The sequence below is a fragment of the Lissotriton vulgaris genome, chromosome 8, assembly GCF_964263255.1.
Source record: "Lissotriton vulgaris chromosome 8, aLisVul1.2, whole genome shotgun sequence".
NCBI lineage: Eukaryota > Metazoa > Chordata > Amphibia > Caudata > Salamandridae > Lissotriton > Lissotriton vulgaris.
Window position 1 is genome coordinate 1,015,864,932 of NC_141696.1, and position 72,089 is coordinate 1,015,937,020.

A 72,089-nucleotide genomic window follows, 5' to 3' on the forward strand; every position below is an offset into this window, starting at 1 on the left:
GGTATTCCTTAATTGCGGTTCTCAATTAGAGAATCGCAATTAAGGAATTTTAAGAAATTGCTATTTTTATAGTGATTTCTTGATGCATTGCAGTTTGCAATTCCTTAATTGCAATTCCTTATTTTTCGCAATTAAGGAATCGCAAAATGCAAAATTGATGCATATGCCCGTTAATATTGTGAATCCAAGGACCATCTTTGTGGCCTGTGAGAGTGTTGCATTGTGAAGCCTAACCAGCATCTCCACATAACACTCCACTTTCCTAAATCATGGAATTAGCAATGTTTACAAATAGCAAGCAAATACTTCTAAGAATAAGAAGGTATTCTGTGGATTGCTACTTTCGGAAACATTATTAACAGACAGTACTTTGTGAATTCTAGAAACTATGAATGTCCTGAAGGAGCGATGCTGATCACCTTTGCCTAAAAAGATGTGCTCTTTTCACAACTTGCACTTTGTTGAGCGTTTATTAGTACTACAATACTACTACTCACGTTCAACATAATGCCAGTTAAAAACTTAGATGGAGGTCTACTCCTCTTCTGTCTTTTCTATGCAGTGATCCCTGCAACGTTTGCAGAGATTTCTGCACATGCAGTTATACATTTCAATACAAAATGTGGGTGGAACCTAGGTGAGTGTCTAGAAAATAGGAAATACTTACAACTAAATGGATGGGGTGTAGGGAAGAGTAATACAAATATTAAAATGAAATGAAGACCAAACGTAACTTTTAATTTGTTGCTAACAAGTTAGATTGATTACAATGAATGTATTTTCCCCATAACGTTTAGTAATGCTTAAAACATAAAAATGTTGCTTCAGGTGGGATATGTTTTTACTCTAGCTTCAACTAAATAATTATACAGAAACGAAATATATTTTAATTCATTATTTTATTAATCAGCGTTTAACATCATATGCTCTATCTTTTCTATTAGTTCTAGGTTCAAAAAACAATATGGGAAATAATTTTACATTTATATTTAACATTAGATTATTTGATAACCTTTTTACTCTTTCCTATACTTTGCCATAGGGAGATCTATGCTTTGGTGGCAAAGACCGTTGCATATAGATAAAAACGTACTTGTAGTAACTTTGCACTCATAAATCTGGCTCCACCCTTTGGCTTCAGGGACTGAAACTTTACACTCAGAAATAATGAAAAGTCAGAAGTAGTACTCCAAAGTATAAGAGTACATATACACATAAGTAAATCTACAGATGTATGAATTGAACTTTATGAATCTATACTACTATTATAAAGAGAGAACAGACACCTTTTGGCAAGGTAAACTCGGGAACCACAGCGCCAATCCACACACCCAATATATTGTTGTAATCCTCAGGGTGTGTAGATGGACATAGGCTGTATAAAATTTAAAAAAAAACGTAAATTAAAAAATGTAAGTTTTAAAACAAAGTAGTCCCCTAAAACAAGCACCGGCCGCGACGTAGTGCTAACCGTCACCTACACCTGCGTGATGACGACAGGCGGGGAGGAGCGGTGACGAGCGGCGACGTGCAGCAAGGAGTGGCGCGGCACCTCAGGTAAGGTGAGGCGGGAGGCGGGAGGCGGGAGCCTGTCCAGGCAATGTCGGTGCGGGCAGGGGCCCGGGAGTGGGGGCTAAGTCTGGAGCGGAGGTAAGGCAGAGGCGGGAGGTGGGAGGCGGGCGGCGGGCAGCTGTATACGAGTGAACAGCTCTGGCAGTTACCCCTCATCCTCTCACCACATACTCGCTTTGACAGGATGGCAAATCTTAGAGTGCTCAAAGGTCCACCCTGGAGGTCTTTGTGAGCACCTTCCCTGTGCCCTCACATTCTTACGGGTATCTCCTTCAGAGCCCTCAAACATAATCTGCAGTGGGATATCGCCGAAGCCCGGTCATCCTTCGATTCCAGACAGGACTGTACTTCGGGGCGGGAGGGGGGCCGGCCGGGACGCGGGGGGGCCCGGCCGGGACTAAGCAAATGCACAAAATGCATCCCCCAGCCCCCTTCTGCCCCCGGGCAACGCCGGGGTGGGCTGCTAGTAGGTGTATAAATGTAAATGTATGAATACTGACTTATATATACACACTGGACTAAAAGTAACACTTTCTATTTACCTCTGTACTCTTCCTAGGAGCCTGCAGGTGATCCTCGAGTTTACTCTCACTGCTGGCCCTGCATTTTTATTGGTCGTTATGGAGTTTTGATGCCTACTCATGTTGCAAGAGGGTTGCAGATGTTGGGTTGTGTATATCACCAGTATGTTCTCAATGAAACCTGTTAGTTTATTAGGATCATGTGTGACATCATCTGCAACATAGTTGTGTGTTCTGGCTCTCACCTTGACGCCAAAACCTGACAGTGCACACAGGTAATGCATTTTAATTTTACGGTCTCAATTCATATTCAAACAGATGTGAGGTTTTCACAGCGAGGCGTTTCACATTGGTTCACGATTGGTAACATTTCCAATATCATTAACAATAACTGATTCATGTGATGCAAAACAATGCAGTTCTATCCTAAAAAATATATTAAATGTACATATTGGTTTATTTGGCGTTCCTTAAGATATAATACTGGTGCAGATGTGATTTGTCAAATGGTGCGGATTTTCTTAGTTTTAACTTTTGAAGCCAATTCTTATATCACAATCTATTTGAAACACATCAAAGGGAATGCTGTATTCTCATGAAGCATTAATACGTTCACATTCTGCAAAAGGAATTTGAACTTTCTCATGTCCAATTAGTGGGTTGGCTGTTTTCAACCAACATCTTGGGAACAGACCTCTGCTGAGAGAGGGCAGCACCAGATATATGTTCAATCTTAAGTGGTGAAGATTAAAGCCCCTGAACTGAAGAAATGTACAGTAAGTGCCACTTATAAATCATAGTTTTAGTCTTGCAAAAGAAAAAGTAAAGCCGTTACACACAAAAAACCCTAATCGTTGGTAGAAGGAACAGTCATTATAATTGTAGTTCATACTAATGTCCACAATGGCCTAGCAGTTCTCAAACATGCTTGCAGCCTTTTTCTGCAAATGTCATTTTTTTCCTTAACGTTTTATTTCACCTTTCCTTCTTGTTGATAGTTCAGTGCAGAATAGTAATAGCTACAGAATAGATACTCCAAAAATTTCTCTTCTGCAAATAGACGATATAAATATTGTCGCTCCTCCTACCTGTGCTTTACAATCAGTGTGTTGACCTCGAGTAATTCAAACGTTCTGTTTTTTAAAATGTGTTTTGGTAGGAATAATTGAGGGCCATATTTATTAAAATGACGTAAAATATGTCAGGAGTGTACAGTGCCATCTTAAGCGTTTTTTGGGCTCAGGGCAACAAAAAAAATTGGGACCCCCTGTTCGGAACAACTTTACATTTATTGCCTAGTTTTACCTATTCATGAGTCCGAAAAATATTAAATTAGATATAAACTATTAGACACTAGGGCATAGATGCATCAAGCTAAAAACCGGTCGCAAACGGGCAGATGCTCAGAATCTGCCCCTTTGCAACCGGTATTTTTGCATTTAGAATGCACCATCCCAAATGCAAAAATCGCAATTTAAGAAATAGCAAAATTGTGATTACTTAAAATGCGATTGCATTTAAGGAATCTCAAATTGAGATTCCTTTAATGCAATGCATTAAATTAAAGAAAATAGCGATTTCGCTAATAGGGGGAGCAAATTACCATGAAGTTGAACTTCATGGTAATTTGCAAAAACTTTGAAAAATGCACTGAAGTGTATTTTTCAAAGTTCCATTTTACACGCAAACATACCCTTAGGGCATGTGTGTGTCCAAGATGTACCCATATGCAGATTTCAGGGGTGCAACAGGGTGTCCTTTTGACACCCTGGCACCCTTGAAATTGCAATCTCAATTTGCGATTCTCTAATTGAGAATCGCAAATTGAGAATGTCTTCCCATTCATTCCTAAGGGCCTCTAGGCCCATAGGATTAAATGGGGAGGCATTCCTTAATTGCGACTCGCAATTTGCGAGTCGCAATTAAGGAATGTTAAGAAATCTCTATTTTTTAAGCGATTTCTTCATGCATTGCCTTTTGCTATTCCTTATTAGCGAATCCTTATTTTTCGCTAATAAGGAATCGCAGAATGGATGCTTGATGAATCTATTGGTAGGACATATAACACAATGGAAAGACAGAACTACTTCTTATCCTCCAACCAGAGGCACCAAAAGTAAGGTTAAGAAAGCATTTATAAAGCCATTTTTTCCACTCACATCTAGTTTTGTTTTTGTCCTTTACAACAAAAATATAAATATATTAAGGTTAGAGTTTAGGGGTGGGTGAGAGTATTGGGTGGCAAGGATTGTTTAGGGTTTAGGGTGGGTGAGGAAATTTGGTTGGCATGGCTATTTTTTAGAGTTAAGGGTGGGTGAGGGTATTTGGGTGGAAAGGGTGTTTTTAGGGTAGGTAAGGGTGTTTGAATGACAAGGGTATTTTTAGTGTTTAGGGTGGGTGAGGGTATTTGGGTGGCAGGGGTATTTTTCGGGTTTAGGGTAGGTAAGAGTATTTGGGTTGTAATAATATATTTAGACTTTAGGGCGTTGATAAGGTTATATATATGAACTGATTAACCAATATTGATTTTATATTTGTGTTTTTTTACATACATTTTTGTATATGTATATATATATTTTACTTACTGGCGGTTGCCAGTAGGTAGTTATTGTTTGGACCTAGTATCCATAGAAAAAGCATTTTTTGACTTGCCTATAAGTTTGGCAGTGTTAGACCAATCTTCATGAAATTTTCCCCAATAAAGTGTCAAAGTAGGTTCTGTGTGTCATGGAAATGTAAGTGTTAGTGACACAAGTTATGTGTCCAAAATAGATTGTTTTCGATTGCACGTGATATTTGCATTAACGGAGCGATCACCTGCGCGGCAGCCTGTGTACCGTGCAGGGAAATCACAACTATCACAATTTGTTCGCAAATATTGGTGGAAATATAAAAAAAATTATCAGTGAATCATTAATACATATTTGGGGATATTCACAAGGAGCTATCACCAAATGAAAGGCACTTTAGCACAGCGAAAGTCATGATAAATTTACCCCACCATTCATAAGCTGGTGCTAACAGCAGACATTGTCGGAATTCCAGTGATAACAGTCCCAAAACCTAACACCAAGGTGGACACCACCAACTAGCGCTAATGAGATGCAGAGTAGGCATTACCTTGCAGAAACACACGAAAAAACAACAACACCACTTTCACAAAGAACTGACAGATCCGCGAAACCGAAAACAGGCGATAAGCCGCGGTAGCCACAGGTATTTAACACCTCCCTTAAGCAGGTGTAAAGACGGACGACTACCTGCAGTAGGCAACGGAGCCTCGCACACAGCCACACCTGAAGAGCAAACAAGGTTTTGAAGCTACTCATCATACAACTTGGAGCCCCAACAGGGCCACAACACCGACCGCCACCACCCCCGGGACCAACACCACCACCAGGAGCCAGACCCGTACCCCCCGGACCACCACAGAGGCAGTGCAGAGTAAGACAGCGGACCTATCAAAAATGCACCACTCGCACAGACCTGAAGCCTGAGGAAGTCATTTCCCACTACAGGCTCAAAAAGACAACCATTCAGTGCATCAAGACTCCCATAGCCCACAGACTGACGGTCCCAACACAGCGGAGAACCAACATCCCTGCGCAGAAAAAGCTGTTGGCTGAGCTGCACCTGTTGGCCTCTGGTACCTTCCAACCAACAATTGCCAGAGTCAGAGGGGTTTCACAGCCAGCCCTATCAAAGTTCATCACACTTGTCCTGGATGCAATCCTCAGCTTCATACCCCAGTACCGTCACTTTCCCAAAACTGTGCAGGACCAGCTGGAGACAAAGCAAGGCTTCTATGCCATAGCCAGATTCCCAGCTGTGTTGGGGGCAATCGACTGCACACATGTCCCACTTGTGCCCCCTGCGGATACTGCACACCCCTACCGCAACAGAAAGCACACGCATTCCATCAATGTGCAGGAAATAGTGGACCACCAGGGACTCTTCACCAATGTCGTCACAAACTACCCAGGAAGTGTGCATGATTCTTTCTTCTTCCGACAGTCCATCATCAACCAGTGCTTCCAGGATGGCACATATGGAACAGGACTGCTCATTGTTAATTACCAAGTCAACACACCACACATCCCAATGCCTCCAAAGCACAATGCACAGCTGTGGGGATGCACATGTGACCAGACCACAATCAACATGTCAAACTACACGACCACCTACCAGACTCGACCACACCACTCCATGGTCATCCTGGCCTACCCCTGCACCCAAAACAGACATTTCATGGCGCCACAGCCACAGCCACAGCCACAGCCACAAAACAGTTTAATGTTTGGAGATGGGAAATGCAGCCATAACACATTTGAGGCACTGCTCTGCCCACCTGACCCTACCCCAGTCTCCCACCTTTCAGCGGCGTGGGGCGGTGGGCCCATGTCACCTCCTGTGCATCCGGGGCACTAGCCCTGTGCAACTCGTGTCATCCCCCCTTGTAGTTCTATCATTGCATTTCTTGGTACCTGATGACAGTTGGTCTACTTGCCAGCATCAGCTACTCCCTGCGGGCTGGCTGACACTCACCCCACACACAGCCATCACAGGCATCACTGGATTGGTGGACCTGCCATCACTTCTGCCAAACCAAGTATTGACTTTTTTCTCCCTGCACTGTCACAGGTGATCAAGGATATGCACTCTGTCCTTGGATGATGACACCCCTCTGAGATCCAATCACACCGCCCAGAGGCAGTACAATACGGACCACATAAGCACTAGGGGCATTATGGAATGCACATTTGGCATGTTGAAGTCACGTTTCAGGTGCCTGGACAGCACAGGTGGGAAGCTCCTGTACAGACCGGACATCATGTGCAAGTAGATTGTTGCATGTTGTGTTTTGCACAACATCTGTGCTCGTCCCAGAGGTACCGGACGATGATGGTGGTGATGGGCATGTGGGCCACATCCCATTGCAGCAGAGGCAGGAATGGCCCATAGATTACCATCATTGACACTTACTTTTCATGCAAAAGCAACAGTTGATAGACAGAATGCAGAACAATGTCATACATTCACCCCAGTACAGAGATATGAGCCTAAATCCATCGTTTTTTTGATCACCATGCCATTACAGTTTGAACCCAGCCTTATGCAAATCAGTCTTGACCCCGTGCCCCATGGGAACAGTCCAGCCCGAACTGCCATGCCAGGTCCTCCTTGGACTGGAAACAAGCATCCTAGGACCAGTTTCAGGCTTTCAGCCCTCATCAGCCAGGATAGCTTGATTCCAGTGGCATGGAGAGCACAGGACTCACGACTGATGGCTGATAGCCAGAAACCGGTCCTAGGATGCTTAATTCTGGTCCAGGGAAGACATGGCTTGGCAGTTCAGGCTGGACTGTTCCCATGAGGCACAGGGTCAAGACTGATTTGCATATGGCCATGTCTTAACTGGGGTGGTGTGTTTAGCAAAATAACGATGGATTAAACCCAGATCTATGACTGGGGTGAATGTTTTGCCATTGTGCAACATTCCGTCCATCAATTATTGTTTTTGCACTTACTTTTTTAGGAGCACGTCACATTGTGACCGTCCATGGCAATCAAGCGACAGTAGTAAATGTCCAAATGCACTTTGTGTGTGAATAAAACATATTTGCAGGTTTTAGCTTGTACTTGTAGATTTTAATGTTACTTTTGCCTGCGATTTCAGATGTGATTTGCCAGGTCATGCACATTTGCGGAATCAGTTGTGTCCTGTGTTCAAATGTGGTGGGGGTGCTGTTTGTACCGGGAAGTTGTCAATGTCGAGGTGCACTCCTGCCTATGTGCGTATGCAGCACAGTGGGTGTGTCATTTGTGTGGCCCTGATTTGTCTACCAAAGGTCTCTTTCATGCGGTGTGCCTGTCGGTTCTGTTCTTCCACAATGCTAGGTAGTTGTGGTGAACATGTAGACCTCTGCAGTTGGCCAGGGTGCATCCGTGGTACTCAGCTGTTGTTGGATTTTGTTCTGTGGCATTTTCAGTATGCTGTTCTTGTGCTTTTTCCCACATTGCGCGTGTGTATTGCTGCCCTCCCGCTGGCTGTCACTGTTTTCTTATCACACTTTCCCCATTACAGATTTTTTTGTGTTGGGGTTTGTGTTTTTATCTCCGCCAAGGTACTTGTGTCGCAGGCATTAGCCGCGGTGTTGGCAAACTATTGCATGCTACCGGTGTGTTGTGAATTCCACGTGGGCTGCAATGCTGAAAGTTGCGTTACGCTACTCTTGCGGGGTTATCACACGTTGTTGTGAATATACCCCATTGTATTATATTGAGATTTGGATAAATGTTTTTATATATTTTTTTAGATAGTGATTTTTCTACTGTGATGTTTAGGATTAATTATATTTTTATACTATTTTTATGTGATGGTGGCTATTGAATTTTCGATTTTGCTTTCTGCTTTTGTGCCCTATCCAAGGGATTGCGATTACTGACGTCATTGCAATCTCTGGCCTCAATACGAAAACCGAAAATAGGCTTTAGAGATGGTTGTTCTAAAAATACACTAGAAAAACATGAGTTTGAAGTATACTGTAATAAACCCCTAGTATGTAAAATACTGTAGTATATGTGCATATATGGGTTAATAACTTTATGGAAAAGGCATGATCATTGTGGTTAACTGTGTCTTCGCCACTTCCCGCATAATTGCGAAAACTAAAAAAATAGGTTTTAAAGATGGATTTTGAAGAAACTTTATGCAAAAACATGAGTTTAAACATGTTTTTAAAGAAGCATGTATTTAGTAATATGTGTAGCTCAATGTTTACAGTGGATGTTTTTAGTTAATATTTTTGGATGTGCTGGTGTCGGCCAAATGTCTGCTTTTGTTTTGTGATTTTGCGTCGTATTCACAGCGATTGCAATGTCATTGCGAACATGCCCAAAAACATAAAAAAAGGATATTTTATGAAGAAAATTAACAATATTTTGGCTACTAGTGTGGCTCGGACAAGAGCTTTCATGTTGATTGTTTGTATGTGATACTTTTAAAAAAGGTTTTTAAACGATTAATAGTTTTTAATTGTATCAAAATACTGAGATTTTAATATGCATTGCAATACTTTATTCTGTACTTTTTATGGTTCTGCTATGTGATAACCGAATAAAAGTTTTGAAACGAAACGAAACGTATGTGATAGCAAAACATAAGACTGGATGCAGAGTTTCAGGTTACTTAGTAACACCCTGTTGTTTTCATCTGTAAAGTGCACTCCATCACTTCTTAAAACTCTGTGCATGTCAAAACCAGATAGTTGTTATAGATACAGCTCATGCGATAGTCTCTCAGTAATGCAGAAACACTTTTATCAACATGTTTCCTGGCTTTGTCAATCTGTGGACATAATTGATTTGGCCACTTCCATTTCTGTCTTTGGCATACATTAGAGTATATCAAGACAGTGTGAGGGAAAAGCGATATCAGTTCTGCAAATGTATCTTTGATTAGGATTTCCAGTCCTACCCCAATCAATGTTCCTAGTTTATTGCCACCACAGTGCACAATCATGAGGTTAGGAGCTTGGCAATCCACCAAGTTTTTAACCAAAGCCAGCAACTGATGAAACTTTAACCCTTTCTGGCCAAACCAAGTAATCACCACATTTGGCAAACCGAAGTTCCAGTCAATACCTCTCTTTTTTGCCGCCTCTTAAGCCCAATAGACATAGCTGTGGCTAACAGTCCATACTCTTAGCATTTTGAAGTGAAAGAGCAATAGCAGCCAGGAGAAGACTGGAGCTAAAGGAGGTAGTTTTCCAAATAAAAAGCAGTAAAAATGGAGGTGGCTTCCTTTTATTACTTACTGCTAGCATCCAATGAATATATATATATATATATATATATATATATATATATATATATATATTATATATATATATATATATATATATATATATTACCTACTGGCGGTCGCCAGTAGGTAGTTATAGTTAGGATAATTTTCAATGTTAAATCTCAACATTCTATTTTGAATAACTTTGGCGCCGGTTGTCGAATCTGCCTGAAATTTTCAGGAAAATGGTCTCATGGCGGTCCGGTCGTTCCCAGAAAGTTTGGGGGGGATTCGTCAAGCGGGGGCCGAGATAAAAGGGGGGTCCCAAAACGCGTTTTCCCCATGTTAATTTCCATAGGGCGGTTGATTTCACTTTTAGCCCGAACGGCTGAATGGATTTCCACCAAACTTGGCAAAATTGTAGGGACTGGTAGCCCGATGTGCCTTTGCTATGTCTCAAGATATGTGCTCCAGTGGATTTTGAGTAATTTAGGTTCAAAAAAATATATATATCTATAGGCGCTCTCCCGTGCGCGCACCCGTGAGCGCTCCCGGCGCGACACGCGACTTGCGCGCAGAAAGCTGATTGGCTCTCAGTTGTCTGTAAACATTCTAAACAGTCCGGAGCGGCCGCCATCTTGTCTATCGGTAAAATCTAGTCATAAGAGGTGGCAAAAACAAAGGGTGGAATTGACCATAAGGGGGCAGGGTAGACCCCCCCTGACCCCCTAGGTTTGATATGGGGGCCATTAAAGGGCACCGCGGGGCCTCAAAAAATTTTTTTTTTTTTTCGATTTTCGCGGGGGGAGCGCCTGGTGCGCGCACTTTTAAGCGTACTCGTACGCGTACTTTGGTGAAAAAGATCTTTTAAGCACTCCCTGAGAAATGCCCTAATTTTAATGCCCTGCAGGACCCTATTTTAGTCCCTACATCAAACCTAGGGGGTCAGAGGGGGTCTACTCTTCCCCCTTATGGTCATTTGCCCCTTTTTTCAAACCCCTTCTGTCGATTTTACCGAGACACAAGATGGCGGCCGCTCCGCACTGTTTAGAATGTTTACAGACAACTGAGATCCAATCAGCTTCCTGCGCGCAAGTCGCGTGTCGCGCCAGGAGCGCACTCCCGTGCGCGCACGGGAGCGCGGCTATAGATATATATATTTTTTTGAACCTTAATTACTTAAAATCCACTGGAGCACATATCTTGAGACATAGCAAAGGCACATCGGGCTACCAGTCCCTACAATTTTGCCAAGTTTGGTGGAAATCCATTCAGCCGTTCGGGCTAAAAGTGAAATCGACCGCCCTATGGAAATTAACATGGGGAAAACGCGTTTTGGGACCCCCCTTTTATCTCGGCCCCCGCTTGACGAATCCCCCCCAAACTTTCAGGGAAGGACCGGACCGCCATGAGACCATTTTCCTGAAAATTTCAGGCAGATTCGTCAACCGGCGCCAAAGTTATTCAAAATACATGCGCACTATGGGATTAACTGAGATTACTGAAGAACAGATACTGTAGTTGAATAAGTGAGTGATGGCATATACTGTCCTAACATTTTCATGATGTATAATGCTGAGTTAAATGTTGCATTGTATTTCACTGAATAACCGGAATTTAGGAAACAACAGGGGATGCAGGTGAGTTAGGAGGGAGGCAGGAAAGTGGATCAGTTGACCTTTTTTTATAATGTTTGGCATTCATTTAAAAAACCTATGAAATTCACTGAAAAAACCATAGGTTTCACACCAGTTATAGTTAGGAATTAGCATTTAAAAAACCTATGAAATTCACTGAAAAAACCATAGGTTTCACACCAGTTATAGTTAGGAATTAGCTTTTAAAAAACCTATTAAATTCACTGAAAAAACCATAGGTTTCACACCAGTTATAGTTAGCTGGAAATTTTACTGATATAAAACCATTGAAATTCCCACGTTATAGTTAGTCGGACTCACTATAACTTGCGCGTGCAATGCACTGCTGATGACATCACATATTACATCACTCATGACATGGTCAGTGACATCAGTCATGACATCACTGATGACACCATCCTTGTGACACAGTGACAGACCTCCTTTCGCTATAATGTAACCCTTGAAACACATATTCAAAAATAGAAACTAATATTTTCCAAAAAGTGGATATACCCATACCAGTTACAACAAGCAATTCAGTAATTCCACCATCTATATGCACATCCAGTCATTCACCAACAGTTCTATATAGTCACTCATACATATACTCACTTATCATATGAAGTGATACACCTATACATCCTGTTACACACCGACAGTCATCCAAAAGTTACTCACACACATACTCACACGTGCAAATAAACTATTGAACATCCATTTATTTGAATATAGAGTTATACACACACTTCCACCTTACTTGTATTGAAAATTACACATATTTATTCTCTTAAACAATCACTTATAGAAACACATACTTATTTAAACAGGAACTCTTACAATCTCTTACTCTCACATATACTCACTTATATACATCAATATTCACATATACTAGATTAAAACATATGTAGTTACTGATAAAGACACTAGTGAGACAGTCATTCACTCACTAACAAACACATATACACACTCATCCATCCATACAGTCCTGCACATATGCTGTCTTCAAAACACATACAAACAGCGAGTCAGTCACTCATGCATCTATGTGCTAAGTAATACCCCCACCAAACCATATAGACACTCATACTGATACTAAGAGAAACATCTAATAACCCATATACATACGCATGTAGCTACTTACCAACACATGTAGCCACTTATACACAAAGTGAAACACTAATAAATGAATTTAAATATTTAAACATAACTCACTAATATTTATTTTTCAGAAAGACACACATTCACTGGATGGTGTCATAAGTGATGTCACTGACCATGTCATGAGTGATGTAATATGTGATGTCATCAGCAGTGCATTGCACGCGCAAGTTATAGTGAGTCCGACTAACTATAACGTGGGAATTTCAATGGTTTTATATCAGTAAAATTTCCAGCTAACTATAACTGGTGTGAAACCTATGGTTTTTTCAGTGAATATATATATATATATATATTTCATTGGATGCTAGAAGTAAGTAAATGAATAAAGTGGGGTAGTACGTTGGAGGCATTTGTAGGAAGTCCTATTATTGACTGCTATTTAACATATGGAATGTAATACGGACGTGAACATGCTTCTGAATATGTGTAGTAAACCACACTTGTTGTATCTCATTTGGAAGTAACATGCTCCTTCTAAAATGTGCTGTGAACTTGTGACCTACTGATTCTACTGGGTTGCTAGATAAAGTGAGGTAAGAGTGTATTGGGTGAAAGGGTGTTAAAGAGACAGAATATTTTTTTTTTAAGTTGAGGAGTTTTTACATATTTAAGTAATGATACACTTTAATTTCCAATTGAGGACTATGTAATAAACTGTTGTGCAGTATGTACATTTAAAAACTGTAGCTAATTTGGGTAAGAACTCCTTTTGTCATGATTACTCTGCGATCATCGCAAAAAAAGTGTGAATACGCAGCGACAGAAACCTCGTTTTGAAAGAGAAGGAAAGGGTTAATAGATGCTAACAATTCACAAGTAGAGATAGAATAGTCCTAATTGAAAGACATTATTTCATTTTATCTCTTTATCATGATATAGTGTACCATTTTTCTAAGTTACCTAGTTTTTAGAAATAATAACTGTGTCAAAACTATTTTTAAAAAGAGCTAAAACAGCAATATGATCTACTAACTGAATTTACTGGTATGTGCATAACTTTTTAGTTATTTAAAACAATTACATTTATGTCGATAACAGGGAAGCCAAGCCTATGTAACCCAGGCTATCAATACCATACCCTGTACAGACAACGAGACACACATATCTGTAATGTATTAAATGTCTCTAAAAATCCCAATAAAAATATTGTTAAAAAAAAATGAATCTGTGTATGGGAGTTTGGTAAAAAAGAGTATCACAGCGATATAAAAAAAATGTATGACATTAACTGGATCTATCAGAGGATATGTGTTTAAGGTGTTAGTATGAAATGTTTTGAGAAGTAAGAAAAAAATAAATTAGTGCCCCTTTAGTCCATTGTGTAGTTAATGGAAATATAACAGTATAGTATTGTTCATAGTTGTAATGAGGAATGTATTTACAACTAAGAATTTTTAAAATGTCTAAGCCTCATGTGCAGAATAGATATATCTATGTTATTTGTATTCTAGGAGTTATAGTACTTTTGGTCACATTATTAAACAGAGTAAAGTAGTCACAAGTAAAACATAAGCACATGTTCTTTACCTGTATATGTATTATAAAGTAGTAATATTTGTTAGGTTTGTATTAGGAATTGTTTGTCAATGTGTTTTTTACTTATATAAGTGGTTTGCATTTGCTTAGATGGTGTGATTTTTTTGTGGTTGCAGATAGTTATACGTATGGTAGGACTCAACTTTATTTAAAGATGTAGTAAGCAATATCTTTTTGGAAAGATGGCTTGAAGGTGTATATTAAATATGAAATTAAATATATGTTTACATGTGATCTATGTTCTTTAAGGCCAATGAAAATGGCATGTATGTTCTGAGGGTCTTTAAACATTCTCTGTTTAAAAATGAGGAGAGTTTATGCTGCAGAATGTCTGGTGAGCGTGTTTTTGCTACCTTTATTTGGCGTGCAACTTTTCTTTGAGAAATGCTGAATTTATATGTTTTAAACACACAAGAAAAACTTGAGAAATTATGTTGGTGGGCTATTAAGGAAACATTTTGTGCCTTGAAAAAGTGAGATTTATTCTTTTCAATGTTAGAAATGTACTGATGTATGTGCATGCTGAGTAGCAGAGCAATGTATGCTTGTAGAGAGGCATGTATCCAATTATATTTGAGGTGTGATATCTTGACTTTGTGACACATAGGTCATTAGAAAAGGAGAGATACCCTAAAACAGAGAGGTCGATACTGACTGAATGAATTAAAAATTAGTTATACATATAGTTACAACTGTTATGTATGTAACAGCAATGGAGGTTTTTACAGTCATCCAAGCATTACTCAGACACTCATCCTTCCCTCATCCACTACTCAGGCAGATATCGAATCACATTCATGCACTATCCAATCATAGAGGCACTAATTATGTACTCAATGAAGTATGCAGGCCGCACCCATGCATTCATCTAATCACCCAGGACCTAACCATTCATATATACTGTCACCAAAGCTCTACCTATTCAGTTATTCAAACACCCATGCACAGCCCATGCACTCATTACAACTTATATTCCATGCACTCATCCAAATACTGAGGCACAATCCATGCGCTCATCCAAATACCCAGGTACTAGTCATGCACTCATCCAATTATACAGGAAGTACCATTGCAGCAAACCTATCACCCATCCAGTATCCAGTATCTATGCTCTCATCCAATTACTGAGGCACTATTCTTGCACCAATACAATTACCATGGCAGCACACTTGCTTTTATCCAATCACTCAAGATTTATCAATGGACTTATACAATTACTCAGACATTATTCATGCACTCATGTAATCAGCCAGCCACTACTACTGCAGTAATTCAATTATCTGGGCAATATGCATGTAGTTTTGATATCGCCCAGGTACTACCTCTTCAATTAACCAAAAACACATGGAAATCAGTCATGTACTCATTCAATCACTGAAACACTGCTCATGCAATCTGCCAGGTGCTTTGTATGCACTTAAACAATGATGTACGCACTATGCATGTACTGAATAAATCACACATATACTATGCATGTAGTCCTGTTATCACCCAGGGACTAGAGTAGCACTCATTTAATCATCAAACCACTATATATGCATGTATTGAATCATTGAGGCATTAGTTATGCAAGTATCTAATCATTCAGACAGTACTCATGCACTCCTCCAAACACCCAGATAGTAGCAATTTAATCATTCACATACACAGGCAATAACTATGCAGTAATGGAACATACTCACGGAATCATCCAGGCACTATCTATGCACTCATCTAATCTGCCAGGGAGTATTGTTGTACTGAACGACAAACACATGTATTTATACATTTTAGTGAGGAATATGCACTCTTTTAGAACCATTTGGTGTATTATATATGTAACCTGTAACACACTATTTGCATGTACTCTGAAGAATTAATGAGCTATATGCTGTGATACAGATTAATGTGAAGATTTGTATATGCAGTGTTTCTCAAAATGTTAATCTGACACATCTAAGTAGAAAAGTACTGAAACACAAAATCTACGGCGGTGTAGCTGTGTTGTAGGAGAGAGTGATATAATATTAGTAGGTAACTAATAAATTCAGTTTTGTGTATTGGTTTGGGTTCGGTACATGGAAGGAAGGGCTTAATGTAATGTAAATAGGGTTATCTATAACTTTAAAACTGCAACATAATATAAAAACTGTCTTTGTATAATGTGTAAAGCCAGTAGTAAAGTAGTTGGTACATTGGCTAGAATAAAAATTCGATATATACTTTTTTTTACAGATCAATATCTGCATACGTACAGACAGAATGCCTACAATAGTTCAGAGGAAAAGGGAACAGTAGCAACTACAGTAGCTATGCAAAACTGAGACACGAAAGGGGCAAAATGAAGAAAAAGCGATGAAAGAAAAAAGAGCTACTGGTAAAAGGACAAAGTATTTCCTTAAGAATATAGGGCCCGATTCACAGAATGAACTTAAGACTCAATCCTAAACTTACTACTATTTTGGTATTCACAGAATGCACTTACTACTTTTGCTATTCACAGAATGAACGTACTACTTTTGGTATTCACAAAAGTTAGGATTTTTGTCTTAAGACAAACTTAAGGCAGACTTAAGACAAACTTAAGACAGACTTAAGTTAGGATTTTGTCTTAAGTCTGTCTTAAGTCTGTCTTAAGTTTGTATTAAGTCTGTCTTAAGTCTGTCTTAAGTCTGTCTTAAGTTTGTCTTAAGACAAACTTAAGACAAAATCCTAACTTCTGTGAATGCCAAAAGTAGTAAGTGCATTCTGTGAATACCAAAATAGTAGTAAGTTTAGGATTGAGTCTTAAGTTAATTCTGTGAATCGGGCCAATGTTGGATATATAGTTAAGAAAATCAGAGCCAGGATGTCTTGTAGGGGGGTATTTTTAAATCTAATGTGGACTATGACAAAGTATAGAAGAAGGAGAGAGGTACTAAAACAGAAAGAATGAGTTGAGAGTGCATTTGATTAGGCATTTGCTTTGAAGAGGAAGCTTTTCATTTTGATTATAAATAGAATGACAACTCTTTAATGAAGAAAACTATCTCCAGGATAATAGATTAGTTCATTCTGTTGATTACAGAGGCCAATGTTATGAGATGAAGAATGGCATTTCTGTAGTGAAAGAGGTGATGGCACCTAGAAATGTAGAACAAGTTATTGGAGAAGAGGTACAAGGAAAGCAGAGTCAGGTATATGTATGCAAATCGAATTGTATTAGTGTTTGTAGTATTTAATAAAAATCCATTGATATATTAAGGACATTTCTACATATCTTTCCAAGGTGAAGTATAAAACACAAGATAGGTAGTTTACAAGGATTAGATTCTTGCAGGAATAGAAAGCAGAAAAATTTGCAGGGACACTCACTAGCTTGTTCATCAAAGAAAGTGTGCCAAAGCACCTTTCATCATTTTAGGATGTTAGCTTTATATCACTCAACAATGAGAAGATTAAGTTGGAAGGCTGTACTATGTAAAAATTCCAGTATTATTTTTAGGAGAAAAGAATAGAGCACGTTGCATGGTAAAGGGCAGACGTAAAAAAAGGTTTGTGATGATGTGTAGTTTTGTTTCTTTGGTCCCTAAGCAAGATTCTAGGGAAAATGAAGAGCTGTTAAGAGGACGAGTTGCAGAACAGAACAGAGATGTTACAGTTGATAGTTTTGAAGAACATATTACAAAATTTGACAGACTGTGGTCCGAAAAAACAGAGTATGTTTGTATATGTTGTTGTTGCACTCACTACGAGATTCAATCTAGACTGTTGACTTGTTTGTAAAAAGTGAAAAAGAAAATAATGATGACTGGCGAAAGTTAGCTGTGAATTTATTTGCAGACGATCACTTTGACTTGCCAATACAGCAATTATATGTAAGTATTGTTGCAATGAATTAGAAGATAATAAAATGCCTGCTAATGTACAAAAACATTGGAAAGCCCAAAAAAATCAACATTTATGTTTCTTTGCAGCATTACGAAGGGCTGATATGACTGCTCACTTGCACTCACTACATTGCCACAATCCATGATGTATGATGCTGTCCAGGAAAACTCTGGAGCCAAATCTTGAAGTTGAGATTGGACCCCTGAAGGGACTCTCTACCCCAGTGTTGTTGCAGCTGCTATTGAAGTTGAGGGTCGTTCAGCCTTGCGTTGCCTTCTTGCTGCTTTTAGACGATTGCCATGGTATGTTTTTAGATGGTAAATATTTTTTATTTATATGCCTTGACAATGTCTGTCACATGTTGTGCATTGTGCAATTTTGGCAACTGTTTTTGATTCTTCTGATGGAATCCTGAAGAAATCCCAGGCAATGCTTGATTTTTCTGGGGAGCAACCTCATCTCCTGACTCACCAGAATCCATCTGTTGCCTGCTGTTCCACCCGATCTCACTCTTCTGGCTGAGTTGCCAAAATATAAAAAAAAACACTCCAACAAATGCTCATGAGCTGCTCACAATTACCTCCTCTTAAAGAATGTACATTATATATAAATTGCTGAGTTCCTCCTATTCTTATAGTTGAAAAGTGTATCATCCAATAATTTTCCTTTATTTCCTGGTCACATGATCTTCACAACGATTGGTGTCTTCAAAAAAGACCAGAAATTGAGCGGAATTATATTTTATTTGAAAATAAGTACTCAAACATAAGTGTTAATCGACTGATATTAAATCCCATATGTGGATTATACAATGTATTGTTGTACCACAGTGAAAATATATATATAAACCAAAGGTTACAGGAACGTTATAATTAGGCTCAGATTTCACTCATACAAAAACAGTGAAATTCAGCAATTATAGTTACCTTAGCTGACTATAACTTGGACCCCCGCAATTCACTGTTTGTGACCTCATATATTACATCACTTATGACATGGTCTGTTACATCACTGATAACACTGCTGATGACATTTCAACTGACATCACAATGCCATCACTGATCTTGCACTCCCCATTAAAGGCCAGGCCCTGGTGATGTGGTCCCCAGGGCTGAAATTGGCCCGGGGAGGTGGGCCACTAGGCCCCTCTCCCCCATAAAATTGTATTCATTTTAAAGTAGGGCCCCGGCCGATGGAGTTGGGCCAGCCAGGGGGCCATGCAGCCCCGCTCCCACAATAAAAAAGTATTTATTTTAAGGCCGGGCCCTGGATGAAGAGCTCCCTGGGGCCAAAATCGGCCTGGGGAGAGACGCGTGCAGTCTCCCGCCCCCATTGGATTGTTCCTGGGCCCAGGGGGACAGAGTAGAGCCGCATGCTTTTTTTTTTTCCCCCAACCAAATAAACATATTTATCTGAATTGACATCACTGATGACATCTAAAATGACATCACTGATTACATCATCCAGAGAAATACTGATGTACCTACTTACACCCCCATAAAATGTCATACACCCACTCCCACACAATCACAATCACTAACAAACTCATTTTTACAGAAACCATACAAACACTGACACATCTCATCACTCACCCACAGTCAGTATCACATCAACTCACCCATATAGCCACTAATGGAACCACTGTCTCACAGGCGGTAAGAGCAGGGAGTGTCAGTACCTGCTCGACCCGCTTTGTGAACTGTGTCAGCGTGTGAGCATTTTTAACAATTGGTTTTATTTTCCTGCTAAATGTGAATGTGTTACTCTGTGCCTGCCCAAAATGCGACCGGCTTTAAATTGAAAAACCTGACTAATTTGGTTCATTTGACATCTTCTACACCTACCTTGGATCTGTGTCCTGGGAGATGTGCCTCCCATGCCCAATTCCACTGTGGCTATTAGCGCTGATTGAGTGGAAGGCAGCGCACAATCTTGGGGGTAGTACCGGATCCCAGTGGGGCTGGAGTCAGTGGTCTAGCTGGGGGAGGAATTACGCTATTTAACACACATGCTGAATCAGACGCGCAGCGGGCGCTCCCAAGGCAAGCCCGTCTGCACCCATCCATGCCCCGGAAGCTCCCAGTGCCAGCCATGCTGCCTGTGCCCCTGGTCGAGGTGCTGGGCAGTCAGAGGTATTTTAGCCAAGAGGAACTTCTGGCTCTTGACTATACCAAGGGCAACTGTGGTGACCAATGGGCAGCACTACTAAATCTGTCGAGGACATGTTCAACATGAAATTCTGTTTTCAAACTGAGTTGCTTGCCCCTGCGCCCGTAACCGCTTTGTCCCCCAGAACTGTGGGGGGACAGGATCCACGCTGCACTTATCAATTCCCGCTCAATTGTCATGCATGCCCCAGACATCTTTGAGCTTCTCTCTGACGACCAGCTAGATGTACTATTCATTACAGAAACTTGGTTCAATGAGTCCTGTGCCTGTGTGGTTGAGATGGCCATCCCTCAGTGTTATAGAATAGTGAGGGCTGACCAGAAAACTGGTAGAGGAGGTGGGACCGCAGTAGTGTTCAGGGACACTTGGATGTTTTCCAGCAAAAAAACTTTGGGTATAGCAGATAAGGAGGCCCTCGATTTTACCATTAATTTGTTGCCTCAATTCACTCTTGGCGGCACACTGGTGTATTGCCCCCCCGGTTCTCCTGGAGCATTTCTAAAAGCACTGGATGATGTTATTATCTCCCGAGCCCTTTGCTTTTCAAATTTCTTGTTACTGGCAATTTTAATATCCATGTAGACTGTCCGGAGACTAATGACTTTAAGCAATCACTGGACTCGCTCAATCTGGCACAATTGACTCAACGGATCAAGTCTCCTTCCCACAAGGGGGGACACACAATAGACTTGGATTGCTCCAACTTTCCACTGTCCATTAGTGACCCACTCCAAGTTACATGGTCAGACCACTAGCTAATCCAGTTCTCTTGGATCATCACAAAGCCCCCTCCCCCCATAGCCACGTTCCTAGGCAGACTGTCACGGAAGATTGATATCCCTGCTCTATTCGTGGCCCTTCTAGCCTCACGACCAGTAGCCATGCATGATCTCGAAGGTGCAGTAGATAGTCTTGTCAACTGGATTTCCCAAGGGATTAGTTCGGTATCTATACCCCTTTCCAATAGGTGAGTGAGACTTGCTCCCTCAAAACCCTGGTACTCTGGTACACTTAGAGATCGTAAGCAGGGATGTAAAAAATTGGAACGTCATTGGCGATGGGAGTATTGTCCTTTGGCTAAAATCATTCTTTGCAAAGCTCAGAGAGACTATTATGAAGCCATTGGGGAGACAAAAAAATAGCTTTTATGCGGAGCGTATTGCGAAATCTACAATACCAGCAAGGAATCTTTCTCTATTGTCCAGAGCTTTCTATCTCCTTGTGCTGAACATACTGTCCTGCCGGCCTCGTCACAATGGTGTGAGGAGCTGTAATGTTTCTTTATAGAGAAAATACAGACTATCCAAGCTAGCTTAGGGTTGGGCCTCACTGTGCAAGCTGATTTCCATCTTCCGCCTATTTTAGCCCCCACCCTGTCAGCTCCCTTATTTATGAATTTTCTCCCCATTGCCATGTCAGACTCATTGGCTATCCTTAAATCACTCAAGTCAGGTTCTCTTACAGATCCATGCCCAGCTAGGGTATTGGCAGGGGTCGCGGAGGGGGTCAATCCAGAGGTAAATGCTATAATCAATGTATCCTTACTGATGGCTACTGTCCCTCTGAACTGGAAACAGGTCAAACTCTTACCTCTTTTAAATAAGCAGACTTTAGATCCCACCATACTCGTGAGTTATCGCCCTATTTACCGTCTACCGGCATTGGCTAAGGTGTGTGAAAATTCTGTCTTCAGAGAGCTTGACGCCTATGTTGAGTTATCTGGCGCGCTGCACCCTGCCCAATCCGGATTTAGGGCAACTTACAGCACTGAGACAGGACGTGTGGAGATGGCAGAGGCAATTAGGGAGTTCCTGGACGTGGGCGGCAGGTACGCCTTGATTTTGTTGGACCTCTCTGCCGCCTTTGATATGGTGCCCCGTCAACAACTGCTTGCCCGACTTTCTAACATTGGCGTTACTGGTCTTGCCTGGGATTGGCTGAAATCCTTTTTAGGGGATTGGATGCCACCTTTTTCGTCGGCCCTTAGGAAAATGTCAGCAGGAGTACCACAGGGCTCTACTTTGAGCCCTTTGCTCTTTAATGCCTATAAAACATCCCTGATTTATCTAGCTGAGGAGCTGGGAGCTAAGATCATAGTGTATGCCCACGATACCAAGCTCCTCTTTACTTGGAAGGACAATGACCTGTCATCAGAAAACGGGCCTGAAAAGCTTCTTGTCTGTTTTCAAGTGGCTAGCACGTGCCCAACTGAAGTGCAAGGAGGACAATTCGGAGCTCCTCTTGTACAGTTATTTCCCTCCTTCCTTTAGAGAAACCCTGTGGCCTTCAGACTACCCACAGCCCAATTCTGTGGGCAATCCAGCTAAGAACACGGAGGTCTGGTTTGGTGAGGACCTTAGGTTCTCCGCACAGATTAAAAAACTCACAGGGATTTGCTTTGGTACTCTTAAATCACTTACAAAGTTCTTCCCCATGCTACCTAGGTCAGCCAGAAAATTGGTGACATGTCCCCTTAGTTTATCCCGCATTGACTATGCCAATCCTTTGTACATTGGCATTCCTGACTATAAATTATTAAGAATGCTGTGGCCAGAATCCTGTGCAATATCCCAGGAAGATCTAGCATCAGACAACATCTGCAGGACCTGCATTGGCTCCCAGTGGTCCATAGAGTGCGATTTAAAGCTTCCACTCTGGCGCATAGAGCCCTGCATGGTCTAGGGCCGCCGTACTTCAGGAAGCGCTCTTCCTTCTATGCACCTTGCAGATACCTGCGCTCAGCCATGCAATGACAGGTGGTGGTACCCGCTTTCACAGGATGCGTCTGGGGGGCCATTCCCTTTCCGTTAAAGTGAGGAAATCGAAATTTTATGTGGCCAAAGTGTCCCCTACATGTACCCTATGTATGTCCATGTCACCATGCATTTCCCCTCTCATGCCTGTAATACTAATGCTTCTGCATTTCCGTTCAATGTTAGCATGTCAGTAACCAAGCCCTCCATGAAAGAAACGTTAATTCTGCACTGAGGCCTATGTTGCCAATGTATTTGCATGGTGCACGTTTAAAAGTCGAGATGAACCCGTTTTGTGGCTCAGCTGATCCAGGACCCGAATTCAGGCTCCATGCCTCCCAGACACTCTGAAAGCTGCCGTTTAGCTATGTATCCTTGACCTCTCACATACTTCCTGCTCAGCCGAGAGGTGCCCAGCCCGGCCTGCCAAGACAGTATTTTGCTTACAGTTATCTGCCCTGCTCCACAGAAATACATTCCTGCTTAATGAAAAAGGTAAACATAACCCGCCTGCAGATGATAGGGCCTAGCCTTTCTGTCTCCATTCAAGTGATTTACAGAACTCGCATCCATAGAAGGCCCATGGCCCAACGCAATGCACGAAGAAATATATGCACACACTAACATTTAGCGATGGGCAACCTTTGCTCGAGCGACCTTTAATTCAGATAATACATCCTCCAAACTCAAGATATCAGATAATACCAGAAGTGCAGGTCGTCCTGACATTCAAGGTTTCTCCACTAGCACGAAAGTCAGCTCCCCCCAGCTTCCCCCCAGTTACACGTCAATTCCACGTCATGACCAAGTTACGCACACAAGTAGGGTAAAGGTTCCAGCTGCCCATGTAGACCCCCTCCATGTATCCACCCACCTATGACATACCTATGACACCTCAAGGGAACACCCACGTGTACGCCCTCCTCACGCCCATGTGCTCTTATCTCTCTCCTTCGCTTGCTCCGCCTTCTCCATGCAATGTAATGTATGTTTAAAGTATAAATAATGTACTCTGTGAATAAAGTTCAGATGACGATCCTTCCTGATCCTTAGTGGAGATGGAACCCGATTCTCCCTTAACTCGAGTTACTGAATTAAAGCCCTTTTGAATCGGACACCACGGACTCTGCCTCTCATTATATGCATGATCCTTGTTAATGTATAGAAACTCCGACAGGGTAATTATTTTATTTACCACATAATCTGGCGCCCGAATAGGGACCAGTCCCCTTCCCCACGCGCCGGTGATGTAGGTCCAGCCCTTGCCCCCTTCTGCAGCTGTGACGGACTTCAAGTGTACACGACAGCGGGACTTCCTGCCTACTCCCTCAGGCCCACAGAGGAGACGGAGACTGCGACCAGGCATCCACACGAGGCAGTGAGGATTGCGGACCATCCCAACCAGAGCCCAAGCCGTGAGAGAGCAAGGTCCGAGGTATCCCGAGGCACACCTGTTCCGAGGCGCATGAGCAGCACCACAGTCACGCAGTATCGAGTATCGAGTTTTCCGAGGCCTTCAAGTTCTGCTTCCCGGTGAGTACCGTTATTGGGAATGCATAAAGACGGGTTCATTTATTTGAGCCCGGTAAAGACGTGTCTGGGTACACAGGTACGGTAAAGACGTGTCCCTTTCAGTGGGCACGGTAAAGACGTGTCTCTTTATGAGACCGGTATGGTTGTACTGTAGTGCAGTACATAAAGTTAACAGTTTTTCAAGTTCATGTTTTTCCCCATGTACTAGTCAGGATGTATCTGTTTTCAATGTTTTAGTGTTGTAGTGTGAATGGTTGTTCTCAGTCTATTTTCTGTGTATATTGTGTTTTCGTTAGGTCAGTTCCAACATGCCACTGTTTTCAAAATTACGTCAGATAGGGACCAGGAAAGGGATACTCGAAGAGTCAGTTCCCGTCCCGCCTAGAGACACACCTGGTCATTTTATGTATCAAAAGCACGGGCTAGATGCCATACTGTTTTTAGACTTATGGGTAGAGTACACGAAGGATCTAGAAGAAAGGTATAGATGGCCTGCCTCAGGAACATGGGATGCTGAATGCATTATGAAAGAAGAGGAAGCACTATGGAAAAAGAAAGTGAGACCGTCCCAGAAAGATGCCATTGAGTTATGGCGTAAAGAAGCGCATAGGAGAGCAGAGAAAGAATTCCACAAAGCAGAGAGAAGTAAGGAAGCAGCGGAAAAAGCCAGAGAAAAAGAGCTAAAGGAAGAGGGGGAACGGGTCAAGGCAGAACAAGCAGATAGAGAAAGAAATGCCCTCATTGCAGGTATTTATCCCGTCCACACAGAAGAACTAGCTAAAGTGACCCCCTCAGAAGTACCCAGTAAGTTGCCACCACCAATAGTACCGATTAAAGTACGTAGACACAAGCAGACAGAAGCTGAGGCTTTTATTTCCTCCTATCTAGAAGAGCCCGCTCCGGATTATGCAAACGAAGTAGTTGGTACATTGGCTAGAATAAAAATTCGATATATACTTTTTTTTACAGATCAATATCTGCATACGTACAGACAGAATGCCTACAATAGTTCAGAGGAAAAGGGAACAGTAGCAACTACAGTAGCTATGCAAAACTGAGACACGAAAGGGGCAAAATGAAGAAAAAGCGATGAAAGAAAAAAGAGCTACTGGTAAAAGGACAAAGTATTTCCTTAAGAATATAGGGCCCGATTCACAGAATGAACTTAAGACTCAATCCTAAACTTACTACTATTTTGGTATTCACAGAATGCACTTACTACTTTTGCTATTCACAGAATGAACGTACTACTTTTGGTATTCACAAAAGTTAGGATTGTTGTCTTAAGACAAACTTAAGGCAGACTTAAGACAAACTTAAGACAGACTTAAGTTAGGATTTTGTCTTAAGTCTGTCTTAAGTCTGTCTTAAGTTTGTCTTAAGTCTGTCTTAAGTCTGTCTTAAGTCTGTCTTAAGTCTGTCTTAAGTTTGTCTTAAGACAAACTTAAGACAAAAGCCTAACTTCTGTGAATGCCAAAAGTAGTAAGTGCATTCTGTGAATACCAAAATAGTAGTAAGTTTAGGATTGAGTCTTAAGTTAATTCTGTGAATCGGGCCCAATGTTGGATATATAGTTAAGAAAATCAGAGCCAGGATGTCTTGTAGGGGGGTAGTTTTAAATCTAATGGGGACTATGACAAAGTATAGAAGAAGGAGAGAGGTACTAAAACAGAAAGAATGAGTTGAGAGTGCATTTGATTAGGCATTTGCTCTGAAGAGGAAGCTTTTCATTTTGATTATAAATAGAATGACAACTCTTTAATGAAGAAAACTATCTCCAGGATAATAGATTAGTTCATTCTGTTGATTACAGAGGCCAATGTTATGAGATGAAGAATGGCATTTCTGTAGTGAAAGAGGTGATGGCACCTAGAAATGTAGAACAAGTTATTGGAGAAGAGGTACAAGGAAAGCAGAGTCAGGTATATGTATGCAAATCGAATTGTATTAGTGTTTGTAGTATTTAATAAAAATCCATTGATATATTAAGGACATTTCTACATATCTTTCCAAGGTGAAGTATAAAACACAAGATAGGTAGTTTACAAGGATTAGATTCTTGCAGGAATAGAAAGCAGAAAAATTTGCAGGGACACTCACTAGCTTGTTCATCAAAGAAAGTGTGCCAAAGCACCTTTCATCATTTTAGGATGTTAGCTTTATATCACTCAACAATGAGAAGATTAAGTTGGAAGGCTGTACTATGTAAAAATTCCAGTATATTTTTAGGAGAAAAGAATAGAGCACGTTGCATGGTAAAGGGCAGACGTAAAAAAAGGTTTGTGATGATGTGTAGTTTTGTTTCTTTGGTCCCAAGCAAGATTCTAGGGAAAATGAAGAGCTGTTAAGAGGACGAGTTGCAGAACAGAACAGAGATGTTACAGTTGATAGTTTTGAAGAACATATTACAAAATTTGACAGACTGTGGTCCGAAAAAACAGAGTATGTTTGTATATGTTGTTGTTGCACGCACTACGAGATTCAATCTAGACTGTTGACTTGTTTGTAAAAAGTGAAAAAGAAAATAATGATGACTGGCGAAAGTTAGCTGTGAATTTATTTGCAGACGATCACTTTGACTTGCCAATACAGCAATTATATGTAAGTATTGTTGCAATGAATTAGAAGATAATAAAATGCCTGCTAATGTACAAAAACATTGGAAAGCCCAAAAAAATCAACATTTATGTTTCTTTGCAGCATTACGAAGGGCTGATATAACTGCTCACTTGCACTCACTACATTGCCACAATCCATGATGTATGATGCTGTCCAGGAAAACTCTGGAGCCAAATCTTGAAGTTGAGATTGGACCCCTGAAGGGACTCTCTACCCCAGTGTTGTTGCAGCTGCTATTGAAGTTGAGGGTCGTTCAGCCTTGCGTTGCCTTCTTGCTGCTTTTAGACGATTGCCATGGTATGTTTTTAGATGGTAAATATTTTATATTTATATGCCTTGACAATGTCTGTCACATGTTGTGCATTGTGCAATTTTGGCAACTGTTTTTGATTCTTCTGATGGAATCCTGAAGAAATCCCAGGCAATGCTTGATTTTTCTGGGGAGCAACCTCATCTCCTGACTCACCAGAATCCATCTGTTGCCTGCTGTTCCACCCGATCTCACTCTTCTGGCTGAGTTGCCAAAATATAAAAAAAAACACTCCAACAAATGCTCATGAGCTGCTCACAATTACCTCCTCTTAAAGAATGTACATTATATATAAATTGCTGAGTTCCTCCTATTCTTATAGTTGAAAAGTGTATCATCCAATAATTTTCCTTTATTTCCTGGTCACATGATCTTCACAACGATTGGTGTCTTCAAAAAGACCAGAAATTGAGCGTAATTATATTTTATTTGAAAATAAGTACTCAAACATAAGTGTTAATCGACTGATATTAAATCCCATATGTGGATTATACAATGTATTGTTGTACCACAGGGAAAATATATATATAAACCAAAGGTTACAGGAACGTTATAATTAGGCTCAGATTTCACTCATACAAAAACAGTGAAATTCAGCAATTATAGTTACCTTAGCTGACTATAACTTGGACCCCCGCAATTCACTGTTTGTGACCTCATATATTACATCACTTATGACATGGTCTGTTACATCACTGATAACACTGCTGATGACATTTCAACTGACATCACAATGCCATCACTGATCTTGCACTCCCCATTAAAGGCCAGGCCCTGGTGATGTGGTCCCCAGGGCTGAAATTGGCCCGGGGAGGTGGGCCACTAGGCCCCTCTCCCCCATAAAATTGTATTCATTTTAAAGTAGGGCCCCGGCCGATGGAGTTGGGCCAGCCAGGGGGCCACGCAGCCCCGCTCCCACAATAAAAAAGTATTTATTTTAAGGCCGGGCCCTGGATGAAGAGCTCCCTGGGGCCAAAATCGGCCTGGGGAGAGACGCGTGCAGTCTCCCGCCCCCATTGGATTGTTCCTGGGCCCAGGGGGACGGAGTAGAGCCGCATGCTTTTTTTTTTCCCCCAACCAAATAAACATATTTATCTGAATTGACATCACTGATGACATTTGAAATGACATCACTGATTACATCATCCAGAGAAATACTGATGTACCCACTTACACCCCCATAAAATGTCATACACCCACTCCCACACAATCACAATCACTAACAAACTCATTTTTACAGAAACCATACAAACACTGACACATCTCATCACTCACCCACAGTCAGTATCACATCAACTCACCCATATAGCCACTAATGGAACCACTGTCTCACAGGCGGTAAGAGCAGGGAGTGTCAGTACCTGCTCGACCCGCTTTGTGAACTGTGTCAGCGTGTGAGCATTTTTAACAATTGGTTTTATTTTCCTGCTAAATGTGAATGTGTTACTCTGTGCCTGCCCAAAATGCGACCGGCTTTAAATTGAAAAACCTGACTAATTTGGTTCATTTGACATCTTCTACACCTACCTTGGATCTGTGTCCTGGGAGATGTGCCTCCCCTGCCCAATTCCACTGTGGCTATTAGCTCTGATTGAGTGGAAGGCAGCGCACAATCTTGGGGGTAGTACCGGATCCCAGTGGGGCTGGAGTCAGTGGTCTAGCTGGGGGAGGAATTACGCTATTTAACACACATGCTGAATCAGACGCGCAGCGGGCGCTCCCAAGGCAAGCCCGTCTGCACCCATCCATGCCCCGAAAGCTCCCAGTGCCAGCCATGCTGCCTGTGCCCCTGGTCGAGGTGCTGGGCAGTCAGAGGTATTTTAGCCAAGAGGAACTTCTGGCTCTTGACTATACCAAGGGCAACTGTGGTGACCAATGGGCAGCACTTCTAAATCTGTCGAGGACATGTTCAACATGAAATTCTGTTTTCAAACTGAGTTGCTTGCCCCTGCGCCCGTAACCGCTTTGTCCCCCAGAACTGTGGGGGGACAGGATCCACGCTGCACTTATCAATTCCCGCTCAATTGTCATGCATGCCCCAGACATCTTTGAGCTTCTCTCTGACGACCAGCTAGATGTACTATTCATTACAGAAACTTGGTTCAATGAGTCCTGTGCCTGTGTGGTTGAGATGGCCATCCCTCAGTGTTATAGAATAGTGAGGGCTGACCAGAAAACTGGTAGAGGAGGTGGGATCGCAGTAGTGTTCAGGGACACTTGGATGTTTTCCAGCAAAGAAACTTTGGGTATAGCAGATAAGGAGGCCCTCGATTTTACCATTAATTTGTTGCCTCAATTCACTCTTGGCGGCACACTGGTGTATTACCCCCCGGTTCTCCTGGAGCATTTCTAAAAGCACTGGATGATGTTATTATCTCCCGAGCCCTTTGCTTTTCAAATTTCTTGTTTCTGGCAATTTTAATATCCATGTAGACTGTCCGGAGACTATTGACTTTAAGCAATCACTGGACTCGCTCAATCTGGCACAATTGACTCAACGGATCAAGTCTCCTTCCCACAAGGGGGGACACACAATAGACTTGGATTGCTCCAACTTTCCACTGTCCATTAGTGACCCACTCCAAGTTACATGGTCAGACCACTAGCTAATCCAGTTCTCTTGGATCATCACAAAGCCCCCTCCCCCCATAGCCACGTTCCTAGGCAGACTGTCACGGAAGATTGATATCCCTGCTCTATTCGTGGCCCTTCTAGCCTCACGACCAGTAGCCATGCATGATCTCGAAGGTGCAGTAGATAGTCTTGTCAACTGGATTTCCCAAGGGATTAGTTCGGTATCTATACCCCTTTCCAATAGGTGAGTGAGACTTGCTCCCTCAAAACCCTGGTACTCTGGTACACTTAGAGATCGTAAGCAGGGATGTAAAAAATTGGAACGTCATTGGCGATGGGAGTATTGTCCTTTGGCTAAAATCATTCTTTGCAAAGCTCAGAGAGACTATTATGAAGCCATTGGGGAGACAAAAAAATAGCTTTTATGCGGAGCGTATTGCGAAATCTACAATACCAGCAAGGAATCTTTCTCTATTGTCCAGAGCTTTCTATCTCCTTGTGCTGAACATACTGTCCTGCCGGCCTCGTCACAATGGTGTGAGGAGCTGTAATGTTTCTTTATAGAGAAAATACAGACTATCCAAGCTAGCTTAGGGTTGGGCCTCACTGTGCAAGCTGATTTCCATCTTCCGCCTATTTTAGCCCCCACCCTGTCAGCTCCCTTATTTATGAATTTTCTCCCCATTGCCATGTCAGACTCATTGGCTATCCTTAAATCACTCAAGTCAGGTTCTCTTACAGATCCATGCCCAGCTAGGGTATTGGCAGGGGTCGCGGAGGGGGTCAATCCAGAGGTAAATGCTATAATCAATGTATCCTTACTGATGGCTACTGTCCCTCTGAACTGGAAACAGGTCAAACTCTTACCTCTTTTAAATTATCAGACTTTAGATCCCACCATACTCGTGAGTTATCGCCCTATTTACCGTCTACCGGCATTGGCTAAGGTGTGTGAAAATTCTGTCTTCAGAGAGCTGGACGCCTATGTTGAGTTATCTGGCGCGCTGCACCCTGCCCAATCCGGATTTAGGGCAACTTACAGCACTGAGACAGGACGTGTGGAGATGGCAGAGGCAATTAGGGAGTTCCTGGACGTGGGCGGCAGGTACGCCTTGATTTTGTTGGACCTCTCTGCCGCCTTTGATATGGTGCCCCGTCAACAACTGCTTGCCCGACTTTCTAACATTGGCGTTACTGGTCTTGCCTGGGATTGGCTGAAATCCTTTTTAGGGGATTGGATGCCACCTTTTTCGTCGGCCCTTAGGAAAATGTCAGCAGGAGTACCACAGGGCTCTACTTTGAGCCCTTTGCTCTTTAATGTCTATATAACATCCCTGATTTATCTAGCTGAGGAGCTGGGAGCTAAGATCATAGTGTATGCCCACGATACCAAGCTCCTCTTTACTTGGAAGGACAATGACCTGTCATCAGAAAACGGGCCTGAAAAGCTTCTTGTCTGTTTTCAAGTGGCTAGCACGTGCCCAACTGAAGTGCAAGGAGGACAATTCGGAGCTCCTCTTGTACACTTATTTCCCTCCTTCCTTTAGAGAAACCCTGTGGCCTTCAGACTACCCACAGCCCAATTCTGTGGGCAATCCAGCTAAGAACACGGAGGTCTGGTTTGGTGAGGACCTTAGGTTCTCCGCACAGATTAAAAAACTCACGGGGATTTGCTTTGGTACTCTTAAATCACTTACAAAGTTCTTCCCCATGCTACCTAGGTCAGCCAGGAAAATGGTGACACGTCCCCTTAGTTTATCCCGCATTGACTATGCCAATCCTTTGTACATTGGCATTCCTGACTATAAATTATTAAGAATGCTGTGGCCAGAATCCTGTGCAATATCCCAGGAAGATCTAGCATCAGACAACATCTGCAGGACCTGCATTGGCTCCCAGTGGTCCATAGAGTGCGATTTAAAGCTTCTACTCTGGCGCATAGAGCCCTGCATGGTCTAGGGCCGGCGTACTTCAGGAAGCGCTCTTCCTTCTATGCACCTTGCAGATACCTGCGCTCAGCCATGCAATGACAGGTGGTGGTCCCCCGCTTTCGCAGGATGCGTCTGGGGGGCCATTCCCTTTCCGTTAAAGTGAGGAAATAGAAATTTTATGTGGCCAAAGTGTCCCCTACATGTACCCTATGTATGTCCATGTCACCATGCATTTCCCCTCTCATGCCTGTAATAATAATGCTTCTGCATTTCCGTTCAATGTTAGCATGTCAGTAACCAAGCCCTCCATGAAAGAAACGTTAATTCTGCACTGAGGCCTATGTTGCCAATGTATTTGCATGGTGCACGTTTAAAAGTCGAGATGAACCCGTTTTGTGGCTCAGCTGAGCCAGGACCCGAATTCAGGCTCCATGCCTCCCAGACACTCTGAAAGCTGCCGTTTAGCTATGTATCCTTGACCTCTCACATACTTCCTGCTCAGCCGAGAGGTGCCCAGCCTGGCCTGCCAAGACAGTATTTTGCTTACAGTTATCTGCCCTGCTCCACAGAAATGCATTCCTGCTTAATGAAATAGGTAAACATAACCCGCCTGCAGATGATAGGGCCTAGCCTTTCTGTCTCCATTCAAGTGATTTACAGAACTCGCATCCTTAGAAGGCCCATGGCCCCACGCAATGCACGAAGAAATATATGCACACACTAACATTTAGCGATGGGCAACCTTTGCTCGAGTGACCTTTAATTCAGATAATACATCCTCCAAACTCAAGATATCAGATAATACCAGAAGTGCAGGTCGTCCTGACATTCAAGGTTTCTCCACTAGCACGAAAGTCAGCTCCCCCCAGCTTCCCCCCAGTTACACGTCAATTCCACGTCATGACCAAGTTACGCACACAAGTAGGGTAAAGGTTCCAGCTGCCCATGTAGACCCCCTCCATGTATCCACCCACCTATGACATACCTATGACACCTCAAGGGAACACCCACGTGTACGCCCTCCTCATGCCCATGTGCTCTTATCTCTCTCCTTCGCTTGCTCCGCCTTCTCCATGCAATGTAATGTATGTTTAAAGTATAAATAATGTACTCTGTGAATAAAGTTCAGATGACGATCCTTCCTGATCCTTAGTGGAGATGGAACCCGATTCTCCCTTAACTCGAGTTACTGAATTAAAGCCCTTTTGAATCGGACACCACGGACTCTGCCTCTCATTATATGCATGATCATTGTTAATGTATAGAAACTCCGACAGGGTAATTATTTTATTTACCACATAATCTGGCGCCCGAATAGGGACCAGTCCCCTTCCCCACGCGCCGGTGATGTAGGTCCAGCCCTTGCCCCCTTCTGCAGCCGTGACGGACTTCAAGTGTACACGACAGCGGGACTTCCTGCCTACTCCCTCAGGCCCACGGAGGAGACGGAGACTGCGACCAGGCATCCACACGAGGCGGTGAGGATTGCGGACCATCCCAACCAGAGCCCAAGCCGTGAGAGAGCAAGGTCCGAGGTATCCCGAGGCACACCTGTTCCGAGGCGCATGAGCAGCACCACAGTCACGCAGTATCGAGTATCGAGTTTTCCGAGGCCTTCAAGTTCTGCTTCCCGGTGAGTACCGTTATTGGGAATGCATAAAGACGGGTTCATTTATTTGAGCCCGGTAAAGACGTGTCTGGGTACACAGGCACGGTAAAGACGTGTCCCTTTCAGTGGGCACGGTAAAGACGTGTCTCTTTATGAGACCGGTATGGTTGTACTGTAGTGCAGTACATAAAGTTAACAGTTTTTCAAGTTCATGTTTTTCCCCATGTACTAGTCAGGATGTATCTGTTTTCAATGTTTTAGTGTTGTAGTGTGAATGGTTGTTCTCAGTCTATTTTCTGTGTATATTGTGTTTTCGTTAGGTCAGTTCCAACATGCCACTGTTTTCGAAATTACGTCAGATAGGGACCAGGAAAGGGATACTCGAAGAGTCAGTTCCCGTCCCGCCTAGAGACACACCTGGTCATTTTATGTATCAAAAGCACGGGCTAGATGCCATACTGTTTTTAGACTTATGGGTAGATTACACGAAGGATCTAGAAGAAAGGTATAGATGGCCTGCCTCAGGAACATGGGATGCTGAATGCATTATGAAAGAAGAGGAAGCACTATGGAAAAAGAAAGTGAGACCGTCCCAGAAAGATGCCATTGAGTTATGGCGTAAAGAAGCGCATAGGAGAGCAGAGAAAGAATTCCACAAAGCAGAGAGAAGTAAGGAAGCAGCGGAAAAAGCCAGAGAAAAAGAGCTAAAGGAAGAGGGGGAACGGGTCAAGGCAGAACAAGCAGATAGAGAAAGAAATGCCCTCATTGCAGGTATTTATCCCGTCCACACAGAAGAACTAGCTAAAGTGACCCCCTCAGAAGTACCCAGTAAGTTGCCACCACCACTAGTACCGATTAAAGTACGTAGACACAAGCAGACAGAAGCTGAGGCTTTTATTTCCTCCTATCTAGAAGAGCCCGCTCCGGATTATGCAAATGAAGAATTGCCACCTCCTGTCAACAATTCTCCCTTCCCTCCTCCCCCATCACAGGATCTGCTTCTACAAATGCGGCTTCCCCAGGCCGTGAAAGATGACGTAGGACAAGGGGCAGTGGGAGGGGGGCCACCAAATACGCCACGAACACCGCCGACAGCTCGAGCACTGCTGGGGTCAGGGCTACAACGAACGCCACAAATGACAGCATCACCCTTTAAGCATAATGTAACGATTTCACATTGTATATATGATCCAGTACCATGTTTGGGTGCAATGCTTGTGTACTCACTAAGATTAAGACACACTGTAGACTATCTGATCACACTACCAGGTATGAAGGAAAATTTAGATAAAATATACGAATTCATTAGAACGGGGGAGGGACCCGAGAGTATAGAAGAAACCATGAAACAAAGAAAAGTGGAGGTTAAGTGCATGATTTTACGTTTTTTGATTAACTGTCTGATCAGGGAACAAGACCAACCAGACAAAGAAGTAAACAGAGGTCTGACTGATTGGAGTGACAACATAGCTACTGGTCGGCATGATAAACAGGGACAGACAGAATGCATGTACAGGAAAATACGAAAAGAGATCTTGAAGTTACACAGGAAAGAGTCTGACGGGAAAGATGAGTCAGAAGATGGAGAGCCCGAAACTGAGGAAGTGGATAAAATAAATTATGTAGGCAAAGCACGGCAGTTTGACAGGCCCAAGTGCCTCGACTACCGCAAACAGGGACCTCCTATAAAGGAAAGATATTCCCTCGAAAATCTATTCCAAGCTACTGAAAATGCACTGAAAAGACGAGTAGAGTGCGATAGACCCCACACCTCACACGAACAGGAATTAGCCCGGTCAGCCGTTCAATGGGTGTCTAATTCTAACATATATAACAGTGATGTAGTGGCTCAGACCTTTTTGAGCCTTCCGCCGAACGAACAGCGTTTGGCTGGTATTTGCATGGTTCAACATTTGATAACGTTGTATGAAAGTCAATATTCTGATCCCTGTCCCTTGTATAAATTACTGGACGATATACTTCTAGATAGATTAATAGACCTAGGTACTGAATTAATTAATGTCATTCTGGACCAACGACATAAGTACTTGACTTTTCTGACCACGTGCATGATTCCTGCCCCACACCACAACAGAAAGAGCTTACACATAGACAGACAGAACCCCCTACGAGAGGTACATCCCGTCAAAAATGCAAACGGTGAACTTCAACGAGTGTATGTTTACACACCCTTGACGAAACTAGAAATACTAGAAATGAAAAAGATGTTGCCCTGCCATGATAAAGACCCGGGGGGGTTCCACCGTGAATTAAAAGAAATTCTCCGCATAGGAGATTACGCGTACGCTGACATTATAAAATTATTGAAAGTACTGTTGCCTGCTGGTATTTACGAAAAACTTAAAGAGAAAGACTGGGAGGTGGGAGAGAAAAAGTTAAGTTGGGCAGAATTGGAAGCCGAGGATAAAGGCCGGCACCCTGGTGTTGGTCTTGGGGAAAAAGCTAAAGCCCTACCTGAACTCCTGATACAGGTCCTGCCGAGATTATTGATTACTAAAAAGGAAGATTGGGATGCTATTTCAGCCTGTAAACAGAAACAAGACGAGGACACCAGTGATTTTTATTCCAGATTCGAGAAATGTTTTTCTATTAATAGTGGCCTTAAGCCAAGTAGTGAATCATATCCACATCTTTTTGTGAGCAAATTAGTAGAGAATTCCTTACCCCCGATTAAGAATAGAGTACTGAAGGTTGAGAGTACCTGGCAAGCAAATAGCCCTTCACAAATGTTGCAAATGTTACAATATCACCAGAACAGAATTAGAGAAGAACAGGATCATGAAAAGAGACGTATGAAAGACACGAAAATGAAAGTGCTGGTTGCACAATCGGTACCAGCTAATACGAATAAGAAGGGCACGACACCTGTTAAAGGGAACTGTAATTATTGCAAGCAACCAGGTCACTATGTGAATGAATGTGCTGTCCTGAAACACAATATAGCTACAGGCAAGACAAAAGAACGACCGCATCCTCCTAGACAGAATAGCACCCCACAGAACACGCAACAGACAGTAGCGACCTTTCCACCCCCACCAGCAGCTGCCACACAACAAGCCACGCAACAAATGTATCAGTACACACAGTCGGACTATCCAGAATTCCAACAGTTCTCATGAAACAGCCTAGAGAGGGAGGTTGGCTTGCCCCTCATTGAGATTCCTGTAGATCAAGAAGGTCCCTATGTACATAGTCGTGTATTGGGAAAAGACAGAAAAATTTTGATTGACACAGGGGCGAGCAGAACTACCATCAGTCATGACGAGGTTCCAGGGGCACCCCTCTCAGGCTCACAGAATGTTTCCCTGGGATTTTCAGGAAAGCCTATTGTTAATGAAGTGTCAAAGCCAGTTTCCCTAGGAGTCGGTCCATTGTCCCGTACCACAGACTTGTTACTTACTAAGTCATGTCCAGAAAATTTGCTTGGTATAAAGACACTGAAAGAACTAGGAGCAGTTATATGTTGTTCTCCGGAAGGAGTACAATTGTTCTTACGTGATTTTAAAGGACATTATGTGTTGAAAGATTTTGATCACAGACTCCAGAATGTACCACAGCATTTATGGGCACAAGGTCCGACTGACGTAGGTTACATGCACATTACGCCACACCGTGTCACTATCAAACCTGGAGTAGTACTGCCACGCATCCGACAATACAAGTTACCACCTGATGCCGTAATAGCCTTGCTGAAAATTGTTGACGAACTCATTGCACAAGGAGTGGTAGTAGAAACTGACTCGAATGTATGTAATTCACCTGTCATCCCTATTCTTAAACGAACAGACCCTAATGCACCACCAGTCTACAGACTAGTAGTTGACCTTCGAGAACTGAATAAATGCATAATCCCTCAATACCCAGTTGTCCCAGACATTTCTTCATTACTGACTGCAATTGATTCAGAGGCGACATTCTTTACTGTAATTGACCTAAAGAACGCCTTCTTCAGTGTTCCAATTCATCCAGAGAGCCAATACCTTTTCGGATTCAGTTTAAATGGACGCAGCTTTAAATTTACAAGAGCTCCTCAAGGTTTTACAGAAAGTCCTAGTATTTACAGCCAAGCATTAAAGAGACAACTAGACAGTATTCACATGCCTGCCAACACTGCACTGCTCCAATATGTAGACGATATCCTGATCACAGCGCGAACAGAACCAGACTGCGAACATGCATCACTGACAGTTTTGCATTTTCTGGCAGATAAGGGGCACAAAGTGTCCCCTTCGAAGTTGCAATTCTGTGCACAGCAAGTGGTGTACCTTGGACACTTGCTGTCCAAGAGGGGTAGACAGCTGACACAAGAACGTATACAGTTAATTGCTAACCTTTCACAGCCTAAGACACAAAGGAAGTACGGGCCTTCATTGGCCTCACTTCTTACTGCAGACAATGGATTCCCCAGTATGCCTATCTAGCCAAACCACTCATACAGCTGACAACACAGGAGGCAGCGTCTTCGACTGTCCTCCCTTGGACACAAGAACATACCCTGGCATTTAAAGAACTGAAAAAAGCCTTACGTCAAGCACCAGTGTTAGCGACTCCTTGTTACAGCAAGCCTTTTACGCTTTTTGTCACAGAACGAGATGGAACAGCATTATCTGTCCTTACACAAGATCAAGCAGGAAAACACAAGCCATGTGCTTATTTTTCTAGTACATTGGATCCAGTGGCCCAGGCTCTGCCTGCGTGCCTGAAATCAGTTGCAGCAACAGCCCTAGCAATAAGACAGAGTGATTCCATAGTGTTAGGACACCCCCTGACAGTACAGGTTCCGCATGCAGTGGAAGTTCTCTTGAACAGGACACAGACACAGCATCTGACTGTAGCGAGACTGACAGGATATGAACTGACGTTATTTCAGCCACACATAGAGATCAGACGATGCAACATTCTTAACCCTGCTACACTCTTGCCCTCAAGCACAGTGGACACTGCACCACATGACTGTGTGGAAGTAATTAATACAGTGACGAAACCAAGACAAGACCTGACTGACGCTGCATTGCCAGATCCTGACCTGACACTTTATGTAGATGGTTCATGCATGAGAACAAGCACAGGAGAGTTAGTGGCCGCATATGCCGTGACCACTGATACTGAAGTTATAGAGACACAAAGAATAGACACACTGTCAGCACAAGCAGCAGAACTCATCGCTCTGACACAAGCCTGCATACGAGCCAAGAACCTGAAAGTGAACATATATACAGACTCACAGTATGCCTTCGGGGTCGTTCATGACTTCGGAGTGCTATGGAAGGAGAGAGGTTTCCTGACCTCTCATGGGACCAAAATTCAGCATGGTCCCCTTATTCAGGCTCTGTTAGAAGCAATACATTTTCCTACAGCCATAGCCATCCTGAAATGCAAAGCACACACGAAAGCTACAGACACCATTTCCCAGGGTAACAACCTGGCAGACCGAACAGCTAAACTTACAGCCCAGACACCAACAGACATGACAAAGACAGAAGTACAATCACTGACAAACAGCATGACAGTCAGGGATCCCTCACAAGATGTACTCGATATACAGACACATGCCACTCCAGACAAAATAAAGAAATGGACTGAAAAAGGAGGGGTCCAGACTGACCAGGGTTGGATGACGAAAGGCAAAGCTACATGGTTTCTCCCAGACTCTATGGTACAAGTTATCATAAACACAGCACATAGTCCAGCACACTTGGGAGAAAAGGCAATGTTAGACAGTTTACAGAATATTTGGTTTAACAAGCACCTGCGTGCAGCAGCGAAACAGAAAGTACGCACCTGTATGATCTGTTGCCAGTTCAATCCAGGCAAAGGTATTCCGGTGGAACAAGGTGGATTTCATCCTCCTGACCACCCTTTTGAAGTCCTCCAGATGGATTATATCCAGATGGACAGATGTAAAGGATACAAATATGTCCTAGTAGTTGTATGTGCACTATCTAGATGGACAGAGGCGTACCCAGTCCCAGATTATACTGCTGTGACCACCGCCAGGCAATTAGTACGAGAGTTTTTCCCACGGTACGGATTGCCCCGTGTCGTGTACTCAGATAACGGTCAGCCATTCTCCTCTGAATTAATGAAACAAGTGTCCCTTCTGTTAGGATACCAGTGGAAGTTTCACTGTGTACGACACCCAGAGGCAGCTGGACTCGTCGAGCGTCATAACCAGAAACTTAAAACGAAATTAGCGAAAGTCTGTACAGGAAAAGGCGTGGATTGGATGGTAGCCTTGCCGGTTGCCCTCTTTTACATGCGTATGGTAGCTCATTCCAGAACCGGCCTGTCCCCTTACGAAGTGGTTTTTGGTAGACCACCGAATATGTGGGGTACGCCTATGCCAAAGAAAATTACTGATGTTGACAGTAACATGCTGACAGATTACCTAGCTTCCTTGATGTCTGCACTACTCTCTTGTCGTTCACAGGTTGCCGCCGCCTTCCCCGACAACACCCAAGTCAAAGAACACACCATCGTTCCGGGGGATATGGTTTTTATCCGAAATTTTGATCGTTCAAGCCCTCTTGAGCCCCGCTGGCGAACACCGAAGCTAGTACTGCTTACCACGAGGACTGCCGTCAAGGTCGAGGGACGAAAAGGCTGGATCCACGCCCAGCATATTAAGAAATTCCTCGGAGATACTGGAACTTTAGCAACAACTAAAGACTGCCCCGACACTAATGACTCAAAAACCCCTTTGCTAGAAAAGACTCTGCAACAGGAGTATAGGTCTAAGTTACGGTCTAGTAAGTCAGACAGCGTTTAATTGTTTAAGTCCACTCGGTGGTGAATCGGTTAGACAGGTTCCTGACATGTATAAGATCGTAGACCAGAATAGCAAGAAGAGCAAGATGAGAGAGAAATACTGCAAGATTTTACGCAGTAGATGTATAGTAACTCTGATTATTATGTTTTTTCTAAGTATAACGACTATATGTATCAGCTTGACACTACATGTTTTCTTTCCTCCTATTGCCTCGCATATACACTCTTCCTCTAATGATACTGTAGAGCACACATTCAGTGATCTGCCCCCCCATGAACTGTCATATCGACTAGCACTGCGCAACAATAGTTTTATTCGAATGTTGCACCATTCCCATCAGACCAGCAATGTAACGAATTGCTGGGTATGTGGCCGACTCCCACCTTATCAGAAAACGAAAGGAGTCCTGCCCCTTTTTCCTTTTCCGTTCTCGCACAATGGTTCGTGCGGAGCAAGGTTCGCTTTAATGTCATCACAAGACAGAAAGTTCACAGTTTCCCAGGGCGATTGGATTTGGGGAGATTTGAATAAAGTCATGAATAAGGCATGTTTTCCAGACGAAGACAGTTTTCCCCAGAGGAAAGGGACCGATCTAGAAAATGAAGTGTACGAACAAGGAAATGCTTCCCTTAACTTTATGATTCTGAATGTCCAGTCCGGGAAAAATACAGGTCCACCGTTCATATCAGTCTTACCAGTAAAAGGTGAATTGTGCGTTAGAAAGAAAGGGTCAGTGCATTTGGGACACAGTGATTGTAATACTGTAGTCGAGTTCAATGATAAAGGAAAGTCTACTTTCAAAGCTTCCCGCCATTCCTATTTCATTTGCGGTCAGACAGCTTATATACGTCTGCCCTTAGACTGGGGTGGGACGTGTTATATAGCATTCCTGCTGCCACCCGTCTTTCTAGCCCCATCCCATTATCATCGAGATTCCCGACTAGTACATGTTAGAAACAAGAGGGAGACCAATTCCCCAGTGATTGATCAGACTGAGACAGCTTTGGAGCAATATACAGATTTCAATAAAGGATTCTTTTTCTTCATAGGTCCTGTCCAAAACAGTAAACTAATACGTAGGTTAACAAGAACTCTAGAAGCAGTAGTAAATGAAACTGCGTCTGCTCTGGCGAACTTGACGGAGGAGCAGTCTGCCATGAGACTTGTTGTTCTTCAGAACCGCCTTGTTCTTGAGGTCATCCTGGCAGATAGGGGCGGGGCTTGTAGAGTGATGCGTATTTATTCCTAATAACGCGCCATCCGTATATGCAGTAAGCATGGGCGGAAAATCCGTTCCGCTCGCGGATTTTGCGGATTTTCGTTAAATTCGCAATCCGCGAACTCCCGCGAATTTACCAAAAATCCGCAAATCCGCGAGCGGCGGATTTTTCCGGGGGCAAAAGTTCAAGCCTGCCCTGTTGTAACTATTTTAGGATGGTGCCGGCAAGCTGCCAGCGCCATCCTAAAATAGTTACTAAGTTAGCTTCAACAGGAAGCTCTAATAGATAAAATAAAGCAGGTGCTCGCAACTGCTTTATTTTATCTATTAGAGCTTCCTGTTGAAGCTAATTTAGTAAGTATTTTAGGATGGCACTGGCAGCTTGCCGGCGCCATCCTAAAATATTTACAAATGCCCTTCCTGTGACCCTTCCTGTGGAGCTTTTTCTCTTCATCTGCTGAACTGATCTTTCTCTGGCCTTATATGCACACAAGAGGCATGTGAACTCGCATGGAAGCCCCGCACGTTTGGCCCCGCGCACACACTCGCGGTTTGCACCGTCTTCCCGCCATTCACCCACTATGATGGACAGCTCACTCAAGGGACCCCTGCGCCCTTCGGGGCGATTGCATAGTAACACACACATGGTCGCTCGAACTAGTTGATGCTCAAATTCAGTGACTCATTCATTAGCCCAAAAACAATCATGAGCGTCTTCGAGGCTGGACAGGTGTGCCTCTTCCCAAATCTACCGTGGAAAGTCAGCTGTGATGCTGGGTAGAGGCCTTTGCATCCTTGACTTTCATGAGCGCAATCCCCGTGCTGTTCCTGTGACCAGGAGCTTCTTTCTCTTCATATTATTGTGTTCGCACGGGTTGCTGCAAGTTCGCACGCGTTTTGTACAATTTCGCAATTTGCGAAATTGTACAAGACCCTCGCGAACTTGCAGAAACCCGTGCGAACATAAAAATTAAAAAAATCCGCAAATTCGCGAGAATTCGCGGATTTTGCGGATTGCGAGTTCGCAAATCCGCAAAATCCGCGAACGCGAGATCCGCAAAATTCGCCCATGCTTAATATGCAGCTATAACAAGACTCCACAAGATAGCTCACGAGTTACACCAAAACCCAGGCACATGGACTTGGTCCGGTTGGCTCTGGAATATAATATCAGCATGGGGATGGAAAGTATTGTCGTTCCTAGGAATGATACTGCTCGTTATATTCAGTTGCTGTCTCTGTCTGCAATGTGGCCCGGCGATTTGCGGCTTGTGTGCCACTGCCTGTATTCCCCATCCACGTATACAACAGAAAAAAGACGAACAAATTATGCTGTATGATCAGATATATGGTATCATGAATATAGATGTGTCCTGAAGGGCACAGTAGGGGACAAGGAGGGAATGAGGAAATAGAAATTTTATGTGGCCAAAGTGTCCCCTACATGTACCCTATGTATGTCCATGTCACCATGCATTTCCCCTCTCATGCCTGTAATAATAATGCTTCTGCATTTCCGTTCAATGTTAGCATGTCAGTAACCAAGCCCTCCATGAAAGAAACGTTAATTCTGCACTGAGGCCTATGTTGCCAATGTATTTGCATGGTGCACGTTTAAAAGTCGAGATGAACCCGTTTTGTGGCTCAGCTGAGCCAGGACCCGAATTCAGGCTCCATGCCTCCCAGACACTCTGACAGCTGCCGTTTAGCTATGTATCCCTGACCTCTCACATACTTCCTGTTCAGCCGAGAGGTGCCCAGCCCGGCCTGCCAAGACAGTATTTTGCTTACAGTTATCTGCCCTGCTCCACAGAAATACATTCCTGCTTAATGAAAAAGGTAAACATAACCCGCCTGCAGATGATAGGGCCTAGCCTTTCTGTCTCCATTCAAGTGATTTACAGAACTCGCATCCATAGAAGGCCCATGGCCCCACGCAATGCACGAAGAAATATATGCAAACACTAACATTTAACGATGAGCAACCTTTGCTCGAGCGACCTTTAATTCAGATAATACATCCTCCAAACTCAACTTCAACAACCAACCAACGCACACCATGACCGAACAACCACCCCCCACCACCACCCTCCGCGCCTGGACCCCGATCAGCACCGAAGACACCATCCGCACGATGAACTCCATCCACTCCGGATCACCGACCGACCCCTGCCCTCACCACGTCTTCAACAAAGCCGACGCTGTCATCGCACCCCACCTGCGAGACATCATCAACACATCCCTCGACACCACCATCTTCCCCGAGAGCTGGAAACACGCCGAACTCAGCGCCCTACTCAAGAAACCAACAGCGGACCCCACCGACCTCAAGAATTACCGCCCCATCTCGCTCCTCCCGTTTCCAGCCAAAGTCATCGAGAAGACCGTCAACAAGCAGATGGCCGCTTTCCTCGAGACGAACGGATCCCTCGACCCCTCACAGTCCGGCTTCCGAGCCAACCACAGCACCGAGACCGCCCTCATCGCCGCCACCGACGACATCCGAGCCCTGATGGACAATGGAGAAACAGCGGCCCTCATCCTCCTAGACCTCTCCGCGGCATTCGACACGGTCTGCCACCGCACCCTAGTACGGCGCCTCAGCAACGTCGGAATCCAGGACAAGGCGCTGGAGTGGATCACCTCCTTCCTCGACGGGAGAACACAGAGAGTCCGCCTACCACCGTACAAGTCAGAGGCCACCGAAGTCATCTGCGGCGTCCCCCAAGGATCATCTCTGAGCCCCACCCTCTTCAACGTCTACATGAGCCCCCTCGCGGCCATCGTACGCAAACACAACCTCAGCATAATCTCCTACACCGACGACACCCAGCTGATCCTCTCCCTGACCAACGACCCCGCCGCCGCCAGAGCCAACCTGCACGAAGGGATGAAAGAGGTAGCCGAGTGGATGACGACCAGCCGCCTGAAACTGAACTCGGACAAGACGGAGGTCCTCATCCTGGGCTCCTCTCCCTCCGCCTGGGACGACTCCTGGTGGCCTCCCGCCCTGGGCACCGCACCCAAACCGACAGACCATGCACGCAACCTGGGCTTCATCCTGGACTCCTCCCTCTCCATGACCAGGCAAGTCAACAACGTCTCCTCGGCATGCTTCAACATCCTACGCATGCTACGGAAGATCTTCTGGTGGATCCCCACCGAGACCAGGAAGACCGTCACCCAGGCCCTCGTCACCAGCCGACTGGACTACGGCAACGCCCTCTACGCCGGGACCACCGCCAAGCTCCAGAAGAGACTCCAGCGGATCCAGAACGCCTCAGCCAGACTCATCCTCGACATCCCACGAACCAGCCACATCTCCGGACATCTGCGAGACCTTCACTGGCTCCCCGTCAACAAAAGAATCACCTTCCGCCTCCTCACCCACGCACACAAAGCCCTACACGACCAAGGCCCGAGCTACCTCAACAGCCGAGTCAACTTCTACGCTCCCAAACGCCACCTCCGATCAGCCAACCACGCCCTCGCCGCCGTCCCCCGCATCCGAAGAGCGACTACAGGAGGAAGGTCCTTCTCCCACCTGGCCGCCAAGACCTGGAACTCCCTCCCGACCGACCTGCGCCTGACCCAAGACCACCTCTCCTTCAGGAAGAAGCTGAAGACCTGGCTGTTCGAGCAGTAGCGGCTCCCCCCCCCCCAGCGCCTTGAGACCCCACGGGTATGTAGCGCGCTTTATAAGTGTCACTGATTGATTGAAGATATCAGATAATACCAGAAGTGCAGGTCGTCCTGACATTCAAGGTTTCTCCACTAGCACGAAAGTCAGCTCCCCCCAGCTTCCCCCCAGTTACACGTCAATTCCACGTAATGACCAAGTTAGGCACAAAAGTAGGGTAAAGGTTCCAGCTGCCCATGTAGACCCCCTCCATGTATCCATCCACCTATGACATACCTATGACACCTCAAGGGAACACCCACGTGTACGCCCTCCTCACGCGCATGTGCTCTTATCTCTCTCCTTCGCTTGCTCCGCCTTCTCCATGCAATGTAATGTATGTTTAAAGTATAAATAATGTACTCTGTGAATAAAGTTCAGATGACGATCCTTCCTGATCCTTAGTGGAGATGGAACCCGATTCTCCCTTAACTCGAGTTACTGAATTAAAGCCCTTTTGAATCGGACACCACGGACTCTGCCTCTCATTATATGCATGATCCTTGTTAATGTATAGAAACTCTGACAGGGTAATTATTTTATTTACCACAAAAGAAGCAGCAGCATGTAATTCCCTTGCCATGGATCTGCAAAATACTTAGGATCCCAGGCTTTTAAAAAACAACTAAAAACCTTTTTCTTTAATCTGCCCATTTAATTCCCTGCTCCATACTGCTATGGTCACTGCAGCGCTGGGACACCCTTGAGTATCTGTGCGCATTATAAGTACATTATAACATACCATAACTCATATAGCCCCTCCTGCACCTACTCACATACCAATACAGTCAGTAACAGATCCAGTTATAGAGACATAGACACACGTACATGACCACTCATACACCCATACAGCTAATGTCACATTAAATGAGTTATTCATATGCCTACTCACACACCTACTCACTCACCCATATAGTCACTCACAAAGCCACCAACTCACCCATACAAATATTAAAATAGCCACTTAGTTTCTTATACATATTCTCACTCACCTATACAGTGACTGAGAGAACTACATACTTTCCCATACAACCTCTTTCACACTCACTTACTCACCCCACTCAAACACCCACTCGCCCATACACCCCTTACACACCCATTGATGCACTAAAACAGCCGATCATGTACCCTGTCCCTTGCCCATACAGACACTTATGTATCTGCTCAAACACCCATTCAGCCACTCATGCACCCTCTGATTCACCATTTACATTCACTGATACACCAACTCAATCAGCTACACAGACACTAACACAGCCATTCACTTACTCATACATGCACTAACACAACCACTAGCTCACCTATACATAAACTCACATACCCAGTATCTCATGTATACGGTCCCTTATATACCCAGTCATTCTTCTATACACCACTTATAGACCCACTCACTTACCCATAGAGACACTTTTACAGAGAGGTACCTTAATATATATGTTTATCACTCAGTAACTTTCAGAAAACACTCACAATCACAGGTTTATGTCGTCAGTGATGTCATTTGAGATGTCATCAGTGATGTCATTTGAGATGTCATCAGTGATGCCACTGACCATGTCATGAGTGATGTAATATGTAAGGTCATAAGCAGTGCATTACGGGGGTGAGTTATAGTTAGCTCAGGTAACTGTAACTACTGAATTTCTCTGGTATTGAACAAGTGAAATGTCAGCCTAGCTATAACGCCCTTGTAAACTTTGTTTTTTCAGTGAAATTTTAAGGGTTTTTTAAATTCTATTTCCTAACTATAACTTCCCTGTAACGATTGTTTTTTCCAGTGAATTTCTAAGTTTTTTAATTCCTAACTATATATCCCTTTATCTTTTGCTTTTTTCTGTGACTTTATAACTTTTTTAAATTATATTTCATAACTATAATGCCCCTGTATTTTTTCTTTAATTCGATATTAAATATTACATGTGCATGGTGCACCACTTGTTGTTATATTTGTCATCTATTTATTAAAAAATTAAATCAATACTTCACTTCAAAAAGCTTAGAGTGTGTCTTATATGCCACAGCTAAGTCTAATGGGCTCAAGAGGCTGCACAAAAGATGGATATTGACAGGGACTTGGGTTTGCCAAATGTGAAGATTATCTTGGTTTGGCTAGAGAGGGTTAAAGTTTCATCAGTTGCTGGCTTCGGTTAAAGCCATTGTGGATTGCCAAGCTCCTCACCTAATGATTGTGCACTGTGGTGGCAATGACCCAGGCACATTGACTGGGGTAGGACTGGAATCCTGAAGGATACCTTTCAGTAAATTGATTATGCTTTTTCCTCACACTGAGTTGGCATACTCTAATATATACCTAAGGCAAAAATGGAAGTGGTCACATCAATTCTGTCCACAAATTGACAAAGCCAGGAAACATGTAATGAAATTGTTTCTGCATTCCCCAGAGACCATAACGTGGGCTCAATCTATATAACCAACCTGCATTTTGACAAACATAGAATTTATGGAAATGATGTAGTGCACTTTATAGATGAAGGGAAATGGGTGCATAAGTCTCTGACTGGGTATGTGAGTGGGTGTGTGAGTTTCTGAGTGGGTAGGCAAATGGGTTTATGAGTGTCTGAGCGGGTATGTTAATAGGTACATGGGTCTCTGACTGAATGTATAAGTGGGTGCCTAGGTGTCTGAGTGTGTCTCTCTATCAGTGAGTATGTGAGTCGAACCATAATGCTCTCAGTTGGCCTATTAGTCAGTGCATGAGTATCGGAGTTGGTCTGTGACTGGGTACATAAGGCTCTGCGTGGGTTTATGAGTGGGTGAATGAGCCTATGAATGCTTATGTGAGTACACACATGGGTGTCTGATTGAGTCTGTAAGTCAGTGCATTAGTGTATGAGTGGGTGTGTGAGTGGCTGTATGAATGTCTGAGTGAAATATGTGATTAAGTACATGAATCTTTGAAAGTGGCCAGCGAGGGTATGTATATCGATTCTTTTTTATTTACATCTCCACCAATATTTGCTATGTTCCTGTGATAGTCATGGCCTCCCCGTGATGGTACACCGGGGCCATGCTGAGGATATCAGTGTCATAGTGAATATCACACATGATTTAAAAAAATCATTTTAGACATATAACTTGTGTCACTAACACCCCCATTTCTCAAACATGAGGTCAGAGTACCTCTTTCCTGAACCGCTATGTTAGCTTTGACAGAAATATTCAGCCCCAGGAACCGGTCCCGGTCAATAATCTTTGGGCCGCAACTTTCTGTTCAGGTTGCAGCTAGCCAATCATAGCATTTCCATTGGCAGACTTAGTCACGATTAATCCCAAAATTGTTGGAAAATATCTGCAACCAGAGATATCACTATAATTTTCAACTTAGATTTCTAAAAAAAACTAACTAATGGATTTGCACCAAATAACAAAAAGCAAAATCTGCATAATAACATAATGGCATCTACTTTTCTGCCAAATTTGGTGTCATTTCGGGCTGTAGGTTCAACAACGCGTTCCTATGGGAATTAACATTATAAATGCTACTTATTTTGTGCGCCTATTTCTCAGTCCCCACTGCACGGTTCACCCCCAAACATTCCATGACATGCATAACCTACTTGATACTTTTACGGGGAATGTTCATGAAGACTGGTCAAACGATGCAAGAGTTATAGGGACGTCAAAAAATGATTTTCCTATGGAAACTAGGTCCTAACTATGACTAACCACATTGCTTTGTATTGCCTAACAGATGCACTGAAGTATTTCTGCAGCCACTTATATACACATTTAAACAGCCATAGAGGTATTAAAGCAGTCAGATACATGCCAGCTAGGCCTGGGCGGAGTTAGGGGAGTTCCACGTAGTGGAACTCCACGAAGTGACAAAAAAACTCAGTGGAGTTCCGGAAGTGACGGAGTGCAGTGCAAAGTGCATTTGCACTGATCTTCCTGCCATCAGGTAAAAATTCTACCTGAGCAGCAGCTTCGCTCGCAAACTTTCACTTGGCAAGTGTGAGCGGGGAAAATACTCTGCTCAGCTACGCGGAGCAGAGTTTTCTGTACTTCGTGAGCTCTGAGGACTGCAGAGTACAGAAAACTCCACGAGCAGAGTTGAGTTTGTCACCCAGGCCTTATGTCAGGACATTTTCTGAAACATCTCATGGCACTGATAGAGGCGTACGTCTATACTGTCTTAAATATGTAGGCAACTACTGACACAACCTTCTCAACCATGTACATAAATTGTCCTTTAGACATGAGTATTGGCTACTAGTGCAGACCCTGTCTGTAGTCTCTCACTGCAAGCTTCACTTGGCAAGTTATAGGTCTTTCTCAAGTGTCAAATCTTTTCCAAAGACACATGCACCAAGTCACTGACCCACTCAGACACTCATGTACCCACTTAGATATCTACTCAAGCAGTCAGAGACTCACTCAGACAGTGATGTACCCACTCACATACCCAGTGAGACTCTAATGCAGATAGTCCTAGACTAATCAGACACACACACACATACACAGTCACACACCCATTCTGAAACTTACATACTCAGTCATACATCCACTGAGATACTCTTGCACTCACTCACACACTAAATTTCAAAAGTGATTGGTTACAGATAGAAAATAGAATTTACAATACCATGTCAATTAACTGAAATACCCAAAGTGCACAGGAACATTATAGTTAGGAAATAGAATTTCAAACATTTAGAAATTCACAAAAAAAACACAAATGTTACAGGGACGCTATATTTAGGCTCATATTTCATTTCTACAAAACCAGTCAAATTCAGTAGTTATAGGGCCCGATTCACAGAATGAACTTACACTTTTGGCATTCACAGAATGCACTTACTACTTTTGGTATTCACAGAATGAACTTACTCATTTCGGTATTCACAGAAGTTAGGACTACTAACTTTAGGACTCCTAAATGCCTTCTGTGAATACCGAAAGTCTTAAAATTAGGATTTTTCTCAATTTAGTAGTAGTAAAGTTAGGACTACTAACTTTAGGACAACTAAATGCCTTCTGTGAATACCGAAAGTCTTAAAATTATGATTGTTCTCAATTTAGTAGTAGTAAAGTTAGGACTACTAACTTTAGGATGCCTAAATGCCTTTTGTGAATACCGAAAGTCTTAAAATTACGATTTTTCTCAATTTAGTAGTAGTAAAGTTAGGAGTCCTAACTTTACTACTACTAAATTGAGAAAAAACCTAATTTTAAGACTTTCGCTATTCACAGAAGGCATTTAGGAGTCCTAAAGTTAGGAGTCCTAACTTTACTACTACTAAATTGAGAAAAATCATAATTTTAAGACTTTCGGTATTCACAGAAGGCATTTAGGAGTCCTAAAGTTAGTAGTCCTAACTTCTGTGAATACCGAAATGAGTAAGTTCATTCTGTGAATACCAAAAGTAGTAAGTGCATTCTGTGAATGCCAAAAGTAGTAAGTTCATTTTGTGAATCGGGCCCATAGTTACCAGAGCCTAGTATATCTTACTCCCCCATAATGCCATGTTTATGACCTCACATCATACATCACCAATGATGCAGGGACCCCACCAGGTTTTAAAAACGTATTTTCTTACATTTTGCTGCAGACTCATGCCAAATGCGAGGGCCATGCTAAAAATAAAGAATGGGGTGCATGGGGGCCCCCTCCTAGGGTTCAATTAAACCCCATAGACTACCACCTCCCTGGGGTTTTCCTATTGCATTATGCAGGGGTGCTCGCACAGCACCTCCTTGCCTTGGGACTACCACCACGCTGGGGCTTGCTTCTTTAAAAATTGAGAGCTTTTAAATAAAAAAAGTAGGGGGGTCGCGTTGACTGCCATGCAGCCCTGGGACCAACCAACTCCCCAGGGCTTTAACTGTTATTAGTGGAGGGTACACAGACCCCTCCAGCCCTGGGGAGTGCCACCTCCCTGGGGCAATCTCTAACAAAGGAGGGGGCCGCATACCTCACAGAACCATAGATGCTCCTGGGGACTGTAACCCCCAAAGTCGGCTGCTGCACTGTCCCGGGGTGCTGCTCCCACCAAGCCACAGAAAACCTGCTCTGCTTTCAGCAAGCAAGAGCAATAATGCTGTTGCTTGATGAAAGTGGAGCATGTGTTTGTTTACTTGCCCACTGTCAAGCGAGCAGGGAAACAGACAGATTGCTTTGAGATCAGGGGAGCTATATGTTAGCAGCTCCAGGGGTCTCATAGCAATGCTGTTCCTGCAAGAGGTGGGGAGCCGGCAGGGACAATAGGGGCAATCAGGTTCCTCCTGTAGTCCCATTGGTGAGTGGGTGCCCTGGAGGCATTTACTTTAAATGGGCAGGCCATGGGTGATGGGGTACAAGGGCCTTTTTTTGCCCGGGAAGGAGGGCACAATCCCCCTCCCCTTCTGTAAAAGGCCAGTCCCCAGGGCTAAAAATGGCCTAGGAGCGGGAGCTGTGTGACCCCCGTTTAATAAAAAAATGCAAAAAACAAAGGCTGGGCACCGGGGGATGGGGTCTCCAGGGTCAAATCGGCCCATGAGGGGAACTGCGTTGCCCTCTTCCACCTTTAAAAAAAAATAATTTATAAGAATGGGCAGTCCCTGGGGCCAAAAATGGCAAATCCTAACAACATTTTAAAAGCTAGTTCAAGCTCACTTTAGCTGTTATCATGGTGATTCGTCAAGTGGGGGCTGAGAAAAAAGGGGGGCCCAAAATGCTTTTTCCCCATGGTAATTTCCATAGGATTGTTTAGACATAGCTACAGCCTGAACTGCTGAATCAGAAGTGCACTACATTTGGCAGAAAGAAAGCTGTTGGTCCATAAAAAAGCCTTTTTGTTAAATGGTGTAAATCCATTCAGTAGTTGCGGAGAAATGTAAAGGTTTTTAAGATATAGAACTGGGAATGTGGAGGATCCAATACCCCAGCCGAGATCTAGTGTTGAGACATGATTAGTTGTCAACACTTCAAACCAGTTAGTGTTGGCAGCCATCTTGTGACTCTGTTGAACTGTTACATAAAAAAGTTAACATAAAGAAAAAGGAGCAGGGTAGAAACACCCTGACCCCCTAGAACTCTTGCGGGGGGGGGGGGTCCCAAAAGGTACCCTGTGGGGCCAAAAAGGCATTTTTAAAAACATTTTGTCTGGAGTCATGCTGGATCCGTGACTCCTGCCAACATTTCTTCTCCATCGCTTTATTTTGAATCGACCCTTGGGTGGGCCAGGTCCTGGGGGTTTGTCTAGAATATGTAAGAGGGATTGCATGGGGCCTCCTACCTAGGAGATTGAAAGCCCCAGGGACCACCACTTCACTGGAGTATAATAATGGAGCATAATGATTTTGCGGGGTTGCCCTCAACAATCCCCGTGCCCTAGGGACTGCCACCTCCCCTGGGAAAATTTTATATTGCTGTAGGGAACCCAGTACGACCCCTCACAGCCGCAGGGGTCGGCACCTCCCTAGGACTAAATATGAAAATTGGGGAGGCCAAGTGATCCATTGTAGCCTCAGGGACCGCCACCTCTCCAGGGGTAAATTAAATAATAATGCAGGGCTCAGGCCCCATGCAGCCCATGGGGACCTCCACCTCTCTAGAGTAAATGATTACAATTAAAGTAGGGGGATGCACAGCCCCCCGCAGTCCCGAGGACCAACACCTCTCTGAGGCAAAATCACACAATGGAGGTAGCCACGTGGCCTCCTCCTGGAACCATACACTTGACCAATCATCCCAAAACTTTCAACAAAGCAGCTGAACCTAAACAGGGAAGTTTTTTAACATTTTGTGAAGATTTGTCAAGCAGCGCAAAAGTTCTTGGCAAAACAAAAAACGTTATTTCTATGGAAACTTTACTCCTAACTATACCTACCTGCTTTTTGTGATTTGGTGTAAATCCATTCTGTTGTTTTAGAGATATATTAAATATAACACATTAAGATATATGGGAAACCAAAATCCTACTGAAATTTGATTGGCTGCCAACACTTCAATCCAGGAAGTGTTGGCAGCCATCTTGTGACCCAGTTGATCGGAGATACAGAATAAACATTGAAAAAGAAAAAGGATCAGGGCAGAAACACCCTGACACCAACTGAATAATCCAAACTGGCATTGATATACCTACTGATTCCTCAATAAACCTTGGTATATATATTTAACATTCATAGAATTTTTTAAAACACTCACAGTCACTGGATGATGTCATCAATGATGTCATTTAAGATGTCATCAGTGACATCACTAACCATGTCATGAGTGATGTAATATGTGAGGTCATAAGCAGAGCATTGCGGGGTCGTGAGCTATAATTAGCTCAACTAACTTAACTGTTGAATTTCTCTGAAATATCCTAACTATTACCTCCCTGTAACCTTTTTTTTCTCAGTACATTTCTAAGGGTTTTTTAATTCCATTTCCTAACTATAATGTCCCTGGAACCTTTGTTTTTTCAGTCAATTTTTAAGGTTTTTAAATGGTAATTCATAATTCTAATGTACCCACAACTTTTGTTTTTTTCAGTGAACCTCTAAGGTTTTTTTAAATTCTATTCTTAATTATAACGTTCATGTGTGACTGCCTCAGTACATCTATGAGTGGGTGCATCAGTGTCACAATGGTCTGTGATTAGTTGCCTAAGTCTCTCACTCAATCTGTGAGTAGGTACATGAATGCTTTTGGGCATTTGTAAGTAAATATATGACTGGATCTGTTGGTGGATACATGAATTTCTAACGTGGGTGTCTGAATGGGTGAATGAGTTGGTGCATGAGTGTCTAAGTGTACCTGTGAGTGACTGCATGGGTCTCTCAGTTGGCCTATGACTGGCAGCGTGAGTGTCAGAGTGGTTCTCTCAGTGGGTGTGTGGATCTGTGAGTACAAATGTGCGGGATACATGAGTCTCTGAGTGTATAACTAACTGGTTGCATACGTCTCTGAGTGGGTCTATGAGTAGCTGTGTGAGTGACTGTATGGGTGTGTGAATTCGTTAGTGGGTCTGTGATTAGATGTATGAGTGTCTGAGTGGATCTGTGAGTGGGTGTATGAGTGTCTCTAAGGATCTGTGAGTGAGAGCATAAGTCTCAGAGTAGGTGAGTTAATGGGTGCATGTATCAGTGTCTGGGTCTGTCAATGGGCGAGTGTTAGGGTGGGTCCGTGAGTGAATGCTTGAGCCTTGACTCGGTGAGTGAGTGGATGCATGCATATCTGAGTAAGTCTGTGAGCGGTGTGTGATTTTCTGAGTAAATGACTGAGTGACTAATTGCATACTGTTATGAGAGGGGCTCTAACTTAGGGGCACATTATGATGGAGGATTTTCCGCATCCTCCGGGCCAGCGGAAGCCACCGCCGGCCCGGCGGATGCGGAAAATCCTCTCCGGACCCACCAAAGACCCACCGCCACATTAGGATGGCTGGTGGGTCCTGGTTTAGGTCCGCTGCTTTTCCGCCACGGTTGGCTTACATCCGCGGCGGAAAAGGGCTAATATGGTGGCGGTGTCTCTCAGACACCGCCAGCCATATTAGGATGTCTAAATTTCAATGCCGTTACACGGCAGCATGTCTGCCGTGCAAAGGCATATGGATTCTTGTTTGGGGGCCAGTTGCGGGCCCCCAGGGGTGAAAGGGGGGTGGGGGGTGCACATGGGGGGTACCTATGGTACCCCCCTGCATTTGCGTGCACAGAGCGGCAGGCACCTCGCGGTGCCTGCCGCTTTGTGCATGCAAATGCACAGCTTTCATTTTTAACATTGCGACCCACCGCAATGTTAAAAATAGAGGATGTGGCCGCCAGGGTGGTGGTCACATCCTAATTGCACAGGAGGGAACTCCACAGGCCAGGCGGAGGTTCCCTCCTCCTCTATGGTCCCTCCGCGATCATAATGACCCCCTATGTGTGGGAATTACTGTATGGATGGGTGTATTGTTATCTGAGTGGACCTTAAGTGGGTGTATGAGTGTCTCAGTATATTTGTGAGTACATACATGAGTGTGTGATTTGGTCTGTAATTGATAGCGTGAGTCTCTGTGTCGATCTGTACATGGGTGCATGACTCTCCAAGCTCTAAACAAACCGGGGGCACAGAAAGCATACCTGGCAGACCGGCTGGACTCCACGCATCACACCGCTTGCCTTGCTCTCCCCCGCCGCCGAATCTCCCATCGCGGCCGCTGAGAGGGGGGAGCACTGCTGCCTACAACTCCCAGGGTCCTCTGCTGGGACTCGGGGACGCCGCCTGCAGCGTCGTTGTACCGCGCCCGGAGGTGCATAAAGAGGCGACGCTACTGCAGGGGAGCGGGGGCTCTAAACAAACCGGGGGCACAGAAAGCATACCTGGCAGACCAGCTGGACTCCACGCATCAGGCCGCTTGCCTTGCTCTCCCCCACCGCCGCATGTCCCATCGCGGCCGCTGAGAGGGGGGAGCACTGCTGCCTACAACTCCCAGGGTCCTCTGCTGGGACTCGGGGACGCCGCCTGCAGTGTCGTTGTACCGCACCCGGAGGCGCATAAAGAGGCAATGCTACTCCTGATTCGCGGGACGCGCGCGGGCGACGCCGGGCTGAGCCCGGGCACGGGCCGGGCCCAAATCTTTGGCTGTACATTCCATCATGGGTAAGAGAAAGCTACACGTATCGCTGGACCAGGGAGGAACTAAACCCAAAGTTTCAAGGAAAACTGCCACCATTATTTCCTACCTTACATCTGCGGTGGGAGTATTGTCCTCGGAAACCGCCACAGCTGAGAAAGAACTTGGTTTAGTAAGTAATGATCCTGTCTCGTCCGGTCCCCATAGTAATGTCACCAATCGGGCAAATCACATCCCATTGGAGCCGACTGTTATAATTACAAACACCAAGGCGAATACCAGCCCTACAACTTCAGCTTCATTAGTAGAAGATACTCAAACCAGAATTACCCCGGTTTCTCCCCTACAAGTAACGGTGGGATGCACAGAACCCCTTAAAGGTCAAAGTCTCTCGCCAAAAAAAAATCAAATGGGAAGGAGGAAGCGCAAGGCGGGGAAAAATAATATTGATGTCATGAGTGATGATAAAGACATCTCTAATCTGGAAACTAGGATACAGGACATCATGGAGAACTTTTTTTCGGAGCGGTTAGAGCTTATCCTGACTACTATAGCTAAAGACATTGTAGACTCTCTGAATAGCTGTGTTTATGATTTAAGTAAAAAATGTGAAAAAATAGCGGCAGCAGTAAATGAGATTAGTTACTCCTTAGAAACGAAACATAATACAAACCCATTTTGTACTAGAGACAAGATTGGTGCAGAGAACACAGGTGCAAATGTCCAAAAGGGTAGAGTCCCTGGCATGTTGGTATCAGACAACCCGCAAAATTGCATAACACTTAATGTGGGTACAGAGGCTATAGCAAAAGAGATGTTGACACCCCCCAGTGATCCAGCGAACAATACGGATTTCATCAAACTAAGCCCTATAAGGAAACATGGAGCAAAGGCTGAGTTTCAGCGCAAGAGGCCAACGGTTGTACAGCCGCGGATTCATCTCCCTCCGGCCGCAGCACCGTTTGTCGCTATCCTAGTGGGAGTTCCACCATTGAATGTGGGGGATAGGGAGTCCACAGATGGGTTACTTCATCTGACTAAGAGATGGTGTGACCAGAATTGTACGGGTAGCACTGGTATCTCCTCAAACATCTCTATGGCAAGAAGAGTGGTATGGCTAGGGAACACTAGAAAGGAGATTGAAGGTGATTGCGTTGTAGTTAATTTTAACAGCGCAAGTCACCCACTGCGACTCCTTTGGGATGCATCTGAACTGAGGTATGAGGAAGGAAGGGTGAGGGCGGTCCCCTTAGGATTCTTCTATCCCCCAAGGACTACAGTGAGGGTGTCACAGGCAACAGTTCAAAGGGTGGTAGCTGAGCAAAACAGAGTAGCGGTTCGGCCTCCTGATATGGATCAGACAGGATCGTCCTCAGCCATTACGGGTAGAAAACACTCAACCCATCCTTCAAACCAGGTGACCCAGATAGAAATGAGACATGATCCTATTGTATTAACAAACAGGTTTGCTAACCTGGCCGACAATATAGATATTGACTGACCAGCCCTATCCATTACTCCATCTGATAAACATAACACTGACAGAGGTACTCTAGATAAAGATACAGATATTGACCCAGAGTCTGATATATTCAGCATTATGTCATGGAATATCGCGGGACTACCGGCCAAAATGGCTGATTCTAACTGGTTGTCATCATTAACCTCTTCAGATATTGTTGCTTTCCAAGAAAATTGGGATAGGAAGGGAGATTTCTGGGTAGATGGTTATAAGACCTATTCAGTGCCCGCACGGCCCTCCTTAGCTGGGAGGTCAAAGGGGGGGCTAATGCTCTTAGTCTCCACCAAATTAAAAGGGACAGTAAGATTGGTGGATGCTCAATCCCCAAATGTACTTGCCCTAGAATTTATGGAGTTAAGCCATGGTAAAACACTAATGATAATTTTTTATAATGCAGAGGAGGTCGGGTTACGCAATGAACATCTCCTTCTTTTGACCCATTTTTTAGAAGAGTATAAAAGTCAACAAACCACTTTTGTGTATATTATTGTTTTGGGAGATTTTAATATTCATTTATGTAAACACAATTGTCGAATAAGGGAGTATTATGGCCCTGCGTTTGCTTCAGTCCCCCACTTTGAACACACAATGAAGGGGGAGGCTCTGGAACATTTTCTGGCATCCTGTGATCTATATGAACCGAGCTTTTACAATAATCTAGAGAGGGTTCTTACATTCAAGGGTAGGGAGAATAACTCAATTATCGACTATATATTTGTTTCGCCAGCCCTGTTAAAACATGTAATTGTGTATAATGCATTCATGTCCCAATTTAGTGATCATAATCGAGTGATTATCAAACTTGACTGTGGGTTTGCTTTCTTAGAATTGGGATCTGGGGTTAGAGGGCCAACACATGTCAAAACAAAACAGCAAGGGAGGAGGCTGAAATGGTCTAAAATTATACTTGAAGATCTGTTAAACAGCTTACATGTGAGAGTTAAGAATGAACTGGAAATTTGTAAAGATCAGTCTTCCCAGGGGAAGGAAATAATTATTGCCTTTGAAAAAATATGTTAACAGGTGGCCCTGGAACTCACACGCCCATTTAAACATATTCCAGCTAAACTGAAAAGATGGTTTGACTCCAATTGCTCTAGAGCGCACCATTCCCTGATGAAAGCACTAAAAACCGAACCTAGAGATAATCTATTAATTAAAGGTCTAAGGAAAGACTATAAAAATGCCCAGTTAACCAGAAAAAAGGAAATTAATCAAAGGGCGTGGGAAAACCTAATGGTCACGGCAGTACTGAAGGATAGTGCTAAGTTTTGGGACATAGTGAATAATCCTCTTTTTACTGGGGATGAGAACGGGCCACTGGATATTAACATCCCAGAGCAGGACTGGATATCCCATTTTGAATTGATCTACGCTAGTAAGACAAATTTTCCCCCTTTTTTTGCAGACACGGAAGATGAAGAAAGGAGAGAAGTGGTCTTTAGTACAGTGGAGGTGGAGCGGGCCATAAATGATACCAAAAGTAACAAGGCGCCGGGCCCAGATGGCGTGCCTGCGGATTTATACAAGAGTAATCCAAAGGAATGGGCAAACATCCTGTCAAATGTTTTTAATTCAACTGTAAAAGCAGGTTTTCCTGAAACATGGGCCAAATCTGTTATTATACCGGTGTTTAATAAGGGTCAAAGGGGGGATCCGCGCTGCTATCGAACCATTTCGCTGATTGACTCATCGGTGAAAATTATGGGTAGAGTCATACTGAATAAATTGACAAAATGGACCACGGACAATAAAATCTTGTCGGATTGTCAGTATGGCTTCAGAGCCGGCAGAAGCACAGAGGATCAGTGCCTGAATATTTACCTGATATCTCAGAAATACACTAGAGCGACCAAAGGGTCGATTTACCTTGGTTTCATGGACCTCTCCACAGCGTTTGATCTAGTTAATAGATCAAAGCTGTGGAGGATGTTACTGGACCTGGGTTTTGAGCAGGGCTTGGTGTTTTTTCTGGCAGATCTACATAGGGATTTAACGGCAAGTGTAAGGTTAACACAGGAAGGAGTTTCCTCACGGTCTTTTAAATCAGGTAGAGGGGTCAGACAAGGGTGCATTCTGGCCCCCCTCCTTTTTACTTTATATGTTAATTCCTTAGATAAATATCTGTTGACATCTACACTGGACATACCGCGTATAGGAGAAACTTCCATTTCAGTTCTCCTATATGCGGATGACGCAGTCCTAATAGCCCGCACCCCTCTCGGTCTACAAAGACTTTTACCTGCGTTTGGGATTTTTATGGATTTCTTGGATCTGGTTGTAAACAGTGCAAAATCTAACACCATGGTATTGGGTCCTGGACGAAAGAAGGCTAGAACATTTTTCTGCAAGGATGCAGAAGTAAAAAGGGTAAAATCCTTCACTTATCTGGGCATATTGTTCGATGAACAATGCTCTTGGTCTCCCCAACTTTTGGCAAAAAAACATCAATGACCAGGGCAACTTCTGCCGTCAAAAGTTTTGCCCAAAGACTAGGAGGTAGGCCATGCGAAGCTGTACTTTCCATTTATAAAGCCAAATGTCTTTCAGCAGCAATGTATGGATCAGCAATCAGGGGGTAGAAGCAAGCGGAGGAATTACAAAAGGTAGAGAACAAATTCCTACGTTCTATCCTCTTAGTCCCTCAATCCTCCCCTACCTTTTCAGTACATCAGGAGTTAGGGATGGGATTTGTGACAGATTCTATCAGTGTGGCCCCCCTTATCTGTTGGTTGAAAGTTTGGATTAATTCTGACTTACACCTAAATCATTTGATAATGAAAGATTGTCTCAAATTAGATAAAGCTAAGGATATCCAGTGGTTATCCTACGTGAGCCATGAGCTGAGACAAATGGGCCAACCTGAACTTTTTGAAAACCCGGCATCTATTGTCAAAGGGGACATTGGCTGGGTGAGGGAAAATGTTATGGCTCGTAAAGCCATGGAGAGGGAGGAAAATGAGCTTAAAAAACCCCTTGTCAGAGCCCATTATTTACTGACCAAGACACCAGCGATAGAGTCGTATCTACAGATAGTTACAAGGCCTTTCCACCAAATTTTATTGACAAAATGTAGGTTTAATTTAATTCATTTTGCTTTGGGAGTGTTTGATGGGTGGAGTAAGCCTGAGGATACGGCACTTTGCAAATGTGATAATATGTCTATACAAGATACAATGCACTTTACCTTCTTTTGCGAATTTTATAACGAGAGCTTGTCAAAATTCCTAAAACCCCTGTTAAGAAGTCTGGGGATTGCCCAGGTGAGGCCTGCTTTATTATACCTACAGATGCTTGATACTCTCTGGGTAATTTTTAATGTGGCTAGTTTTCTGGTTGCTGCTATACGTGCAAAGAACTTAAGATGTATAAATAATGGTGTTGGTATGGATATTCTGTGCTCATGATCACTTTTACTGATTCTTCTATCTACCTCATGTTTTTAAATTATGCCTTTTGATAAAATTGTAAATAGATTGTTAATGTTGATTTTTATAAAAAAAAAAAAGTTTTTATGACGTTTTTAAACAGCACAATGAATGGAATTTTTGTATGTTTATGTGTACTTTGTATGATTTTAATTAATCGAATAAAGTGGTATTTGTGAGAAGTTGGCCTGGTATATAATGCTCACTAATTCTAGTGATCACTTTGTACCATGCCAAGCAACCCTTATGATGATTGGTTGTAATTCAACCTTGTAGACCAGTTATCCTAGTGGTAACGTGGACAAAGTAGTCTTAGGCTAAACTCTGAAAGGCATGTGAAGCCAGCTGTATTACCAAACACAACCCCCTTGAATACCAAATGAAAGGACACCACACAGATATATATTGAAAATATATATTGATTTATTAACTAAAAGTATCCCCTGGACTCTTTATGAGCACAAAAGCACAAGCGTTAAATCACAAGACAGTTTAAAATACACAAAAGTTGCACAATATGGATGAGCCCTATGGGCCACCTAAACCATATACTAAGAAAGTGGTATAAGAGATACCAATCAGAACGGAAACAGGCCTAGGGCCTTGGGAATCGCTGGAGCTATTCGAGACTAGCAGTGACTAAGTCGGGAAAGGCCCGCGGGACTCGGTGCAGTGTTTAAAGTGCACGCACTCACCAATGTAAAGTCTATGGTGCGTAAAAAGTACAAAGTTAGTTAGTTCGGAACCTTCCGAGTGACCTAGAACGCTGAAACTTAAGACACAGGCCCTTGAGATGTGTACCAGTGTAGGAACACCGGCGGAGCTGAGTTACCTCACCCAGAGGAAGCGGGTGCACAGGGTCGAAGTACTGTCGGGTTTCGTCACGCTGGTTGGTGGTGCTTGGAGCTGAAGATGCTGCAGGCGGCTCGATGTGAAGAGTTCCGGTGGATCCAAGGGTGGATCTGAAGTTGTGAAGACCTGAAAGCAGAGGGGACAATGTTCAAAGTCACTAGCCAGTGACTACCGTGGAACCAGATTGGAACCAGGCGATGTCGGGTGCAAACAGGCGTTGAGGTGTAGCTTCTCTCTGCAGCCACGTGGACACCGGGGGTCGAGGACGTCCAGGAGTCGGTCACAAGCTGTCCCACGCAGGCTTCTTGCTGTTGGCGGTGTCGGCGACCTGATTGGAGCAAACAGGCCTTGACTAATGCAAGCCACTCAGGAATCAAAAGATGCTTAACACTCGGACCAGCAAGGTCAGAGCGAGTGCTCCTTTTCACAGGAGCTTGGGCAAGTCTGGAGCAACCAGACCGGTGGTGTAGTTTGTCGGTTTCGTTGCCAAGATGGCCGCTGACCACGTGGCTAGTGGCCGGGATGGCGCGTCGAGTGGCACAATGCAAAAGGGCCCCACGCAGATCGTGGAGATGCTGGAGGGCTCTTCTTCGGTGCAAGGGCTGCTCGGTGGTGGGGGTTCTCAGTCCCCTAAGCACAACATCGAGGATGCCTCGGTTGCTGCGCAGTCAGCTTTTCGAGTGTCTTCCAAGAGGTCCGGTCCCACGTCACTCAGTGCCTCCACGGGTCTCTTCTTTGCAGGGACTGTGGATCGGGCTGTGAGAGGTCTGGGAGTCTGGGTCTTGTTGGGCTCTGGGCTCGGGCTCCGGCGGGAGGCGGCGGCAAAGCAGACATCGAGTTGCTGGTTGGTGCCTGTGTTCACAGGGTGGCCACTCCTAGGCCACAAGGGAGATTCTCTTCAGTCTTCTGAGCAGCAGAATGTCGAAGTCCAGTCTTCTTCTTTATTTCAAGTTGATTCAGGATGATCTGCTGTGCAATGGCACTGCTCCCACTCTTATTCCCAATCTGAGGGGTGGATCACCTACTAGGTCCCTCCTCTGGGAGGAACCAGGAAGGGGGGCGGTTACACCCACTTTCCTTTGTCCAGCTCCTCGCCAGGCCTGGGTCTGGAAAGTCCCAGGACCGGTTTGGACTGGCTTATGCACGGGGACACCTTGTGTGCCCTGGGCATGTCTCAATCTATTCAGCCCTGTCCTACCCAATACACAAAACCCTGTCTGGGGTGGTGCTCGCACCTCCCAAGGCAGGAAACCCTTTGTCCAAGCCTCCCTCGCTGGAAGGACTCCCAGCAGCAGGAGGTCAGACTTGTGTCTGTGGTGGCAGCATCCATTTTGTGATGCTGAGGCTCTGGTTAACTTTAACCGGGGTTAAGGCTACACACATGTTGTGTCCCTCTAGAAGGGTGGAATGCTATCCCCGTCGTCAGAACTGTCGAGGGGATAGTATTCCAATTCGTATGACACCTTACTCGACATGTTTTGATAAAGCCAAACCAAAGATAGCATTTAACCGCGAGGATTATAATGCACTTAAGAGTATATGGTATGGCAATATCCCGGAACAGCTTGGGGAGTGGTTCCCGACAGCTGCAGACAGGCTCAGCTCATGCTAGAGCACCGTCTCACATATTTCCAAGCACTCTGCCTCCAGGATTGATGAGGCCATCCATAGGAGTGGCTGATAGGAACATATGTGTCCAGTTTAAGGTCAGGCATAGGGATACTATACCTAAGTAAGAGGTGATTACACCGACTTACCCCAGCTGAGTGATCAGCCAGTTGTGTCAAATATGGAGGCCAGGCCAGGGGTGGCACAATACATGCTGCAGCCCCTGGTAGGCCTTGGAAGCACCTATGCCCTGGGTACCTAGGGTACACTGTTACAGGGGCCAATAAGGTGAACCAGTTCCAATTGTGTTATGCACCTAAGGTGCATGGAGTCCATTTTAAGGAGAGAGCAATCAGCCTGGGGCCCTGAATAGCAGGATCCCAGGCCAACTAAGTCAAAAACCAGCTAAACACCAGGCAAAAAGTTTGGGGGTAACCATAGTCAGATATCCACCTTCCTACAGTATTGACTTGACTCTCCAAGTGTGTCTGTAAGTGGGTGCATGAGTATCTGAGTGGGTCTGTGAATGGGTTCATGGCTGCCCAGGTATGTATGTGAGTGGGTGTAAGAGTGTCTAAGTTGGTATGAGACTGTATGCATGAGTCTATGAGTGTGTGTCTAAGTAGGTGCAGTAGTCTCTGAGTGGGTCTGTACACGGGTGCATCACTCTTTGAGTGAGTCTGTAAGGGGGTGCATGAGTACCTGAATGGGTATGTGAGTGAGTGCATGAGTATCTGAGTAGGTATGTGAATCGGTGTATAAGTGTCTGAGTGAGTTTGTGAGTGCATACATGAGTGTGTGACAGTGACCTGCGAGTGTGTACAAGTATATATATATATATATATATATATATATATATATATATATATATATATATATATATATATATATATATATATATATATTTAATATTTTCACCAATTTTCATGATAATATCATAATAGTTGCAATGTCCCTGTTTGACAGTACATGGGGGAGGCGCACTGGAGGTCATGGTGAATATCATACACAATTAAATAAATATATTTCGGCCACAAAGCTTGTATGACTAACACACCCATTTCTCAAACATGAGAGCAGAATATCACCACAATGACCTCTTACATGAGCTTCCACATACATTTTCGGCTCCATGAACCATTACTGGATGATAAAATGGTGGCTGTAACTTTCTGTTCAGGTTGAGTCCAGCTAAACATAGCTTTGCCATTGGCGAGCAGATTCACGATTCATTGCGAAACCGTCATGAAATATCTGTGGGCAGAGATATATCACCTTACATTTCTCAAAAACTACTGGATGTATTTGCTCCAAACAACAAAAATCACAATCTGTGTAACAATATCTACCTTTCTGCCAAATTTGGTGTAATTCCTTCCAGAAGATTGGGCTGTAGTTTCAAAAAACATTCCTATGGGAATTGACATTAAAAACACACAACTTTTTATGCTCCTATTTCTTGGTCTCCACTGTATGGATCAGCCCCAAACTTTCCATGATAACCAGAAACTATTTTGACACCTTTTTTGGTAAATTTTGTGAAGCTTGGTCAAACGAAGTCAAAGTTATAGCCAAGTCAAGAAATGCTTTTCCTATGAAAACGAGGTCCTAACTAGAACTACCTACTGGCAACATAATATTTAGAAATTAGCATTTAAAAAACCTTAGAAATTCACAGAAAAATCCACAGGTTTCAGGGATGTTATAGTTAGTAGGAAATTTCACTCATATCAAACCAAAGAAATTCGGCTGTTATAGTTAGTTCAGCTAACTATAACTCGTGCCCCCGCAATGCACTGCTGATGACGTCACATATTACATCATTCATGACATGGTCAGTGACATCACTTATGACATCACTGATGGCATCTTAAATTACATCACTGATAACCACAATGACCTCTTAGGGCTGAATTTCTCTGGTTTTGTACGATGATGGTATTATGTCCATCTTGACATCAACCTCGGCACCTTCAAAGTATAAATATGCCCACACTTGCCCTAGCAAACACATGGTGGTTTGGAGCTGTTCGACTATCTACTTGTCCAACGCATCTCGCTACAGCAAGTGCCGGAGGAAGCCGACCCTCCAGCTGATGCACTTGCAAAAACGCTGTCTTTTCTCTTGCCGAGAAATCCAGCTCCAGTGTTTCCAAGCTCCCCTCGCGGGGTGTTGGGAAATCGAGTCCGGATACAAAGAGATACCAGACCTCCTTCATTCTAAACCAAGGTACGGAGCTGATTAGACCCTAAGAGAAATCTTGGATAGATTCTTGGCAAAAGAATACTAAACTTATGCTACACCAAATTTACTCCTTCCCTTGTACTAGACTTAGGTTAAGTACATCGGGTAGGCGTATTTTAGAAGCACCAGTTGATTACTTTTAGTCTCTATTTATATACGTATGTATTTTATGGCTTAGAAACCATACCATGCTTTTACAGTATTATTTTATAATACTCTTCTTGCTGTATGCATTATACTTTACAGCCAGTATTACGATTGTAACAGTTCATTTCTTCTAAATGAGAAAGAAGACTGTTCAATAAATACTTTTATTGAAAACGCCCGCCTCTAAATTTCTCTGCACCTCTGGTGAAATGAAGCATGCACGAATGACAGAGTCAAATATCTATCTATTGTTTCCACGACTCTGATGATACGTTTTATCTTGGGGAAACAATATTGTCATGTTTATGCGGTTGTCAGAAACTAATCCCTTCTTGTTTATTCAAGAATGTTTCTAGTGACCTCTGAGCTAGCTGGCAATCACATTTAAGTCTAATATATTCAATAGAGACCTAGTCGACCTAAGTTATACGTCACATCTATAGGATATATTATTTCAATGCGCAGAGCCTATTGGGAATATAGGAACTACACTACATTGCGCCAAAGTGTGGTAAGGCACTAATTTAACACTTGATACTAGAGTAACTCAGTCGTGCTTTTCACAGAGACCCCTTTGTCCCGTAAAATACTCCAATAGACGTCTGGAGTGGGTTAAAGGATAAAATATCCGCCATAACTGAGTAGGACGAAAATCGTAGTTATTATTTTTTGGTTTTGCTCAACATTGAAGGATACAGTGTTCCAAAATATTGTGAACCTTATCTTTGTTTCCTTGAAACTTGCTCTGCAAACTTTCAGTCAACAAAATGTCGAATAGTGACGAAGAAAATTGTGGAGATGCAGTAAATGCAAACCAACCGGGTTTAACACCTTGCGTGCGGCCGGAATTTCAGCGCTGTGCTGAACATTCCAATCGCGGGTGTGGTCGTGACGGAACCATTCCGTCATCAGCACAGCTCAACCGTGACTGATGACGGAATGGTTCCGTCACCCGCATCGAAGGGGTTAAACCTTACAGGTTTCCAAGAAACCAATGCGAATGCTATAATCATCCAGGAAAATGTACGGAAAAACATCGCTATAAAGCTTATATGGCCTATCATCAAGAGGTATAAGGGTAATTTTTGTCATAGAGGCATACGAATATGGGCAGACAGAGGTATTCTATTCATGGATTATCTTCCCTAAATCAAATCCAAGAACACATGTGTTCCACTTCTACAAGATAGAGGAACCTCCAGCAGAATACACTCCTTTTGAGGATATTGAAATTCCATTAACATACCAAGAGTGTGCGCTCTGGTTTAAAGGCGGGCTACAACATCAAAATCACATTACCAGGCTTGATCCACTAGGTAGACCAGGAGCAACATGGCCAGTACTAGCCAGCTATTCACCACATCCTGACATTGAAAGAATGTCAAGTGAAGAACTATTAGCTCAGCTAAAACAATTAATTAAAATACATAGACAATTGGTTCAATATGTCATGCGGACTCTAAGAGCCCGATTCACAGAATGAACTTACTACTTTTGGCATTCACAGAATGCACTTACTACTTTTGGTATTCACAGAATGAACTTACTCATTTCGGTATTCACAGAAGTTAGGACTACTAACTTTAGGACTCCTAAATGCCTTCTGTGAATACCGAAAGTCTTAAAATTAGGATTTTTCTCAATTTAGTAGTAGTAAAGTTAGGACTCCTAACTTTAGGACTCCTAAATGCCTTCTGTGAATACCGAAAGTCCTAAAATTACAATTTTTCTCAATTTAGTAGTAGTAAAGTTAGGACTACTAACTTTAGGACGCCTAAATGCCTTCTGTGAATACCGAAAGTCTTAAAATTATGATTTTTCTCAATTTAGTAGTAGTAAAGTTAGGACTACTAACTTTAGGATGCCTAAATGCCTTTTGTGAATACCGAAAGTCTTAAAATTACGATTTTTCTCAATTTAGTAGTAGTAAAGTCAGGAGTCCTAACTTTACTACTACTAAATTGAGAAAAATCCTAATTTTAAGACTTTCGGTATTCACAGAAGGCATTTAGGAGTCCTAAAGTTAGGAGTCCTAACTTTACTACTACTAAATTGAGAAAAATCCTAATTTTAAGACTTTCGGTATTCACAGAAGGCATTTAGGAGTCCTAAAGTTAGTAGTCCTAACTTTACTACTACTAAATTGAGAAAAATCGTAATTTTAGGACTTTCGGTATTCACAGAAGGCATTTAGGAGTCCTAAAGTTAGGAGTCCTAACTTTACTACTACTAAATTTAGAAAAATCCTAATTTTAAGACTTTCGGTATTCACAGAAGGCATTTAGGAGTCCTAAAGTTAGTAATCCTAACTTCTGTGAATACCAAAATGAGTAAGTTCATTCTGTGAATACCAAAAGTAGTAAGTGCATTCTGTGAATGCCAAAAGTAGTAAGTTCATTCTGTGAATCGGGCCCTAACAGTCCAACCTGCTATAAGAATTCCACTGCACACCCCTCATCAGGGGAACACAAACAAAATTACACCACAGACTACGCAATCGGTCATTGGTAAATTACCCACAAAAAGGGAACAAATTCCATTCTGGTTAGCTCAAAAAATTACTCAAATTGAGGCATTATTTCCCGATAGTACACCTCATGAAAAACACAGGATTCTAACAATCTGTTTACAAATGGGGATCGCACCACACCTGGAGGACTGTGACACTTGTGGTAGAGTCTTTGCTGCAATCTACACAAAAAGACATGGTGTTCCGTCCATGGCGGTAATACCAGACGTCCTGAAACAGATTCAAAATTAATATGGGGCAGAGACTGCTTTAAATCTCGGTATGAAGTTACTGTAGGATTTTCAACAGGTCTCAGCAATAATATTCGCTAATATTAAAGGAGAAGCAGCATCCGTGGCAATCCGCCAAAAACTAAAAGAACTTGATGTCATTTAGCAACCGTATGAACTGGCCAGAATAATAGAAAAATCCTACGAAGAACTAGGTAGTGGGTGGGAAACCAGTGAGCCCGAACTAACAAAAAATCCTAAAAAGAAGTGGGAAAGTACTAGCCAGACACTTCCTCAAGCGAAGCGTTCTCAATCCAGAGGTAGGTCTCCTCAAAAGGAGCCCTCGGATAAGAGGTATAACCTCAGAAACAGGAATAATTTGAGAAAACCTGATAGATATCAAGATACTGATACACGTTCCTCTCGTACCTTTCAGACTTCCTCAGAGAAATCGGAAAGAAGAGGACGATCAGAACACAAGGAAGAACACATGAAGTCCAAAGACGATCAACACGTTCCTAAAAATAAGAAAAACCAATTCACAAAGAAGAAGGTAGCAGGTCTAAAAATCAGACATGCCGATGATCTCGAGGATAGACCTCAAGAACGGGGAGTGGGGCCAGATAATACTGGACAGTGCAGCAGAAGTTACCATAGCTCGCAAGATCCTGAAGGATTATCTGGATACAGTAGGCTTGAATGAATACATTCAAGTTGAAACTGCCAATACCAGGGTTAGTGTACCCCATAGGTTATATGAAATAACACTCCTGATAGAGGGGGACATAACTAGAAAAATAAGAGCTCTATTTTGGGAAAAACTGTCTAAGGGTTATGACATCTTTCTGGCTGAAAAAGACTGGCCACCTGAATTTGTCAGGGAGTGCTCTCATGGTGAAGAGATCATTATGCAAGCCTTCTTAAATCATATTCATATTTATAAAAAATACACCTATGCCAGAAAATGGGCTATAGTCCAGATGCCAGCATTATATAAAAATCATGTGGGATGGGATGAGGACTCTCCTCACCATAAGATCCAGTTAAAAAATCAACCTACAGCTCAGAGGCAGTATCCATTTAAGCAAGAAGCTAAAAAACAGGTCAGGGAGATCTTGGATCAACTTGAATACCAAGGGGTGATTGAAACATGCACCTCATCCATGAACAATACTTTGTTTCCTGTCTCCAAACCAGGCAATACATATTGTCTGGTTTTGGACTACAGACACTTAAATTCTTGTTGCAAAACCTTTGTAGTACAAAATGCACACAGTGCAGCACTGATGAATAACATTGTGCGCAAAAAATACAAAACCACATTAGATATTTCTAACGGTTTCTTCTGTCAAAACATTGCACCTGAAAGCAGGTACTTGACCGCTATCTCAATTATGGGGACACAGCGTCACTTCTGTTGTCTCCCCCAAAGATTAAAGAATAGTCCAGTGTTATTTTTAGCCAGAGTAACAGAGTTAGTACAAACTTATAATGATGAGGCATTATCTTATATCGATGACATCTATCTAACAGACGATGACTCTGACAGGCACTTGAACAGGGTGAACACCATAATACTTGGATTCGCCTCTGAAGGGTACAAATTCAACTTTAAAAAATCAAGAATTGCCCATCTCAAAGTCCTATTCTTAGGATACGTACTTTCAAGTGAAGGCAAAAGCATGGCAGCAAACTCTTTAGAAAAGTGTGCGCTGCTCCAACCTCTAAAAACACTGAAAAACGTACAGTCAATTCCAGGCTTCCTTAATTTTGGAAGAACTTACACGCTAAATTACGCAGAAAGGGTTAAACCTCTCTACAAACTAATTAAACCTGATTTCAAATCAACTAATTGGACTCAGAAACACACAGAAAATTTGCGTGCAGGGCATACAGACATGTTAGCAGCAACCCATTTACAGACACGCGTAAACGTACGCAACCTTGTAATCCAAATCATGCCAGTACGATGCAGATTCACATACTTAACCTTTAATGAAGGTGAAACGGTATCAATAGCTCATAAATCATACTTGTACACATAAGCTGAAATTAAATTCACTTAGACAGAATAAATTCTGACAGCGGTTCAAACTGCAGTAGCGAAAGAGAGAGCCCTTGCACAGGGAAAATGCATAAAGGTCTTTACGCCTGTACCTGCCTTAGAGGCAGTGACAAAAGCGAGCATTCCTAATGCAAAAGCTTTACATCCAAGATGGATACAATGGGTTAATTCTCTTACTGCAACAGACGTCGAATACTTTTTTGACCCCTACTTGAAAACTCAAGACTTTCTACAATACGAACAAGAATGTCCTCCGCCCACTGAGATGCTGCATCTAGAATATTACGGATGTATAATTTATACAGATGGATCAGCACAAAGCACGCAATTGGGGGAAAACAAGCTTACAGTGCAGCGTGCGCGATTGATAAAGGACGCTGGCGCGATGGTAAATTCTGGCGTATGGTCACAAAAACGAAATCTCTAGGAGACTGTACATTTCAGCGAGCTGAACTACAAGCTTTCAAGATAGCGCTGGAAAATGTTGATCGCGAATTCCCCACACTCATAGTGTGCGATTCATATTACTGCATCCAATCTTACAATGAATACTAGCAGAACTGGGTTCGAAAACGGTTTCAAAGATGCAAAAGGTGGCAGAATCAAGCATACAATGCTTTGGGAACAAGTAGTTAAATTACAGGAAGAACTACAAAAGACTCACGTGATCCATACACTGAGTCATCAGCGTGATGGCGTTCACGTTGCAGGGAATTCATTAGCTGATGAAGCCACAAAGGCAGCTGTGCAAACGGCTTCCGTAGCTGCAATTACTCAGTCAACAACAAAAATAGACAGCAAAATAATGCAAGCTGTCACTGCTTCAATAAAAGACAGTGGTAAACCACTTCCAAAAGGCTTTCCACTCAAGTACTCATATATTACTGATGCAAATAATGTTCCTTTTGCTGGAATCCCTGGAGTTGGGGATAGAGTAATCCCAAACTTGGAACATAGATTAGGAGTAATCTTAGCAGCACATGAAGGACTTGCCTCTGCACACACAGGTGTTTCCGCCACAGTGTCATTGTTAAAACAACGATACTGGTGGCCGTGAATGAGGAAACAGACCAGAAACTATGTTTTGGAATGTGAAATCTGCCAGAAAATGAAAGTTTCAGCAGTAAAACGCCAAGTGCAGACCCCCCTTTTGGTTTCAGATAAACCACTAGCATGTGTTTACCTGGACCACTGTGGTCCCTCACAAAGGGATAGCAACTATAAATATATCATGATCGCAGTGGATTCATGCTCAAGATTCATTTGGATGTGGCCTCAGCGCTCGGCTGACGCCCGAACTGTTATAAAAGATTTGCAAGTCTTTATCAGCACATACGCAATCGGCAGGCTACATTCTGACCAGGGTCCTGCGTTTAGCTCCAAAGCTTACAAAGAGACCATGGCCAGCTTAGGTGTTGCATTACGGTACTCAAGTCCATTCCATCCTGAGGGAAATTTGGTTGTGGAAAGAAAAAACCATGACATAAATCAATCTATAACAGCAAGGGTATTAGGCTTGGGTGACGGGTGGGTCAAACATCTAATAAGTGCCCAACGTAGTCTTAACAATCTGCCAAGAAATTCTCGGGGTGGAATCACTCCATATGAAATCGTTTTTGGTACTAGAATGATTGTCGAAGACCTTGATCGTCATACTTCAGTGGGAGAACAAAAACACTTTGATA